At 37.6% G+C, this 72,089-nt stretch overlaps 2 protein-coding genes across 3 annotated transcripts; one reads left to right on the forward strand and one right to left on the reverse strand.

The window, feature by feature from the left end:
• Positions 1-2,353: 2,353 nt before the first annotated feature.
• On the reverse strand, positions 2,354-7,759 carry si:ch211-236k19.2 (LIM/homeobox protein Lhx6). The gene is made up of 8 exons (XM_036599103.1): positions 7,381-7,759; positions 7,083-7,205; positions 6,661-6,782; positions 5,666-5,880; positions 4,943-5,025; positions 4,767-4,862; positions 3,361-3,487; positions 2,354-2,463 (listed from the first exon to the last, which is right to left on the reverse strand). The coding sequence occupies exons 1-8, from the start codon at positions 7,381-7,383 to the stop codon at positions 2,354-2,356; spliced, it is 879 nt and encodes a 292-aa protein (XP_036454996.1). The 5' UTR covers positions 7,384-7,759.
• A 648-nt stretch (positions 7,760-8,407) lies between these two features.
• ptgs1 (prostaglandin-endoperoxide synthase 1) lies at positions 8,408-29,753 on the forward strand. Of its 2 annotated transcripts, XM_036598659.1 has the most exons (12): positions 8,408-8,671; positions 8,802-8,854; positions 8,956-9,048; positions 10,843-10,959; positions 14,411-14,551; positions 20,388-20,531; positions 20,660-20,841; positions 21,307-21,390; positions 22,071-22,317; positions 22,651-22,937; positions 23,395-23,542; positions 24,932-29,753. In XM_036598659.1, exons 2-12 carry the CDS (start codon positions 8,848-8,850, stop codon positions 25,279-25,281), a joined length of 1,800 nt encoding a protein of 599 aa, XP_036454552.1. In that variant the 5' UTR covers positions 8,408-8,671; positions 8,802-8,847; the 3' UTR covers positions 25,282-29,753. The 2 variants fall into 2 exon arrangements, with proteins under 2 accessions (XP_036454552.1, XP_036454550.1); XM_036598657.1 differs by having other exon boundaries at positions 8,408-8,854.
• The last annotated feature ends 42,336 nt before the right edge of the window (positions 29,754-72,089 follow it).

A 72,089-nucleotide genomic window follows, 5' to 3' on the forward strand; every position in this document is an offset into this window, starting at 1 on the left:
CAACACGTTCTCCATCAATCTGAAGAACCATTTCACCATGCGAAGAACAATTTAAACATGAAATGGTTCTATATAGAATTCATGGTTCTAAATAGAATGATTGCCTTTACTAAAGAACCTTTGAAGAACCATCTTTTTAAAGTGTGTACCTACAGTGGACAAACCACTTTTCCTTCAAAATGACACTTTGACAATACCAACTGTATTGTGATCTGTCTTTTCTGATCTGGATGAAAAAGAAGACGTGAACAGTGAAGAAGGTTCATGTATGCTGATACAAAGTCAAATGGAATCAAAGTGTGAAACGGATAAAGGCCCTTTTTCACCAACTTACCAACGAGCTAAGAGTGACGTGAAGGTAAGTGTAAGTCAAGATTTAAGGTAATGCTGATGCAAAATGTACTTTGTGTGATAAATTAGCTTCTCACATTGTCTTTGTACTGCATGTGATCCCTTAATATTCATCTTTGAAGTCATTCTGTTCACAATAGAGTGTAGAGATGGTGCAGATTTGAACATTTTTTTAATCACTTTGTCTCAGTGTTTCCGAGGCAGAGTTCACAAATTACCCATGAATGAGCAGAAGCGTGTGGTCATTACTGTATAATTTTCTGGTCATTTTTGTATCGCCTTGCCTTTTTACAAAGCTGCAATTTCTCAGCAGGCCTAAGTGCAGGCTAATCAATAAAACACTTTGGGAATATTTCAAGAAATGGCCTCAAGAAAAGACAGATCAATGAGTGATCAATAACTCATGCTGAGTTCAGTGCCTGTTATGGTCACCATTAAATTGCTCAGAGAATGAATTTTATAATGGACATCATTAGATTGCCCATTGGGGGAATTGTGGTATCTATTAAACACACAAAGCCAAAACTGAAGACCTTCAACCTAAAGCTCCCTCATTACATACCAAAGAATATTGCGGTGACTTAAAAACGATTTGGGATAGTTTTGTAAAAGCATCTAAGTTCAATATTCAGTATTCTTTAAAACCTTTTTGTATGCATGCAAATATTATACTGCATAATCATAGATCTTGAAGTATTGTCCAGCAAGGAATTGTTTATTATTGTTCATCTATTGCAAATTTTAAACAAGTTATATCAATGCACACAATTCAGTACTATCCTATAGACTACACATAATGTCCAAAAGTATCCAGACGCTCTGTCTAAATAATGCATTAATTTACATTAAGGTTTCAGTTGCACACATTCAGCTTGTATAATCTCCATAGAAAAGCATTGCCAGTAGAATGGGATGCTACAGAGCAGCTGCACTTGTGCCTATGGTCGGCATGCCCAATGCTTAGTGTCAGCTAGAAGGGTATAAGTAATTGGGCATGTATGGTCCAGAACTAATAATTCAACATCACTACTTGTCACAGCAATGTTTCAACATCTAGGGTAAAGACTTCCCAGAAAAGTAGAGGCTGTTATTGCAGTAATGGGAGACAAACTCCCTATTATTAACCTTGACTTCAGAAGAAACACTTGGGCCCAATCCCATTTCTTCTTTTTGCCCCTACCTCTTGTTTTCGAGTGTCACCCTAACCCCTTGGAACTGAGTTACAAGGCGTAGTAGTTGAAATCTTGCCCTACGAAATGGGACAACCCTCAAATTAAAGAAAAAAAAAAAACTTGCTTCAATATTCATTACTAGCGGTGCTCTGTAGGCGACCCAGCCCGTCTTCAGTGATAGCAGAGAAGGGAAAAGTTCAGCAACCTCACTGCTGGGCTGTAGTTACATTTAGGGCATCACATGCTTTCAAAGAGGGGGTATCGCCCACCACTAATTCTTTGGTGATACAAAGCTGAAGTCAGTTATTCACCAGCTTCTTGTTCGAATTTTCCCGTTCCACCTTAAATAGTGCAGGGAAACAGGAAAGTTAGCTAGGTAGCTACGGAGACATTAGAATGTTATTGGCGATTTTTTATGCTTGTTATGAAGAAAACGACCATAATACATTGAAACGACATTAAACTAAGATGATACAATCTTTTGGAGCGTGCCTCTGAAAAACCTCCGTTTGGAGGGACGTGTAGCCCTAACGCTTCGCCCTACCCATCTATCTTAACAAAAATTGGGACACCCTAACCCTAGACGTGAACACGCAAAACAGAGGGCTAAGGGCTAAGTGGTAGGGGCAAGGAGTGAAATGGGATTGGGCTTTGATGAGCAGAGGTCTACAAACCTTTGGAGATATAGTGTGTTTCAAACACACATAATATTATTTTCCATTTAAAATGTGCTGCTCTTTTGTCTTATGATACACATTTACCTTAAGATTATTCTTAGCTTCTTTACATGCACACTAAAACCTCAAACCTGAATAGATAATATATATTATTCAATCATGTTGCTCCCTTTGTGTTGCTTCTCCAACGCATGAGCTGTCCTGCTGGTAACTGAAAGGTACCATCATGGCAAAGCTCTGGGTGGCTGTAGGTAGTAACTGATCTGTGAAAGACATAAAAATGAACATAGAAAATGTTTCTGTAGTTTCTTTAAAAGTATTGCTGTCATAAGAAAGCTTTGTCACTCTGAAAGAGAAATTTCATAGTACATAAGGAAAACCTACGTCAGGCCTAAACTGACATTTTGAAAGCACGTCTATTAAGCATGTAATGATTTCTGTGCATATCAAAAAATCAAATCTATCTTTTCTGAGAATCTCTCATTTACCATCTTGCATGGAAGCCACTGTCAATGATTAAAACTAGACATCTGGGTGCCTCCTATCAGACTAAAGTGGGGGAGAAGGGATAGGGACTTATGTTATTGCTGCATTCATGCTCAAATGACTGGGCTTTTCATAAATCAGTTATAAATTTTAGGGGTTGTAATTTTGGGGTTTATGTTGTAGGAGGGCAGGTATTGACAAAGTTCTTATGGTGAACCAATCTATGTAGTATATGATCAGAGCTCTGTAGACTGATTTTTAACATTTATAACATAAATAATTTTTTTAATTAAATCTTAAGCACAGAATTAAAAATCATATCAAACCTGAAAATATATGCACTGTTAGGCTTCATGTACACATGCATGTAAGCTGTGCGCATGGTGCAAACATTAATATATATAAACATTGATATGTAAACACAAGGCTCATACTTAGGCACTTATTTTTGCTGTAATGAAAACTGTATTGTTTTAAGACACTGTTGTATCTTACGGACTCTTATGTAACATTACACTCCTAATTTCTGTCAGCCCCACAATCTGGAAAAGGTCCTAAAATGTAATTGGCAGCGGGCATTAAAGTGTGGCTGGACAATGTGATGCAGCATAAATAAGACAGTAGTAAGTTGTTTTTTAAGAAAAGCTGCTGAATCTTAGTGACCCGACACTCACCGCTGATGTGCTGAGGCATGGCTGCAAGCTGAGCTGACTCTGGTTTACTGAATGGTGAGTAATGCAGCTCATCCAGCGTCATGCCAGGGTGCTTCTTGTGTCTTGCACGGCAGTTTTGAAACCAAACCTGTGAATGTGTTAATTCTTAACCTTAAATTCTAAGTGTAGTTATTGATAAAAAAATGACACATACTTTACATTATCGTGATATTCTTTTGTCAAGCCAATTTAGATTCACCAGTTTGTTCAGATAACATAAAAAGATGTTTTTGTTGTTCTGAATTATTTCAGGGTTAATGATCTTATAATCTTAAAGTTGTTTTTTTGTATAATTCAGTCAGTGAGATAAAGTCATTCAGAGTGTTTTGGTGCAAAGTCAATTAGATAAACTTACAGCCCTAGATTTTCTTTATAATGGTGGTGATAGGAATCAGGAGTTCAACATCTCCAATGCAAATATAGCCATTTTATTTGGTTTCCAAAGTAACCAGTGAACCTACTCGTCTTCTGAATTTTTACAAGTTGATAATGGTAGAATAGTGTTAAATTGAGTACTGTTTTGCCAACCTGCATGATTATGCCATAAATTCCTGTAAAAATACAGCTTAGACAAAAATCTCTAAAACGACGTCTCAGCGATCAAGCAACCTATTTGCAACAATTTCATGTATGTACTTTTGGTGAAACATTAAATGCTTCAGGCATTTGGTTCCTATGACCACCACTGGGAACAATTCTGACATTAAGTTTCTCCAGAGCAGTGCATTTTACATTAAACCACTCTGATAACTGTTTATATCTAAACCATTCATTTAAGCAGAAATTTTGAAAATTGGTGGAATTCTCCTTTAAGGCACCCAAATGGCTTTTATAAGCTTAAATACCAGATAATTTTTTACAGTGTCAATATGATGCTTGATAACTACTACGAATCCAATATATAAGGTATTTAGTTGTAAGAATGAAGAATGTGATGGACCCACAGACAGCATATCATCACTGTCCACAAAAAAAGTATCTCCATTTTTTGAGTGTATATTTTGAACTCATCAATCATCTGTTCATTACACTGTATGAAACATTCACGATCAGTGGACCAATACTTGGAATAAAACCTTTTAACATTACACATACTTTTCACATACTTTTTACATTAACTACATTACATTTTACATTAACTTACATTAAAAGTTAAGAACATTTTTTTCCTCTCCTGTAAAGTTACTATTTTGGAGATACTTATTTTTCTTTGGACAGTAATAATATCAGAGCTTAAAGGTTAATCAGAGTTTTTTGTTTTCACAGTTCCTGAATACAGAATGAAAGAATTGCTACAGAGCACTGCTTTACTTTACCATCCACAACATGTACATATATGTTCGCATCACTGCATGGTGTTGCTCTACCTGTATAACTCTTCGGCTCAGTCCCGTCATGCCTGCCAGTTTCTGCAGAGTCTGAGCATCAGGATTGTTATCCTGGGTGAACTGTATTTGCATGACCTGAGTAGAAAAAAGTGACTTGTAAGGGCAACATCATGATGCAGAAGCATCTATTCTTCAGTGTGGAACAGCTAGAATACCTGTAGCTGCTCTGGGGTGAAGGAGGTGCGGGCTCTTTTGGAAGGCTTCGACAGGTAGTCCGAAGATAAAGCTCCCTCTAGACCTGAACATTCGCAAGAGGGAAAAAAAATGATTTCACACACTCCTGTAATTAATATTTTACCATTACACTAAAGCAAGTATGTGACATTATCATAATTAACACTGCACTGTGCATAATAAGCTTGGGTACACTTAGCTTACACAAATACATTATTTAAAATGTAACAAATTAAAAACTAGTCAGGTTTGTCTTGTGAATAATACCATAACCCCCACATTTTATTCCCTTGTTGTGATATCAGGAATCATTAAGACTAAGCGTCTAGATGTTTTTCCATTTTTTTCCATTTAACTATAGTATGGAAAGAAAACTGTCAAATTAGTTTTTTGACAGATCCTACCAAGAAAGATACTTAGATAAGTGTGAAGCTGAGTTTTGTTAAAATATATCCAAAGTATTGATGAATAACGCTTTCATGCAGAAAAACGTTCTTATTTTGTTAAGTAGTAACAGCATTTACATTTCCAGGGACAATGCACAGTAATTTAGCCACTATAGAACCTGGACAGATACAGGACAACAGCACTGACCAGCGTTCATGCAGTTACTTATAACCTGCATGATGCATGCAGAAACCTAAGGTGTTGTAATGTAACAGCACAATTAACAGCAGTAATATCCCCAAATGTTTTGAACTGACCCTGCTCTGCTGCCACACTTTCCACCACAATGTCATAGTGTATGCGGCAAAGAACTCTGCTGTCCACTAAGCCGAACTCCTCTCCCGTTGACAGCTGTCTTTTGCAGGAGAAACATGCGAAGCAGGCCAGGTGATATGTGTAGTTTTTGGCTCTGCGGACCCAGTCAGTAGCGCTGACGTGATGGCCACACCAAGCACATTTAATACCAAAGGTACTGAAAAACAAATGAAGCTGCAATGAGTGTTTTCATTATCTGAGACCTCACATTATCTTTTGTTGTTGTAACACTTGGAGGTTTAAAACTATAGCAAGTACAAATTTATAAGTGCATTTAGTTCAAATGGAGAACTCATTAGTTGTAACACATTTACAGTGTCTTTTATCTAAACCTAAATGAAACAAATTCATTATTTTGATATAAACCATCTCTTAGATCTCATAGGTGACATTAGAAAAATAGGTCTTATTCACCAACCATTCTTAAGAAGAAATTTCTTCTTAAAACCCACTTATTCAGTTTTTGCAAAAATTCTGACATTCATCAGTGTTTTCTAATTTGGGATGAGTTCTTAGGTAAGAACAGAATCGAACAACCTCAAGAGCACAAAGGTGTGAACAATTCTGCGGTTTAAGAACGCGTCATGAATCTGACATAGACTTTTTCTCAGGACCTTTCTCAAGAACACATTTAAGCTAAAACTTTCACTGTTAGAAATAAAGGTTCTGTGCAGGCACATTTCTCCTTTATCAACGTACAAACAATGTAAATGTCAAAGGTACAACAGTGGTTTTAAGGTCCAATTATGTGTAGGAAGGTGTTGATGAATGAGGCCCAATGTTCTTGTCTTCTTATGTATTAATGAGGTCTACAATAACTTTGTTCTTAATAATAAATAAAGCCTTTTGCGAGTATTTTTACTGGCAGTCAGAATTTAGGTGCCTGTATTACAAAAAGTTACAGGGTCTTTCAATAAGAAATCCAAACAAAGCTCACCTGTTATAATCCATCTTACAGAAAATCTCCTGATTCCTGATGTAGCAGCTGTTGTGTTGATGTAAAGGTGTTCTGCACACGGAGCACTTCATACATTTTATATGCCAAGTTAAATCGTTCACCTGAAAAACAGTCTTCATCTGTCATCTGTTTCAGAAAGCACTTACTAATCAGTGACAAAAACAACCTATAAAACCATAGAACTGCTAGTACTCATCATCTGTCTATTTATATAATAGGCTAATATAAGATCATACAATATCATTTGATGGAATTGCAGTAAAAGCACCAGCACTAATTCTACTAACAGGATAATATTAATATTAATAACGATAATAATATTCATTTTCATTGGTACATTTATTACAATAAGTGCACTCTGTTAAGTCTTTTGCTGCTATTTCACAGAAGCTCATAAGCACCTTTAACAAGTATCTGTCCTGTATTTCCTGTGTACATCGAGCACAGATGGGAGTCTCCTCATTTAATGAAGATACTGGCGATGGTTCTTCTTTCAAACCGTCGTGTGTTCCATTTGAGATCGACTACACATAAAACATAAAAACATTTTCTTCATGCATTATGTTTTCCTTTTTTAAGTCAGAAGATGAGATTTATTAAGACAAAGCCCAATAGCCCTTAAGACTATAATAAATGGTAATAAAAAGACAATAATATTTCTGAAATAACATGACAGATAGTTGTCCAGTTTAAACTCACCATTTCTGAAGGTGATGGCCACTGCAGCAGCTGGGTGCTCTCTGGCCTCACCTTAAGCCTGTCCTGTTTTATAGGCCCCTAACAATGAGAAAACTGCATGGCTACATCAGCAGGCCCTAATTACCTCTGAACTGGAATCGATTAACTCCTGCTCTTAACCTGGAACCCTTGAAAATAATTATCTTACCTCATCCAAACCAAAAAACCTCCCTGCTCCCTGCAATTAGTAATGACTTGAAGTGCCCCGGTAAGGATGTAGTGAGAGTGTCAATTTCAGCTGTCCATCAAAAGGGATCGAGGCCATCCGCAGCAGCATAAATTCTGCCAAACAACTGTAGGTTGAAAACTGAAAACCTATATAGACGTCTGGCCTTCACTTTGTATGGAAACCACTGATTTTTGACAGATAGAGGAATTGAAAGGCAGGGAAAAAATTATAATGTACTATGAGAACACAGCAACTGAACACTGGAAAAGTTTTTTGTTTTCTTTAGTAAAGCAGTCCATGGGTACAGTTCTTCTTTACTCCTGGTTGTTCTAAAATGTGTTTGAAAAGACTTTTTACCAGAACAGCAACATCTCATTTACTATAAGACACTGTAAAAGATGACTTGTTTTCATTGTACAGAAATCAGTTATCCTTCACTATCCTATTAGATATTTTGAGAAAATCATGAGTTCTTCATCTGCACTCACAGACCAACATGATCAGACTGCTGAAGATTTCTGGCATGTAAAACAGAACTACACAAGAAAATGACGAGATCTTACACTTTTCTTATGGAAATGTAATTCAGACCAGGGTAGCCAGGGTAGAATATTTCTGTCCTCCTTAGGGAGATTGTTTTAACAGAGAGGGGAAGCCTGTTTTCCTCATAACCTCCTAAATGTTGTAAAATGCATATTGCATTTGCAGAAATGCAATTACACAGTTCATCCAGCAGGGGTCTCTTCAGGATCTCCAAACTGCCCTGCTCTTCCTTCAAAGACCACCAGTTCACTTCGATGCTCAGTTTATGGAGTTAAAAAGGTCTAATTGTGCGGACAGCATTGGTCACTACTGGTCGTTTTCACATACTTAAAACACTTGGTGACAGTGAAACGCGGGGTGAAGCTGGTAAAAACGCTTGCAACTCGATACACGTCTCGCAGTTTAATCATGAGCGCTCTGTTGGTGCCTGCGGGTCAGGGGCGGAGGATCCCTTCATATCCGCTGTAGAGGAAAGTGTACCACTTCACAGCTGTTTTCTCGTCGAGTCTGGTTGGCAGGACGTCCCACGTTCAGCATAACGTAATCCACTTTCCCGTAAAGGCATGCAGAGTCGAGTTTAACTAAGGCACATGGAAGGTTTCTTGCCCTGCACTGCTTTGGAATCATTTTGAGTCATTTTAAGTCATTTTCATTTCTCTTGACCCTCCAGGTCGAGTTTCTGCAGTTTTCAGGAGTTCGCTGTGTATTATCTTACAATGAAAGGTAAGCAGTGGAAATGTGTTCCTTCACATCAGAAGTTACAGATATTTTACTGTTTTTTTAAGTGGCCATTAGAATAACCTCAGCGTTTCTGTCCTCTGCAGTGAACCTGGTTCTTCTCCTTTGGGCATGTACCATGGTGCAGGAATGGACTTTATGCCTTGGTGAAGAGGAAAACTCGGTAAAAGCCAAAAATGGTACGTAGACAAACAATGGAACGCACCTTTTTGCCAGCTGTTTTTACTTGTTTCAACCTTGGCCAAGACTTGCTACAGTTCATACTAAAGGTTCTGCGTTGTTGCACTGACTTGATGTTTAGGTTTTGTGAACTTTCCCGATAGAGGTGGGCAATATGGCAAGAATATAGTATTGTGATACTATAGAAACTATAAAATACTATAGAAAATATTATAAACGATATGTCACAATATTAATTTTCAGACATCTGATCAGTTAGAATAGAGAAAAAAGAACCAGCAGTGCGACATTAAAAAAAATACTATCAAAAACTGTGAATACAATGATTTTTATTCACTATTTGGCATACTATATTGCACTAAATCCAGTTAAACATTACTAATTTTGCTCTCTTTATAATGAAACATTCAGTTGGTCAGTGTTTTACAGTGTTCAGAAAAGCATAATGTATTGTATTGTGGACAATTTATATACAATTGTAACTGCAACATTTAAAAATGTTGGATAAACTTTATAGTTTTATCTGTGCTCAGAAAGGTTAATATAAAGTTTAAGGTTCCATGCCAAAAAGAAAAAAAAAAAACACAGGGATTTCATTCTCATCTGAGTTTTTATGTCCCTGGAGGTATGTGTAAGGAGTGAAGAGCGTGTCTAGGCTTGAGTGGGAAGGGTTCATGTTATCAGTATAGGCCACCTACTTTTAAGCCAGATAAATGGCAGAGATGAAAGATAAATGGCAGACGTGTAAGATAAATGGCAGAAGTGTAAACTCTTTGACTGTTGTGGTTTATTAACACAAGAATACAGTATATGCTTGATGTTTTTTCTTACATTAGAGCCCCTTAATTTTATACCAGCCACAATCATTTGTAAATTAGCTACATTATTTGATTAATTCACAGTTTTGCATCACAGTTAATGAGTGAAATGAATGAGTGCACAGTTTTCTTATATTTCTATTTTCATATATTTAGTCTTAGCCAGTTCTCAAATGAAAGGCTGTTTCATTCTCTTAGAATGAACATCAGAAACACTGACCGCTCCGCTGACTGAATGCAAATATGTGGCATAAATAAGCTAAATTAAAAACTTTTTTTTCTATTGAAAGGCGAATGTTACCTCGGTGTCTCTCAGACGCTTTTGACATTATCTGTCGGTAAACTTTTTCTGTCAGTACAGGATTGTTGAGTACTACATCTCAGGTATTTCAAAAGAGAGTGCTAGGTAGGTACCATGTGAACTCAGAGACCTATAGTTGGGATTTTGCCATCTCTTTCATGCACTAAAAACGTTTCCCTTGGATTGATCCTATGGCTAAGGCACAGTTAGGATTCAACCCTAAGGCATGGAGCCATGGGGCATACCTCTGATAAACAGAAGTGTTACTTGCTGCTAGCAGGGTGATCTGTACTTCTCATTCCAAGCTCCTTCATGCAGTGTTCTCTATTCCCATCTGCATTTGCATGAAGGGCACATTTTGGGAATGTGTAACAGGAACTATTAAGAAAAATTGTTGGATAGGCTGGTTATCTCTCTTGTAATGCATGCAACCACATTTCATTCAGAAGTTGCGCTATTTTAGGCTAATGTCAGTCATTAAAGCAGAGAGAGGAAGCAACTTAAAAAAAAAACAGACACGTCTGTCACGTATCAGGCTTTACCAGGCTTGAGTTTTGTTCTTCATCCCCATTTGTTACATTAGATTTTGAAATAAAATGTGATGCATATACTTTTTACATCAATGTCCATTCTTTATCCTAATGAAACATTGTTGTATTATGTCTTCTTTTTAGTGAATCCTTGTTGCTACTACCCTTGTCAACACTGGGGCATTTGTGTGAGATACGGTCTGGATAGTTACGAATGTGACTGCACTAGAACAGGATATTATGGAAAAAATTGCACTATTCGTAAGTAAAAATGTCCTTATTCTTTTCACTTCTTCTCTCCCACACTCTCTTTTTTTTTGCTGGATAGTTTGAGTACCACTTTATTTGAAACATCAGAGTCCCAAGTCAATGCATGCTGACCTGTTTCCCAATAATAAGCACAACAACATTTGCTATATCGTAGTCCAATTACTACCTTGACTACTCTATCACAAAAAAGTTGCTCAAATTTTGTGAAATTCAGGCCAGAATGACCTTATTGGATTGTGACAGACCTGTTCCATACTGTTCTTTACATTAGATGCTAAACTAACTAAACAGACTGTTTTCAGGTAACATGGATTGGTGAAAGCATGTTTAATGGGTGTTTAGTCTTTTTTTGAAGTACAGCATTTGTATATAGTGACCAAATGTCTGCAGTAGGGTCTGCTATGAAGAAACTAGGGAAAAGAGAAGCACACTCATTCTCATTCGAACAGAATAAACAATACTGTTTTCATTAAGAAGATTGCACATACCTGGCAGACCTCTCGGGGTTTCACAGTAGCTCAGCCCCCAGGAGCATTTTGTGGGAGATGTGAACTGAATGCAGGTTCAGTATGATCTTGTGCAGCGTTCCTAAAAAGTAATTCTGTGTAAAATTTAATTTGCAAAAAGTTTGCAGTGCACCAAAACTGTGGTGGAAAGTCTCTGCAAACTACACATTACAACTATTGTAATCACAGTACTTTTGTTTACTTAAGTAGTTTCTCCAATATTTATACCCTGTTGATTATTTATTGAATGACCTTTTGTGCCACCATAGCATTTATTGAATGACCTTTTGTGCCACCTTGTCCAGTTACTGTCATATTTCACTGGGTTCCCACAATAACAATTCTGCCCATCGTGACCATTTTGCAGCGTTATTAATACAGATCATCTTGCATTCAAGTCTAGCCTTGCCACATTAAGAGTATGGGTAACATTGCGAGAGTATGGGCCACTACTGGCTGGCGCCCTAATGAGGCGTGGCCGTCAGCATAGAGGAGGCTTATGGAAGGCGAACACCCTCAGTGAAAGGGACTTAGATGTTGTTTGTGTTGTTGTTCGTCGGGTGGTGTGTGGCGTGTGTTTATTGTGTTGTTCTGTGTTGGTGAGTGGGTTTAATTAGTGTGGGTTGCTTGTCATCTTGAGGGTGAGGTGTGTGGCTGGTGCTTATCTCCCCACAGGTTCAGTGCTGTGTATGTGCTTTTCTGCCCTGGTGTTTAATAAAGAGCACTTCTCGTGGTGGAATCATGGCATCTCCTGTGTCTCACTCTACGCCATTGCTACAATATATTCATGTGCCTTCTCATATGAAAAGCAATGAATGATCAGAAGTGGTTACTTAAGGTTAGCATTGGGAGGGGATTAGTAAACATAGCTTTTTGTGTCTTCATTTGTATGAAATATAGCAAAATGCATTACATAATGAGACATTGGAAATATGAAAATGCAGAGTTCCCGATTAGGGAGCGGATAAAATTCTAAATGCCAGTAGTTCTAGCAGTGCACCATCCAGGAGAGCGGATATGCTGGTTCTATCTGGGTTAAAAATCTGGTAATATGGTAGTTGTTAGTCTCCCTGTATTCTGCTTGGAGTCTGCTCAGGTGATCAGCTTTACCTGGAATTTTTGGATATATTTCATAGGGAATATTATGTTGTGTTGTTCTATTTAGTTCTTCAAATGAAAAGTTCAGTTACCTTTCAGAATATGCGTTCTTCTGAGCTACCTTAATGACCAGGCCCATATCTCAGTTACATCAAATGTAACTGTGACATGGAAATGAGACAGAAAACCCTGTGCTATTGGCATTCAAGGATGTTAGCCACCATGAAATATCCAATAGCAATTTCTAACAGTTTTTTGCTATGGCAGAGACCCAAGCCTAACCTGCTTATGTACACAGAGCATAACTGCTGCAGCATGGAAGTTTATATGATACAGCTTTGAACTTTTACGGTCTGTGGATGAAGTAAACTTTGTAGCTCAGTTATCTAGGAATTTGTTCACGTGCCAGAAAATATCACTACAACCATGTTAACTAAAAATGATAATTTCACACTTAAATACTCCTACTATTAGGTGAAAGTAACACATTCCTGAAAGTGAAGATATTATCAGTTCTTTGACGGAAGATATTAAGCAAGGTTTCTATGCAGATTAAAAGCAGATATCACTGCTTGGATATCTTCTCCAGAAGCACGCAACCCATAAACAAGGCTTGCAATTCAAAACCAGCTTATGGTTACTGATTACTAATGGGGAATAAGTGGAGTGAGATGTCAACTTTTCATGTGAAAAATCATAAGTCTACAAAGATTTTCTATCCAACGTACTAATGTTGGGTCCAAGCACAAAGTTATTTTATTTTATTTTATTTTATGTATTTTATTTTTCCTGGTTGAAACAGCTTTCACTGGACCATCCATAGAGTGCATGAATACATGGCTTGATCTTATAAAGTCTCAGTCTTTGGGAGGTGCTGTGAAATAAACGGTTCATAACTCCTAAGTCATGAACAGCAGAATCTGAGTTTTGCTTTTATGGCTTTGTTTTTTGAATCGTTCAGACCTCCTCACTTGGATTTGCATTTTTTCTAAATATTTTCACGTGACACTGCAATCGCATAACTTTGGGCAGCCTTCCAACTTTTGTGAATTTGAGCTCAAGTCACTTATAAGAACCAGAGCTTTAATTATTATCCCAAAAATCATCATAACGTTGCCACGCTTCAAAACCTTTTAGCAGGTGCTGCTAAAAAAAGATCCAAATGCTTTGTCCAGTCCTTGCCAATCTTAACACACAGGTTATGCAATGTGACTTTGACAGAGCATGTAAATGTTGACAGACTTTGGTCATTTTTTTTTTTAGCAGGAAAATTTAAAACATCTGAAGTTCTTGCACGTTTTGTATGATCCTCACCAAACTTGACAGTGATGTGCATTATATTGCCCTCTGTCTGTATAAAAATAATGCTGAATTTACACATCTGTGGGAGACATAGCACTGAGATGCTTTTTTTGTAAAACAGATTGACTTCTGAAGACGTGAACTTTCAGGCTGGTGTTCACCACATTTCGGCACTGATGTCTCAAACAGTCATGTTTCACTTTCACATGGCAATGATAAACAGGTTTGCAGAGTTCTCTGTAAGAGCCCCCAAAGTGGGTCACCCTGAGCTTTGAACCACTTCATTGCCATTTGATAATTGTAGTTGTATTTTTGCCCATGTAATGTCGGGTCAGATTTTCTAGCTATTAAAACTTCAGTATGACTCTTTTTTGTATTTTGAGCATGCTTCCCTTTGCCAGCACAATTTACATAATACATTCAAACACTTTGCAGTGTCATTAAACATGTTTTCTTGTGGGCCATTGAACTGTTCAGACATATTTTTGAAGAGCGGTACATACAATCAGTAAAATTTTCTCTTGTGTTCCTCATAGCTGAGTTCTGGACCAGAGTCTATGAGTTCCTGAGACCCAGCCCTGATTTCACCCACTACATCCTCACCCACTTCCACTGGTTATGGGACATCATCAATAAAACATTCTTGAGGGACATGCTTATGCGAGTGGTTCTGACAGGTCAGTAACCCAGATAAGAACCTGCTACTTGCTTGTACAGAAACAGTGTAATTCAGTGGTCTTACCACACACACACACACACACACACACACACACACACACACACAATATCTAAAACGCTTATCTTTCTTGGTCGAGGTGGGGTGGTGGAGCCTATCCCAGCTGTCAGTGGGCGGAAGGCAGGATTGAAAGCATCTATAGCTCTGTTCATCATTCTAAACGCATCTGAAATTTTGCACAATATCTTTTTGCAATCTAAGAAGTTGCATCGTGTTACAATATGTAAATAAATATGCTAAAATAATATTCAAATCATATTTAAATATATATATTGAAATAAGTAACAACTCAAAATTTGTTTCTCTTTCTCCTGCAGTCATATGCAAAAAAAAGAAAATGCAGTGTGATTGCAGATCTTAATCAATTCCCAAATGGCTGCTAGGGTGTGTCTGGGCAGTTACTATGGTATTTTAGCTGCTTGCTGTGGTGTCCCAGCTGGTTTCAAAGGAGCTGCTAAGTGGTTGCCATGCTATCCCATGTGGTTATTAAGCTGTTGCTAGGTGGTTGCTAGGTTGTTGCTAGGTGGTTGCAGTGGTACCCCACATGGTTAACTGGGTGCTGCTAATGGACTTGTATTGTGACAGAAGTTGGATGCACAAACTTTTGCACCCCATTCATTCCTAAGCGGAAAAATCTTCATATAATGTTGATTGTACATAAACCAAAAGCAAACAGAAAGCTGAACAAAAGCGCATTATTCCTGAGCAGACCGACCAATCTGGAGGTGGAACGGTGTCAATATCTCAAAAAATGTGGGATGAGTTAGCGGACAAAAATCCAGCAGAAAAATAATAAGAAAAAGAAGAATATAAATTGGATAACAATAGTGTTGCGCACTGCTTTGCGATGTTCAATCACTAATACTAACAACACATCCTCTACAGAGCATTTTTTCCTGAACAATTTTTATTTATTTGCTGAATTTAACATGCTGGAAAAATAAAGCATGAAATATAAAATGTGCCAGAACCTTTGCACAGGCCACATTTTTTTCCCCCCAATGTGTTAAATCTAGCAAATTAACAGTAATTGTCCATTAGGAAACATATCATTTGAACAAGGGTACCCAAACCTTTGCATACAACTGTATGCAATTAAGGGAGTTTTTACTAGCAGCCACTTTTGTTCACAAGTTCACAAGCATGTTATTGCAAGACATCTTTTTACAGTGACTGCAGTCATAGTTGCTAGAGACCAGTAAGCCACAGACCTCAAACACCGCTCACAGTAATAACACTTATTTTGAAATATCACCATTTCAACTCTCCAAGCCACATTTATAAATGTAAGAAGGCACAACACGTTGCATGAAATTCTTTCCTGAGATATTTTTTTAGCTGGGATAGAACGGGGCTCCTGTAGAATGTTTTTATGGGAAAGAACTTGACTAAACTTGCATTTTTTTCTTCTGGTCCAAGCTTGTTGATCACTTCTCTATATCACTGTGCCTTTTTAATCCCACGCCTCACAAGCATAGCACTATTAGTAGGTGGTCCTATATGTGGTTTCTGTTATTAGAGCCCTAGTGATCTAAGTGTTAATTTCAGAGTGCGCTGCGACAGCACCAAGGCACACTTTCTCACATACATCTGGCCCTCAGGGTAGCATAGTAGCTTGTCCTGTGATATAAACACAAGGCCATACACACCATCAAACATCCCTCACAATCTGCAGACAGATCCTTCACAGCTGATGGACATCAGTCCAGGCTTCAACACAGTGTCCAAGATAAATATTTGCAGAGTGCATATTGGTTTGGGATTTAGTCATCATCCATTGCCTCACTGAATCACTTTGTGTAAATCAGAATCTGGTATGCTCTGTGTATTCACATGGACTTGCATCTGGGATGTGGATGTATGAGACATAGAGGCTCAGTCTGGAATCGGTACAGCTAGCTCACCCGTTCCAAACTTTAACTTATGCAGAATTGTCTCTGGTTTTGAGCATATCACAATTATTTTGATAAGAAAAGGAACTCATCTGATATAAAAAGAGAACTGTTTATGATCTGAATACTAGACCCGACTAAGCCCTCAGCCCTTGCTGTGTACATAAATACAGTTTAGGATATAGAATGTGGAAATGCATGGTGATATTGTGGTTGAAACTTTGATGCTTGAATAGACTGTATATTTACCAGCATCTCTGCCACTGGTGGGCCAGTAGTGGTTCTCATTACTGGACCTGGAGTACCTCTGCTCCGTGCTCTAACTCACCAAATCCAACTAATCAACTAATTAACAAGCCCTGAGTACAAGCTGGTGTGCTCAGGGAAAACATTTGAAAAAGGGCTGGTGACCACCAGCCTATAGGCAGTTGCATAACTACTGGGGATGATGTGGGGGCAATCGCACTGGACCCATGGAGACTTACATCTTTATTAGGCATGTTACATAGACACACAACCATGACTCACAGAAAGATCCAACATACCTCATTGGTTAGCTTCTGTCAACACATAGAGATGATGCTGTTTATCTCCCTCTTATTATAATGCATCTCATCCATGGTAACCATTTACATATGGATCTTTCACAGCCTGCCACATGATTTATTCATAAATTATATTTTTAAAATCTTAAAAGATCAAAATGATTATATTCAAGTAATGTATAAAAACTTTATCAACGTGCATATGTTGCACAGCAGAGGTCCTCAATAATATATGCAACCTTCTTGTTTGGCCAATGGCAGGTCAGACGGCTAAATATGACATGTAATTATTGTGATTTAAATAAGACATCTAGCATGACCATTTTGGTTTTTGCTAGATACTAGTGGGTGGAGTGGCATGCCTTGAGAGCATCACCTTTTTTACATGAGAAAAATTAGTAAACAACAAGTTACGTTGTCTTTTTTAATTCATTAAAAAGTGAATTTTGAATGGAGGGACCCATCATCTTTTTTGGCACTGGGCCTTATCCTAATTACACCACTGCCTACACGATAATAGTGCTGGAAGCTATCCCTAAATGTTCATCATGTTATAAAATTCTGAGCTCATTCTAAGACAGCTGTTGATCTATTACCACAGTGCTTGTTTGGAGCTTGAAAATGGAAACTCCATTTAGCAATAGCTGATTCCCAGTGCAGTTGGTTTGGACAGCAGCATCACAAATCTGGGAAAGTTTTCTTTTCAAGTTACGGTAATTCTTTGTTTTGTGAGGTGAAAACCATATTTGGTAGCAAAGCTGTTTTACTTGGCAGCATCTAAATTCTTAACAGTCTTTCAAGTCTACCCACATAGCTAAACTGAAACACCTAGCAAAAACTAATCGTTAGTCGTATCAGCTGCTGTTTCCTTTGAAGAGAGGAAGGTGGGGGTGAGCTAATGGCAGGGTTTTGGCTCCTTTTCATGCAGCTGTAGACATTTTTTCACCACAATCTAACACAATCTAAACGTCTAAACCCTAGCCCCTTGCCAAGAAAGAGAAAGACGTGTTTAGCTTGTGCAATTACTGGCGTTCACTGCTCCAGTGTGTTGAGATGGATCCAAAAAAAATTGCTACACAAGCATAGTATTATCTGCAAATAATTTTTGCAGAGGGTAGTCTTTCCAGAAATGAACATAAACATTCTCTGCTGTGGGTGTAACATCTTGTATAGAGCAGAAGACCACACAAGTGCACTTAAATCATGAAAGCAGCTCATCAACAAGGAACAGACCAGTGTTTACATTGGCCATTCAATAGCAGTGAAAACAAACTTTTAAGTTCTTTTAAGTTCCGTAGCCTTTTCCTTATTTACTTTAGCGCTAAATATCATTTCTTTTATCTAATGCGCCTCTTGACTCAGACATAGTCAAAATGGACAGTTGCCACTCTTAGAAGTAGCGCTTATTCTGTGTTCTGTGCTCTGTTAGCATGGTAGTTCAGATGATATTGTAGTCTTGTGTTCCCCTATAATGTCTAAAAGACCCTCTACTGACATAACATCCTGCTCATATTTACCCAGTCTCTGCCCCGCTTTGAGGCCCTGGGTGACTGTTGATTTACCACTTTATCACTTCCTCCCATAATTCTGCTAAAGAGCGTTCTCTTTCCTCTTCTGGAACAAAATCTGGCAAGTGGATTCTTCATATTCTCAGCGGCTCTCATACTTCGACATGGCAGCCTGTGTTAGAATCAGGGAGGAGATAGCCCTTTCATATTTCTTACCTCCTTTTTATGAGACTACGTTCACTCCAGTGTCAGTTGGGCCTCCAGTTGCTAAGGTGACTCATGTTCGCCACAGCAAGCCTTCACATTCCTCACATCTTGCTGCTGCTGCTGCCGCCAAGACTTTCTGGCACTAGAGGTCTTTCTGCTATCTCCGCGATTAACCCTCCAGAGCTGTGCGTAAGAGATTACGTAACTTTAGCACAAAGTAACAGACAGAATAGCTCAATGAACGACCACATATTTTAGCCGTTATGTAATCTCTTGTAATTTGTTCTAATTTGCTGCTGAAGGCGCACACTTGGTGCCCTGCTCAGTTGTAGTTTGTGCAATCTTTGTGCTTGCCCAGATTGATTAGCAAGTACTCAGCAAACATAATTCCAACTGAAAGGCAACAAATGAGGAAAATATAAGAATCCTGGAGCACAGAAATAAATGCACAATACGAGACACACCAACAGTTCTGTATGTTGGTATAGCTGTAAATTATTAGACTAGCTAAAGGAAATGGGGCCTCCCAGGTGGCACGTCTAGTTGACGAGGGTTGCCTCCTTTCACCGGAGACAAGCTTGAATTCCAGTGATACCACACCCATTTGTGGCCAGGAGTCCTAGAAATCACAATTATTTACTGAGATTCACCACAAATACATCATGAAGGTGGTATAGAATACCTTATTTTAGGTCTAAAAGGCCCTAGCAGACATTCATTCCTGAATCTGTTCAATCGCTCAATCAGCAGAGATTTTTTTCTCTGCTGAGAGTTCTTTGGATGATAAGGAGTGTTATGCAATGTTGTCTGCAATTTTATTGTGTCATGTGCTCTGTCTTGTATATAATGTTTCTTTTGGATGCGTATTTGTATATGTATTAGAACAGAAAAGCTTAGGACACAAAAAATAGGGGAAATCAGATAATGAAGTAGTATAATACTGCATTTTAACTGGCCCTTCTGCTATCTAAGTGGAAAGGAATTCCACTCTCTTGTTGATCTCCATCAGTGTGTACCCAGGAATTGGGCATGTGGTATGTTCAGCTACTTTATGTTGTTGTTTGAGTGTTAGTTTGAGCAAATGTGGTGGTGGTTTGGAGAAAGCACACATTCCCAGCCCTGTACTATACGAGAAAAGAGATTCAGACAGTAATTGAAACTAACATTGTAGATTTGGGCAGAAAAGGAAGGAAGTGTAAAAAATTTCCAATAACATTGGCCAGTATAATTTTAAATGGTGAAAAATTAAACAAACTTTAATAGTGAGTGGATGGCTGATATATGAACTGCCAGAGGATTTTAGGTCTCAAATGTAAAAAGATTTATCCGTTCATTACAAATTGAAGCAAACCAGTTGTATTATTTTTTTTCCTACAATAATTTCACAGAATCTTAATATTTACCAGTTTTATCTTTCAAACAATATACTGGTCAGGCCCTCCATTAATCATGAGATTGGAGTTGAAGAATTGGAGAATTATTAGAGATTTATATCTTTTACATAGTAACTTCATGGTGTTATTTTTCATTTCTGTGCATTAGAGATCACAGAGAGAGTTCTCTTTATAATTATCATTTATAATATCAAATTCATTCCATTGTTATAAACCTCTGTCCTCTCACAGTGCGATCCAACCTAATCCCTAGCCCTCCTACCTTCAACTCCAAATATGACTACTTGAACTGGGAGACATATTCCAATAACACTTACTACACTCGAATCCTGCCACCAGTGCCACTGGACTGTCCAACACCTATGGGGACTAAAGGTAAGCTTTAAGTCCTAAAAGACCAATGAGTAATTTCTGTCTAAAACACTGTGGCATGGACAGATCATGTCTGAGTGCCTCTACCTTATTGCCTCCACAGCTGTAACTGATATTTCATTTCTCTGCAGGGAAAATGGAGCTCCCAGATCCCAAGCTGTTGGTGGAGAAGTTCATGTTGAGGCGGAAATTCAGGCCGGACCCTCAGGGAACAAACCTGATGTTTGCCTTTTTCGCTCAGCATTTCACCCACCAGTTCTTTAAGACACACAATCGCGTGGGGCTGGGCTTCACAAAAGCTCTCAGCCATGGGGTAAGGCCTTTCATAAGATCCCTGGATAATAGCAGGGGAAACGTTTGATAGGGTTAAGTACGCTGCCAAAAACATAGGAAATGTCTGTTGTCCTTCTTTCTTTGTCTTGGCATAGATATACTAACCCATTTAACAACTGACTTGATAAGAGACTTATCAATCCCATAGTAATATCTGTACTAACATGCCAACCATGAGGCCATTTAATCATTTACTGAACACTTACCTGTAGGGTCTCTCTGTAAATGAGTACATGTTTTAATTTCACTGTTTACTTTCATTAGTTTTCCACTAAGGACTGGGCTGGAAATAGTAATATTGAATGTGAAGGAGAACCTTTTGAGTACAGCTGTTTGAATCCCCGCTGATTCATATAACATATATCCTACGAGCAGTTCAAACATTCTAGGATTTTCAAACATTCAAACATTTTATAAACTTTCTTATGTCTTAATTTATATACAGGTGGATGCTGGACATATCTATGGAGATAACCTTGCACGACAGCTAGATCTTAGACTTCATAAAGATGGGAAGCTGAAGTACCAGGTACTGCTGCTGGTGTGAAATGTTTCAAAATCATCAACAGTGCTAACCTCACCGTGACTCGGAGTTTGTAAAGTACATGTCAGCCAGTACTTATCAAGTCTGAAGTATTCTGAAGTAGCAATACATACTGATGACAAAGCATCATGCATAGATATATATGCATATATTTTTTTTTTCTCACTTGTTTTGACCACATCAATATGTCTCCCTTGCCACAGCCAGACCTCATCCTCTTAATAAAATTCTTCATGCTTATCAACCATGTTAAACCTCTGATTTATCATTCCATTACATCCTGTGAAGATGTTGTAAAGTGATATATTTTTCTAGCCTTGCACCACTTTCTGGATTGTGTAGACTGAAGGCAGCGTTGAGGTTTCTGCTGAACCTCAGAGACTAAATATGAAACCTCAAACAAATAAATCAAGCAATAAGAGGGATGATGTGAGCTGGGAACTAATATATTAGTGTATTGCTTGCTTTTTTCTGCTAGTTTGAAATGCTCACCTAAACATTTAGAAATCTGTATATTTGTACTTGAGTAGAGAATGTAGCTGATGTGTCTAAAGAAATCTTGAAATTTTTGCTTCCTTTGAGAAGAGACTTGTTGTATTACCTTTGTTTTGTGAATTTCATGTCTTTTAATGAATACTTCTGTTTTGGTTTGTATGCTTACACAGATCATAAAGGGAGAGATGTACCCACCTACAGTGGCAGAGGCAAAAGTGAGCATGAGTTACCCTCAGTCAGTCCCTCCAGAAGAGCAGTTGGCCATAGGCCAAGAGGTGTATGGCCTGCTGCCAGGCTTAAGTATGTATGCCACCTTGTGGCTGCGCGAGCACAACCGTGTTTGTGACATCCTGAAGAAAGAGCACCCTACCTGGGAAGACGAGCAACTGTTTCAGACAACCAGACTTATTATTATAGGTAAATAGCCAGTACCCGCCACAGCCTGTACTGTTTAGCACTAACACTCTGACAACTGAACAAATCACTGTTGTAACAAAACCTCATATCTCTGAAATGCTAACTTTACAGGAGAAGGACAGACATGTTTTAATATAAGTTAATAAAACAATAATTATATTTCAGGTTATTTTGGACCATTTTTATTGAGCAAATGGTGTAAAATAAAAAACAAACAAATAAAAAGAAAGAGTAACAAGGTTTTGATATGACAGTGATGATATACAGTAGCACAGTTTATTTCATATTATTTGCTTTATTGGTTTGCATATGGCTGGATCTAATGTTTTCCAGGTGAGACTATTCGGATTGTGATCGAAGACTACGTGCAGCACCTGAGCGGCTACCATCTGAAGCTGAAATTTGACCCGTCCTTACTCTTCCGCGTACAGTTCCAGTACCAGAATCGCATCGCTGTGGAGTTCAACCAACTCTACCACTGGCACCCACTCATGCCTGACAGCTTCTTTATTGACGGAGCTGAGATCCCCTACTCTCAGTTCATCTTTAACACCTCTATCCTTACACATTATGGAGTGGAGAAACTGGTCCATGCTTTCTCAACCCAACAAGCAGGGCAGGTACGGTTTGCTTGGGGATCCTTTGAGATGGATGTATTTTAGGTATAATCTCTGTGGTTTATTTTACAGGGGTTGACAGTGAGTTTCAGTGGCTTGGGCAGATTTGTACTAAAAGGCTAAGCCTGTCTGAAATGTAAAGTTTCATCCCAGTGTCTGGTTTAGTCCCCTTTTCATGCTACTTTAGACCGTGTGTGCAGTCTAAAGTGTGACTTGCTGATCATCTTTTTGCTGGAACTGTGACATAGCTCAGGATATCTTATAACTGATGCATCATCACTGTGACTTCCTTTTTAACTGACTGTGTTCCTGTTGCCCACTGGCAAACAGGTTTGTCTGTAAATAATGTGCAGAGCTTGAATGCTTTACAATCCATAATTCTTAATATTTATCTCAGTCATGCACCTGCACACACTAGTTACTCATAACATCAAAAAAACTCTTTGTTTTTTCTTCCCAGATTGGAGGTGGTCGTAATATCCCCCAGGTGGTGACCAGAGTAGCTGAAGGAGTTATTAAAGAATCCAGAGAACTTCGACTAAGGCCATTCAATGAGTATCGGAAGAGATTCAACCTGAAACCATATACATCGTTCTCTGAATTTACAGGTACTCACACACACATATGTATGATCGTATTTTAAATCAAAAGTGTACTGACTCATACACTCATCAGGGTTCCACTCCTGTCAGCAAAGAACAGAAATCTTAGGCTCCAGTGGGCACAGGCTCACCAAAACTGGGTGGATGAAGACTGAAAGAACATATCCTGGTCTGATGAATCTCGATTTCTGCTGAGTCACACTGATAGCAGGGTCCGAATTTGGCGCCAACGGCATGAATCCATGTGCCCAGCCTGTCTACAGCCCAGGCTGGAGGAGGTGGTGTAATGGTGTGGGAAATGTTTCTTTGGCACACTCTGGGCCTGTTGATCATTAGAAATCATGGCTTGAATGCCACAGCCTATTTAAGTATTGTTGCTAATTATGTGCATCCCTTCATTGCCACAATTTATGTATCACAAAGCGAATGTCGCCTTTAACTGGTTTCATGAACATGACAATTAGTTCAGTGTTCTTCAGTGGCCTTCATAGTCACCCGATCTGAATCTAGTACAACACCTTTGGCGTGTGGTATAACAGGAGATCCACGGCATGAAAGTGCACCTGAAAAATCAACCTGGACCAGAATCCCAAAGGAACGTTTTATCAACATTTTGTGGAATCCATGCCACGAAGAATTGAGGCTGTTTTGAGAGTAAAGTTGAGCAATTGTGAGTTTGATCCCTGATGGCTTAGAGCACAAGAGAACATAATTGTTCTCACTCTCTCTGAGTGGGTGGGATGGCCCTCTCTCCTCCTTTCACTCAGCATGCTTATGAACATGGGGGTCTATTAGCTGACATAACTAAATTGACAATTAGCTTTCTTCTCCTAGCATGTTGAGCTATTCAGTGATGTTGCGTTATCAGTTTAGCAGTTAGCACTTCATGTGTCTTGGAGGAAGAACATGTTAGTCTTCACCCTCCCACCTTGGCAGCATCATGTGTTGCGGGGAGACTTAGCTAGGGGAATTGGTCATGACTAAACTTAGGAGAAAATTTGGCAAAGTCATTGTAGTCATTCAAAATTCTGAGCTGTCAGGTCAGATTGGTAGGAGTGTTGTTATGTTTTTATGGATTGATGTTACAAACTTGACATGAAACTTGACATCAATCCTGATTTAAATTTTGTTGTTTTAAAAGAGGGGCGTGCAGAACAACTGATCTTACAAAAAAATATTCTTCCGCAAGTGGCTTGCAATGACAAATTTCTACCAGTGAGGTCTCCAGGTTCCCAAATTTTCATAGCGATGCTTTACGTATCCAGTACTTTTCTAATTTTGTTGCTAAATCACCCTTCTATTTTATTGCCAAATCATCCTTCTACTTTTTTTTAACACCTTGTTTGAAGGTGAAGTTGTGACAACCTTGAGTCATTGTTTTATATTATTTTCCAGGTGAGAAAGAAATTGCACGGGAGTTGGAGGAGCTCTATGGAGACATTGATGCTCTGGAGTTCTATCCAGCTCTGTTGCTGGAGAAAACCCGGCCTGACGCCATATTTGGAGAGAGCATGGTGGAAATGGGGGCACCATTTTCTCTGAAAGGCCTTCTGGGAAATCCCATATGTTCACCAGAGTACTGGAAGGCCAGTACGTTTGGGGGTCAAACGGGTTTTGACATAGTCAACTCTGCAACACTGCAGAGGCTGGTTTGCCTCAATACTAAATGGTGCCCATACGTGTCCTTCCATGTTCCTCCATCGGGCTCTCATCAACACGAAAGTGGACCTCATTCTGAATTGTAGCCAAAATGAAGAACAAGAGATTCTACACCAGATAGAACTGTGATGTTAGAACTATGCTGTCAGGATTGCTCTGTCAGACTTCACCAAATGTTTGTTTACATATTCTGCAGACATAATTCATTGAGTTAATATTGTAGTCATATTCAACGAGTATATTGAAATCTCTAATACAGTTCTGGCCACCGTTATGGGCACCCTTTTCTTTTTATATACATTTACAGTATCTTCAGAAATAAATGGAAATATACCAAATTTTTATCTTTAGAATATTTTAATGGGTCTAAAGTTATAAAACATGTCTTTTCAACTTGTAGGAAGTGATTTTAAACAAAACATGACATGGACAGTATTAATGGCACCCTTTCCTAATATTTTGTTGCGTACCCTTTAGCATCCATGACAGCCTCCAAACATTTCTGGTAGCCATGTACAAGCTTCTTGCACTGGTCTGCTGGTAGTTTTTTCCACTCCTCCACTGCAAACCTTTCAAGCTCTTGGATGTTTGCAGTGTGTCTCTTCCCTATGGCAGATTTGAGCTGTCTCAAAAGATTTTCAATGGGGTTTAATCAGGACGCATTGCTGGCCAGTTTAAAACAGTCCACTTCTTCCTTCGCAACCATTCTGTTGTGCTTTTTGATGTGTGCTTTGGGTCTTTATTAGGCTGGAGGACCCATAATCTTCGATCCAGACCTAGCTGCTTTACACAAGGTAGCACATTTCGCTCCTTGATAATCTTCCGATCTCATTATTTCGCTAATTCAGTTAAGGCCTTCAGTACCTGAGGCAGCAAAGCTGCCCAACAGCATTATGAATCCACCACCATGTTTGACTGTAGATAGGGTGTTCTTCTGCTTATAAACTTAATTTCATCTCCTATAAACAAATTGTTGGTCTGCATATCCAAAGAGCTCTATTTTTGTTTGGTCTGTTCACAAAACATTTGCCTAAAAGGATTGCGGTTTGTCTTGGTACACTTTGGCAAATTTGTAACATCTGAAGAGCTACCTTTAGCTCCTTAGATGTTACACGTGGTGTTTCTTCCAAGGTTCGCAGCAACCTTCGAAGACTTTTCTCACTGATTTTCCTCTTTGACCCGCATCCTAGGAGGTTCTTGACAGTTCCATGAGCAATAAACTTCTTAATTACATTACACCCTTTTCAAAGGACTTTGGAAATGGCCTTGTACCCTTTACCATTCTTGTGTTTGGAGACAATAACACTACTGATACTCTCAGACAGCTCCTTTGTGAAAAGGGATCAGGGAAAGTAAAGTGGCCATTTTAAGCGTTTAAGCCATCATTCATTGGTTAATTCAAGTCATATGAGCCCTTATTTATCACAGGTGATTCTAAATTCTAATTAATTACAGGTGAGTCTAATACAGTCTAATCTGAACGTAACTCATCATAAGGGTGCCCATAACTTGTCATGTCCATATTTCCATTTTTATACGTTTTTTATTTTGTTGTATATTGACCAAAGATGTTTCACAACACATTTTTATTTTAGGAAATATTGTGATTTATGTACTTAAAATTCAGGGGTGCCAAAAATGGTGGCCAGAACTATACGTAGCAAGTGAGCTTCCTCAAGCTTGTTTATGTAGAGCAAAGTAGAACAGAGATGAATGTAATGAGATGAGATGAGATAAAAGCTAGTTACCAATGAAAAGGCCAGGTTTGGGACCAGTGTCCCCAAAGCACTATAGTATGATCATTATGTTACATGTCATGTTGGAAGAAAGCCACCATGAAGCAGCAGAAACATCAAAGAGTATATGGTAATGCTACTTAGAAGTTTTTTTTTGTTTTTTTTTGCAGTTGAACCCCTGATATTAGAGGTTTTAGTAAGAGTGAAGAAAAAAAACATTTGTTTATTGCTTGTTTTCATGTGAGGCGGTCTGATGGTGTTGAGGTCAGGGTTTTGGAGCCATGCCCAGTAGTGATTTTTTTTTTCTTTTTTTGGTATAAGAACACATGTGAAACACGTTGTAAATCACTTACTTTACAGTCAGCTATGATGCTAAAGATTTCCAACATACTATTAGCTGCTGTTAATCACAGTTTTCCGTCCTGTTAAGCAGTAATTATTCATGGATGTCAAAAGTATTCATGTGTAGGATGTTGATTTTTGATGAGTGATAGCTGCCACTGAATCATGTTTATCAGACGATGCACTGATCAGCTTCTTAAATGTGATCTGTCAGGACCAACAATTTGTATAAATTTAACTGAATGGTCATTCAGGCGTTTTGGTCCTTTTATTTCTCAAGCTGTCTGCAACTGCCCATAAAAACCAAAGAGCTACTTGTGATTATCTACAGCTTGGGACATCATTTGATGATGTTTATTTCTTTTTTTGTGTGTCTTTTGTGTTTTTTGTTCATTTGAGAATATGTTACTGTAGTTATTTCTTCACTTACAGTTTTTGTACAATTGCCAACAAGCATTTTCAGTACTAGATTGTCTTTTTTCAACAATCTTTAGCACAACTGCTGTTAGGACCAAACCATGAAGTTTTTTCCATGCTTGAATACAAAATACATCACAGTTGATCACAAGTGACCACAGTTTCCCAAATCCTTTCATTCACTTCTCACTCAGCCTTTAACAAAAATGTATATTTCTGTAGCTCAGTTTGTAAATATTTGCATAAACTGTTACAAAACACTGGAATCTAAAATGAAAATAAACTGTTTATCGATTAGCTAAGTCACAAATACTATGTGAGACAATGAAATCTTCAAAAAGTATAATGGTTATAGAGAAAACTGCTGACTGAATGTATGTAAATAGGCCGTTTGCCATCTGTGCTGAGATCCTACCCAGGTGTTGACCATCTATAAAAAAAAGGTATCTTTGACTTTTTTCTTTGCTAGATAATATAAAATATCGGATTTGTTAGTTTTTTATCACTTTATTTGTTAATATAGTGAAGATGCACTGTTCTGTTTTGTTTTTCTGATGTTAAAAACATAACTAAGAAAAAAGGTTTTGTCAGTTTAACCTATATTATTTCATGTGGTAACAAGCAATTTAACTGGTTTTATTCAGCTCAGATAAATGCATTTACTGAATCAATACAAAGCAATATTTTAGTTCAGATGACCAATATCAATATTTTACCTCAATTCAAACCTCAGTAACACTTCAAATCAGTTTCTGCCCTGTTCTCTTTTTACAGTGATGTTTACATCATCAGCCAAAGAATACTAAACCAATTACAATGTGAAACAAAATAACTCTTTATTACTTCATAGATTTAAATAAAATAGTGGATCTTCCATGATGTTATTAGTTGTTTAGTTGTTAGTGTTTCTGATGTGACTGTGCTTTAATTGGCAAAGTGTTGTTGTTGAAGGATCACTAGTGTTGATGTTTTGATAGAATGAGTTTATTTTGAGATGTTTCTGCTGTGTTTTTGTAGCTGGTGATCATGTAGGCTATAAAATGAACCGTTTGGCCGCGCTGCATATTTCTGCAGAAAGAGGTCTGTGTTTCAAAAAGTAACCCTGGTACTGATTAATGCTTCTTAGCAATTGTAATAAGCTGTAAATGAAAAAAGTCTTGCCAATAAAATTCATAGATTATGGACCCTGAAAAAGTATGTGTAGAAAGCATTTTTCACAAAAACTGGTCTACATCTCACTGCAGGTTTAATTATGTTTAACTCACCCTCAGGCTTCTGTGCATAGAATATTTTCTCTGTAAAATATTCATATGTTTGAAATTTGTTGCAGCTGTATGTATTTAATTGCTACCTGGAAAAACAGTGTTTGGGAACAAATAAGATGTCAACACAAAGTTTTATTAATCGTTTCTCTGTATTACAAATGAAAAGAAATGTTGGCTGGCACTGACATGAATTACAGGTATGTTAAGACCGATGTGTAATATTGATAAATAAACATCACAGAAACAATGAGTAGTGTCAGTATAGCCTTTGGTAAATGCAAATGTAACAGTCAACGTTGGTGTGCACTAGAAAAATTCTCCTAACTGCAAGATTCAAGACATCCTTTTCTCACTCAACCACCATTAATGAGAATAGTACTACTTATGATTATGATTACTACTGAGCATATGAGTTATGATTGTCCTCTAAAAGCAGAAGTTCCATCCATGCTCTATCACTACTGCATTAAAGTGAAAGTGCTACATTAAAACTTTAATAAAACAGTTCTTTGTCATTTCTGAAGTACATGTACACACAAAACAACAACTTTAAAAATGGTTTAAAAGTGATAATATATTCTTGGCATTAGCAGAGAATCCACAGCAACTGTTACCATCAAGCCTGATTAGAGAATTTCCCATAGGCTATATTTCAGTTTTGCTCCTCAGAAGAAGTATCTCATGAACTCATTCTACAACCAGTGTTGTAAGAAACTTGAGAAGCATAAAAACAACAGAAAGAGACAAAAAAAGTAACAGCACCTTTTTTAGGAGAAAAAAAGAAACCTTAGCAAAAGCCTCCCCACTCAAATGATCTACATACCCCTGTCGTAACAAAAACCTGTATCTCCAAAATGATAACTTTATAGAAGAAGGAAAAAAACGTTTATTAAAAATTACTTGAATACACGTTAATGTAATAAGATTTTATTTCAAGTCAAATTCTAAATAATTTCTATTGATGCTTTTGTCGTGGAATGTTCATCGAATGTACCGTTAAAAAAATGGTGTTTTAACTTAGAAAGGTAACCAGGCTGCCTTCAAATTTTGAGTTTCTTTAAGTTTCAAATAGGTTAAAAGAGGTTAAAGTTCAATTAAGAAGTTCCAGTCAAAAAAAACCTGGAGAGTCTGGTTACTTATTTATGTTAAAACAAGTCTTTTTAACAGTGTGTAAAAAGTTATATAGTACATATTGTAGTATATTGTGGAATATTGTAACTATACAACAAAGTTATATAGTTACAAAGTTTTAATATGACAATGACTGTGTCCTCAGAAAATAGTGCTCTAATGAGTTAGTGAGTCATCATAAGCCCTGTCAAAAGTTCATTTCCCATGATGAGCAGAAGGAGCCATTTGATCATGCTCAAGCCTGGTGCTGTTCTGAGGCCCCAGGGGCCCAAACGCAGAGCTGCCAGTGGGACCCCCAGAGGCGGAGGCTGAGGGGTAGAAGTGAACGTCCACAGCCACAGAGGTCGTGCCCAGGGACACGCAGTGGGACAAGAGGAGAGGGGAGGAGCCATGGGAAATGTTGATGCTGTGGTGGACTGGGGTGGCGCATGGCTCGCTGGTCTGCAGGGTCAGTGAGGAGCGCAGGCCCTCCTCCTGAGAAGCTGGCGGGTTGGGCGGGGGTGGGGAAGGGGCATCCTGGCATTGTCCGAAATCTCGGCTTCTCCAATCCTCCATGCACTGGAGCTGGATGTCAGACTGGGGGGAGGGGGTGACCTTTCTTTCTTCAAAGGAAGTCTCCAACTGATGCAAAGAGGTGAAGGCACAGATCACTGCATTATGTTATATCATAATGCTCTTGCAACATGACAGTTGTTTCAAGAATTCTCTCTGGGATGACTGTGCTAGGGAAGTGTGATGTAATCACACTTGTTGGGTAAGGTGTTTAAAGCTGTGTGTCTGTCTGTTGCCAAGAACATTAAAGGGGACCTATTATGCTCATTTTCAATGTTCATAATTTTAATTTCGGGGTCTACTAGAATAGATCTTCATGCTTCAGTGCTCAAAAAACAAATTCTTTATCTAATACTGTATATCTCTATTCACCCTCTGTCTGAAACGGTCTGTTAGAGCTGCTGTGTCTTAAAGTCTCTCTCCCGATGAGACCAGTGTGCTCTGATTAGTCAACTTGCCCTCTTTGTTCTGATTGGAAACACTGCCTGAGTGGCTCCGCCCTTACACATTCTACCCCTGTCTTGCAGCCTGCAGGCAGACCCTTCTGTCCTGAGCAGCTGTAAACACCAGTGTGACTATTTTTTTCAGTGGTGGCGGTTCTGCTGTATCAGTTTGAACCAGAGTCCTGAAAGTCAGGTCAGCATTTTCCCGATACACCAATCAGCCATAACATTAAAACCACCTCCTTGTTTCAACACTCATCCATTTTATCAGCTCCACTTACCATGTAGGTGCAGTTTGTAGCTCTACAGTTAGAGACTGTAGTCCATCTGTTTCTCTGCTTACTTTGTTAGCCTCCTTTTACCCTGTCCTTCAATGGTCAGGACCACCACAGATTCATTATCATTTGGGTGGTGGATCATTCTCAGCACTGCAGTGGCACTAATGTGATGGTGGCTTGTTAGTGTGTGCTGTGCTGGTATAAGTGGATCAGACACAGCAGTGCTGCTGGAGTTTTTAAACACTGTGTCCACTTAATGTCCAGTCTATAAGATACATATACCACATTTGTCCACCTTGTAGATGTAGACTGAGTAGCTCATCTGCTGCTGCACAGTTTGTGTTAGTCATGCTTTAGTCTTTCATCAGTATTCACAGGCTGCGGCCCACAGGGCACTGTTGGCTGGATGTTTTTGATTGGTGGACTATTCTTAGTCCAGCAGAGACATTGAGGTGTGTAAAAATTCTAGCAGCACTGCATTAATGTCACTGCATCAACGTCCACATCAATGTCACTGCAGTACTGAGAATGATCCACCACTCAACAAATACCTACGCTAGGGTGGTCCTGTGGGGGTCCTGAACATTGAACATTTTGTATTAAAAGTAACACAATGTGTGTTGTCCTCAACTAGACACACATGTGTGTCTAGCTAAGGACACACTGTGTTCTTTAACATTCTACTCAAGTTTAATTACATTCTTCGATAGTTACTTCATACTCCAGACTTACAAACACATTTGTGAAATTAAAGTCACTGACCTGCTCCTCCTCAGAGGGCTCAGGGTGTGTCTCCACTATCACTGGCAGGTCCTGGATGGGCTGCACTTCCTCTTGGACATCATCATAAGATGGTTCCATCAACAAGGTGGATGGACTGGACCCTGGGGGATGGGCTCTCGTCTCAGAAGTGTTTGGACTTTGCTCAATTACTGCAACCATATTGTCATCCTCAAAAGCCCTGAAGGAAACATCAGCTTACATGTTAGAAAGTAACTGTGTATTACATGTTTTGTGTATATACACACAAAATTATTTTTTTCTTTGTGCGGTGCCACTTTTGGTAGTCGTGGGCTGGAGGTTAGGGAACCAGCCTTTTGACCGGAAGGTCACTGGTTTGATCCCCTCAGCCGACAGTGCGTGACTGAAGTGCCCTTGAGCAAGGCACCTAACTCCCAGCTGCTCCCCAGGCGCCGTGGATAGGGCTGCCCTCCGCTCCGGGCAAGTGTGCTCGCTGCCCCCCAGTGTGTGTGTTCACTAGTGTGCATGTACGTGGGTGTTTCACTGCACAGATGGGTTAAATGCAGAGGTCTAATTCCTCTGTGTGCAAACACAGTTGGCTAATGATTCTGAATTCAATTCAATAAAGAACCTTTAAATGGATGGTTAGAGAGCCATTTTTGTAAATGAGATGTGTGATTGTGAAAAAAGCTGAAAGAACCTCAATAAGGTGGGCTCAGAAAGGGTCTAGGAAAAACACTTGTATTTGCTAAAGAACCTTTAGATTATATGAAGGTGATTTAAGCCTTTAAAAGGTTCTTCTCACTCAGATAACTCTTTCAAACATGGTTCTTTAGGGAACCAAAATGGTCCCTTTGTGGCACTGTGTGATATCATTAAAAACCATTCAAATTCATATCATTAAAATCATCAAAACCCACTTGTTATCGTATGTCCTTTCAATTGCAAGACGTTCTCCATGCCTGCATGGACCACCCAGGCCTCTTAGAGCTGTAAGAGAGAGTGTACAGTAAGAGTAAGTGTGTAATTATGTTTATGACTGCATCTTATTGGAATGGCTGCACTTCCACAATTTACAAGTCAGTGCAAGTGCTAAGGGGCTGTCTCACCTGCTCGTCCCGTAGGTTTCGCTTCAGGGTCATTTTTCCGAAACAAAGAATAGAAAGCCATTGTGATGAAAATAAATGCCAAGGAAACTCCGACTCCTACTACAATGGGGATGTCATGTTTTTCAATCACAGGCAACCAACTCTGAGACTTTTTCTTTTCCCTGAAGATTCAAATAATAGGAAAAATAGGGTAATGCAAATGCAAAGGACTCACTCCTAAATCATGCCTTTATGACAGACACACTATTCGAAGTTATTAACAATGACAGCATGACTCTTACTCATTATGAAGTCTCCCAACAGCTAATATTATAAAGATGAAATCAAGAAGATTAAAAAGAAATTCAAACATAGACAAGGTCCTAATATATTACTGTGTGGTACCCCATCAAGAATCTCAAAATTTTGCACTTCGTAGCATAAAAAAAGCATAACACTTAGGAAAAAAGTCTGTAATGATGCATAATACACTACCTGGCATTATTGTCAGTGGTCCTCATAGGAGCCTTAGAAGTGTTTTTCTTCAGTGTTTCAACCAATTCTGTATTATTTGTCTGTGATGCTTTGGTAGCACTAAGTTGTTCAATGGGTTGACAACAGTTCTGGAATACTTCCACAGGTGCTGTGGTAGTGATACTATTTAAATCATAATCTGTGAATCTAGTGGTCTGGTTAAGACTATCAAGGACCTGAGCCAGTGAGCTGGAAGATGAATGGCTTGAGTTTGGGTGCTTTTCTGGACGTTGACTAATTTCCTCAGAGGACTGGGTGTATGCAGATTGCGGCTGGGCTTTTAGGCTTGGATCCAGGGTTGGCTGATCTGGATGCTGTGTGATTAGATTAGTGGGAGTATTATGTGGTTTGTTTTGTGTATTTGTTTCTAGGAGTTTGGAGTAAGAGCCTATAGGTTTGTAGGTCCTATCTATGTATTGCTGTGTTTCTTTCATGGTCATGTCATCATGAACAGTGATGGCTGTATAGGTGATATATGGGGTAGGGGTAGGAGCACTGACGGAACGTGTTGGGGAATCCTTCACATAAACATCTACGGCTGTAAGAGAGATGGAAAAACAAACGTTAAAACCAAAGATCTCTCCATTTTGTCATATGACCACAACTCATGCTTAATGAAGAAGCTGGATATATCATACTTGTGGTGTTAGCCAGCTGGTGAATAGGATCCTCTGTGTCTTTAGAAAACTTTAAATTGTTGTAAATGGTAGAATTTGTAGGTTCTTCTGAATTGATTCCTGGTATCTTTAAGATTTGTGAGAAAAAGAAACATAAAATTTGTGATTATGCATTGCAAGAAATATACAGAATATCACTGTCTCAAATACACAGAAGCACTGAAAGCTGATCAGAATAATGCTGTGGAGAAGTCTGCATGATGATGTTTGCACTTTTTATACAAAGATGAACAATAGCTGGAATCATTTTAATAGCAGCAATGACCAAATGTGATGGGAGTACAACACTGACTTCCACATGCTACTCACTGCAGATAACATGTCCTCTTCAGGATCAGCTTCAGGTCAAAGAATTCAATTGATTAGATCAAACTGAAATTCACTTCAACAAAATGATGTGGCTAGGTTGCGTGCATAGATTTTCTTAGTCATAGATATTCAGTCGTGGGTTTTGCTTACCAGACAAAACTGTTATGTAGACCTTTCTACTATCCTGACCCTTGTTATTTTCAGCAGTGCAGTAATACTCTCCCGCATCTGACTGGTGGGCATTGGAGATGTGCAGTGTTCCATTATCTATGGGACAAAATATTATGTAAACTCGCAAAGGCAAAAGCATTCAGTATACAGAGTAGTGTTCAAAAGCCAGAGACCACCCTTCATTTATTCATTTTCCAGTCAAAATGGCCTTTAAGCACAAGTCATTCACTTTTTGGCACCAGTACAATTGTAGTGAACAGAAAAACATCTCAGAATGCGCAACAACCTTGAGGTGGATAGGCTACAACAGCAGAAGACCACAGCAGGTTCCGCTTCTGTCAGTCAAAAACAGAAAGCTGTTGCGTCACGCAATCATGTTATCATGGATGTTTCCAACATCTTGCGGAATCCATGCCATAAAGACATCAGGTTGTTTTGAGAATGCAAAAGGAGGCCCTCACAGTATCAGTAGTGTTTCTAAGTGCTCAGTTAATGTATATTTAACAAAATAATCGTATTACTTTAATATTTCTATGTAATATAACATAATGTAATCTAATGTAATATAATATAATGTCTAATATTTAACAGTCTAAATATAATATTAAATTTTTCAGTGTTTATTCCATCCACCCTTTACTACATCCAACTTCACAAATTACAACTTCCATCTTTTTATCACACACCTCCAAAGTTTAGTCTCAGAAGTTGTTTGCATTTTCTGTTTCTCACAGTCCAGTTAATCAAAAGTATGTGTAATGATGTTGAGGTCAGGATGTGAACAGTGAGAAGTCAGTTGCACTGAAAACACCAGCTTCTCTTTGATTAGCAAATTTCCTTCTTTTTTGTCTATTTCCTTTAGGTTCAGTTTCAAGTTACTTTATTTGTACTCGTAAGTAAATTTGGTTTGCAGTAGACGAGTCAGCATCCATCTTAACTCATTTTACAAACAACACAGACACCTGGCAATTAATAAACATAAAAATACTCAAGGTTCCAATCCTCTATGCAATATTACTACAGCCTGTAGTTATACTGCTTTGTTCTGCAGTTTGGGACTATAAACCTATGTCCAGGTTTAAAAATTTAGCTTTAAACATTTAAAGATTTAAAGATTTCTTTTTTCAGCTCCTTGGTAGCTAAGTGCAGTTCAGAGGCTGCTCCCCATTTAAAAATGAATTTCTTTTTCTGTATGCTGGACCTAATGGATATGGTCACCGGTTTTTTGTTAGGGTAAATTACTCTAACAACAAGGAACAATACAGACTTACAAAAGGCAATGTATGAACGTGTTACATCACAGTAGAAAGATGGACAGAAAAACCTGTAGACTTTTTTTCAGATTGGTTTTCTTTTGATTTTCTTTCAAAGATGACAGCTTTTATATATTGGTGGCAGCTTTGGTGGTCTACCAGGTCTTGCACAGTTTTTGGAGTCCCATTATCACAGTATTTTTTTATTACTTTTTAAACTCTACTTATTTTTGTACTTTGACTTTCCCTGTTCCTTATGAAAGTAGATTATCCTATATCTAATCTCTTCAGAAATATATATTTTATATATAAATGAATAACTTTGCTTAATGACCATTTTGACTGCAAATTGGGTAAAATTAAGGGTGGTCCCTGACTTTTGCAGATTGACTTTATTCATCATTTTTTTTATCAACTTTTCAACCATAGTGTGTTCAGTAAAAGACTTGCATTCAGAGGTATTTTGATTCTCACTGGGTCCTTATGCAATCTCCGACTCACCATCAGTGTAAATTCGTGATGAAAGTGAGAGAGGAGTGTGAAGGCTAGTTCTGCTCCAAGTGTACTTCATCGGTGAGTTTCCCACAGCTCGACATGGGAGAACAATCGTGGCTCCTTCTGACACATTCACTGACCCCGTAAATGATACAATGACTGGCTTTGCTGAAATCAGAAGGCAAGATGCATATTAATTGATTCTGATGCAGCTTTATCAAGAATAAATGGCAAACTTATACGGCAGCTAGAAGCAAATTTACCAGCTATACGCAGGGTAGTGGTTTTCTTATCTTGTCCCAAAGAATTGGAGGCTGCGCATGTGTAAAAACCTTCATCATAGATTCTCACCGAGGAAATATACAGAGTTGCATTTCGTACCCTGTGAACGAAGTAATGATTATCATGCATAGTACATGTACAAACAGCATATTGCGATTATGTTGCCACATGTTTCAATTGTGATGCACCTTGCAACAATTGAATAAACACACAGATAAATCCTTGTTGTAGTTAAAGATGGGCCTGCATTATTTTTACCAAAGTTATTTACATTTGTTGAAATTAAGACCATGACTCATCCAGACACAGCCACAGAAACTCATCTGAAACATCTGATGGTGCACAACAAAGGGCTCATTTGCATATTGCAGCCTTGTGCAACATCAGCGTTGCATAGGCCCGTATCACACACTGTTTCACTTTCAGTGACACTTTGTGCTTCTCTAATGTATATTTACAATTATCTGATTTATAATACACACTTTAAAACGATGTTTTTTTAAGGGTTCTTTATTAAAGAAAATGGTATATTAAACCATGAACACTCATAGAACCCTTTGATTGATTAAAGGGTTCTTTGCACGGTGAAATGGTTCTTCAGATGGATGGAGAATGTGCTATAGGTTCTATATTTTTGAAAAGGGTTCTATAGATCACCAAAAAAGGTTCTGCTATTGTTATGATTTCAAGCTTATAACAATAGAAGAACCCTTTTTGGTGCTATATAGACCCCTTTTCAAAAAAGGTTCTATATAGAACCATATAAAACACATTCTCCATCAATCTAAAAAACATTTAACGATGCAAAGAACAGTTTAATCACTCAAAGAGTTCTTTGAGTGTTCATGGTTCTACAAAGAACTTTTTCTTTACTAAAGAACCATCTTTTTAAGTGTGTATGATAATGGAAAACTTACCCTATGGTAACTTTGCCTCCTGTTCTAAGTGAGCGACCCTGCTTGGTCCACTCTATGGAGGGAACAGGGTACCCTGACACTTGGCACTGGATCAGCACCTCTGCTCCCACCGTGGAAGTCACTACCAGGGGCCAGATAGTCACAGATGGGGGAGCTGCCAAAGCAGAGCAACCAGAACCAGAAACAATGAGCCCAAAATGGTACATGGTACCGCCTACCTTTGGGAAATAATGTAGAAAATTAATTCTGCTTAAAGGACTAGCTCAGTGAAAAATCAGATTTACACAGATTTCTCCTTATCCTGAAGGTCAGTCATCCAAAACATGAATAGTGTGTGAAGTTTGCTTATTAAGTTTTGCATCGTTATCTTTAAAAGTGAACAAAAACATGGACAAAATTCAAGCTTCGAAAGTCACTATACACAATTTTTTTCATATATAATGTTGTACTTTTGTCTATTTTTATATTTAATAATATTAAACAACATAAGCAAGTCTGTTTAAGATAACTGGGTTGAGGCAAGAGTGTGATGTGGCATGCAGTGCTAAATGGGGGGTGTAAGCTTTCTTTACTTGTTAGCTACATTAGCCTCATAGCTTCAGTGCTTCCAAATTAAAAAAAAAAACTTTATACACAAATAGGTTCTAGCTGATCAGGGGGGAAATGTGTAAATTACATTTTTCGCCAAAACATTCTTTTAAAATAGTTTAAAACAAAATATATTCAAATACAAACAAATTACCTGTGGCCAAATAGTTTGCTATAGTTTATAGTTTGCCAAACTATATATCTGTCATTGTACTGTATAGTGATGTAATTGTATCATGAACTAAAAATAACATACCCAGAACTTCCAGGAAGATTCTTCTAGAGGTCACAGCCCTTTGTAGGTAAGGATTAGATGCCCGACAAAAATAATACCCCTGATCTGTCTCTAGCACGCTGTAAAAGACATGGGGTACTGTGACAGCAATTCTCTACAAACTGAAAATATGAACCTGCTTAAGCTACACTCAGTTCATGCACACCTGTGGAAGAGCAGGTCTCCAGTGGGCTCCATGCTGAGGTGCGGCCTGGGCCGGAGGAGCCGATTGTTTTTAAACCACGCCACCTGGGCAGGGGGTCTGCTATGTGGAGGTCTGCAGGACAGGGTCACTGAGTCCCCCTTCCTTACAGTTTTATTGACAGGCTGGAGAACAAATGTCCAGTCCATCACTATCAAAAAGAGAAACAAAAAACTTCAGCATGTAGTGAATGTAATACCATAGCAGTGTTCACATGTGTTTGCACGCATATATAAGGACTTGGCAGTTTTAAGGATAAACCATAGTACAAAACCTAATCATATTCATACTGTTTCAGATTTTAATAATTCTGGCAACAGTGAATGAACACTGTCTTGTTAAAAGTGGAAGTAAATAACCTACTGCTATAACCTCCCAGTACACTTTAACATAGTTTCAACTGAACTGTAAACAGTAGTAGGGCAGATGATCATTTTATTTATATTTAAATTTTAGTTGATTTTTTGATAGTATAAAGAAAGTCTATGGTTCAGTAAAAAGTCCATGAATACCTGAGGTAAATGAGTTCAGTGTGTCAATTTATGTCTTCAAAAATCTATATCTTTTAACAGTACTCTGAGACTACCAAAAGGCATTGCAGTTTTGATCACTGATGTCATGCTAGGACATTTTCATATAGCTCAAACCCTGTTAGACATAGACATACCTGCAGGAAGGAGGTACGCAGACTGTGATCTCAGTCTTTCCTTCTCATTGTTGACCTCACAGTGATAGAATCCTTCATCCTCTGGCAAAACTCTCCTAAAGAACGTTTGGAATTTAAGTCATTCCTATCACTTGAGACAAGAAAATGTTTCTATATAAAAGCACTATTAAAACCAACATTGCAAATCATAGCGCTTTTTCCTTTTGTACTGTTATGTATTTCAGAGTGAAACACATCATCACGTTACCTCTGAGCTAGCTATCTCGACGATAGGTAGGGGTGATGGGAGGGGGTGAAACATGACATTATTAGTTAATATTACTTTCCCCTGCCCACTTGTGCACAGTGACATCATCAAAAAGCAGAAGATGTTTTAGAAGCAGACAAAGGTCATTACACTCAAACAAGAACTTAGTCTTTTAAATGATGATATGGTGACTCATGTTAATTATGTCATGAATTGACTAGGTAAAAAAGGTAAACTCTAAAGCTTATATCTAATAAGGTAATACATAAATGACCCATAAGCACAAGGCTTCTAGGCCTATTTTTCAGGTACTTGTTTTAAGTCTTATTATTCAGTAACTAATATGTAAGTTATGTAGTCATAAGAGTTATAACTGATGTATGGGCCCACGTACAGGCCCTTAGAGTAAAAAAAAAAAATGTAAAAGATGTGGTAACACTTTCTATGACTGTCATGTCTATGAGCATTATAAACACATTCATAACATGTTATAATGCATTCATAAGACATCATAAACATGGTTATAAATATGTATAAAATTTATATTATTATGCATTATGAATTGTTAACATAATGCATTATACGTAATGTAAATAACATGCCATTTTGTTAGTGCCAGAGAAGTCAGTCCCAGCTTGCAGAGTGCAAAGTGAGACAAATATTTTATTTCTCACCACGAGAGTTGTTAGGACTGGTCCTTTGGGGCCTATGTCTTAAATATTCAAATGTCAGCCCAAACAAGTTGTCCAGTGCAGAGTGATTACTACAGTGTGCTTTCCTTAACCAGTGGTCTCACTTTTACAGTTACAGTACATCACGGCAAAGCAAGTACCCCTCAGGTCCCTCCCCTGAATCTCCCTCTGACATCACATTGAGAATGAAGTTGCTGTGGAGTGAAGTGAGAGGCCAGTTAGTAGAGGGTTATCATTGTAACGTGTTCCCTCACTTGTTCTAACATTAACCACTAGAAACCTTCACTTTGTAACATCACTACACTGCACTGTTAGAAATAAAGGTACTGTGCAGGTACATTTTTCATTCATCAAGGTACAAACAATGTAAATGTTCCCTTAAAGGTACAACAGTGGTTTTAAGGTCCAAATGTGTACCTTAAATAAGTTCTTCCAGGTGAAAAATATGTATTTGTACCTTTTTGATAACCTGATGTTTTAAAACAGAGCAATAATATAAAAAGCCTGGAGATGAGACGGGGTGTGTGGAGTCAATAGAACTTAGAAATAGAATAGAAAAATATCATTTCAATGGAATGGTAGAATTATGTTTGCTGACTAAAAGTACTGAGATGTACCCTTGAGGGTACCGCCCCAGCAACAAGAGGGGTTTTGTGTATAGTAATACTAGTTTTGCTAGCAGTTACTGGATATAAGTGTTAAGTTAGCATCAGGCTAACAGTGGTGTACATTGACTTTCCTGTGTTGGGTAAAATACTACTGATGGCGCTACTACTTTAAGATCTGACATGTTAAGCTGGTAAGGTGCTTTACTTTGTATGTTGCAGTGTTTCAGTACACACATCAGTAAATACTTCAACTTGAAGCCTCACTCCTAATATTGGAGGATACACAGCGGACAAATACAACTTACAAGCTCTTATAACATGTTATAAACACTACTTATAATGTATTATGTTAACAATTCATAATGCATAATAAATTTATTTTCAGAGATATGTATAGCCATGTTTATAATGCCTTATGAATGCATTATAACATGTGATGAATGTGTTCATAGATTCTTATAGAGACGGTATTAGAAAGTGAAACCAAATACGTTTCATGAGTAGTTAAATGATGATCTCTCTCACTCAAACACAAGCAGTTGTCCATCATCTTGCAGGTCCCATCGTGAGGTATTGGCTAACATTTGGTCATCTTTAAACCACTGCACTACTGGAGTAGGAAACCCTTGAACCACACAGTGAAGAACGGCCTCTGTTTCTGCAGGAACTGTGAGATTCTCAGGGCTCTGAGCCAACTCAAGACCTGCGCTGACCCCTGCAAGTCAATAGAAACCTTTCATGAGGAACCACAAGCTGCTGAAAAACAAGAAGCGACAGTTTTACATCTTCACTGAGAGGAACAAACAACCACATACCACGAACTGTTAGTGTGGCCGGAGCACTCTCTTTGCTTATGTTCAGTAAAGGATTGTGGGTAACACAGACATAAATGCCTTGGTCTGCTTTGGTAGTATTGACCAGGTGCAAAGTGCCTGAGGTCTTTTTCTGGCTGCCCCCTCCATACTGACCCTGCCAATAAAAACATGCAGACAGACAAGACTTTTGGCAGTTCTGTTAAAAAGGAAACTCTGGGGTCGCAGTTCTGGAGGAAATATCAGAGAAAGTGCAGAAACTTTATTCTCAAAGGGGCACCCTAGTTTATTCTCATTGACTTTACTTCCTCTCAGAAGTGTGCTCTTCTCCAACAAACACGCATTTCCATTCCCACATAGATTCCACCTTTTGTGATCATTAAAAAATCATTGTAATCATTATCTTTTGTTTAAAATTGTAAGTCAAAACTGTTACTGTTGTGGTTTAGAATATGTTTTTAAATGCAGATAGTACAGCTTAGTTCAACAGACCTTTTCTATGCACCGAAACCATACAATAAACTTTAAAGCACTTAGTGACATCTAGTGGATTAGAAATGCATTGCATGTGTGGCCAAGCTGAAATTCATTAAATCTACAAAAACAAGAGCTACTGTTACCCAGTTATTAGCGGTGTAAAAACACACTGATTTGGGAATATTAGAATCAGTTACAATGGATTATGCTAAAGTGTGCACTCACTTTTTTGGCCAAAATAAATTTGTAAGTCTGTGTATTGTTTCTGTATATTCAGTATGTTTCAACCTTTTTGAACAGTACTGAAACAATTGAATTATTTAAAATTAGACTGAGATGAAACTTATCAAATCATTTCCCAAAGAATTCAAAGTTTTACACCCCTTATAAATATGACCACTGTGCAGATTATATGTGTTCTCATCTGTAAGCACCTGAATCTGAGTTCCTTTGCTGACAGCTCTACCGTTCTTCAGCCATGAGATGTGTGCAGGTGGAGAGCTGTCCCCAGACACACACTGGAAAAAGACATCCTGACCCTCTTCAGCGCTCTGAGACTGAGGACTGAAGAAGATGTTCTCCAAATCTGCAAATACAAAACTGAAGCTCACGCATGCAGAAAACATCCCCATGTACTGTATTTACCAAACATCCCCTGTGTGTTGTTTCCAGACAGTGATCTGTATCCTAAGACTGACTTTACAGATTGAAACATAAGTTTAACTCTCAATTGACAGGTTACAGTTCAACTTTTGCTAGTAAGAGTTATATTTTAGCATGGCAGATTTCTCACTTACAAGAACGCAGGGCTTTCTCAATTCACTTTAGTGAGAGGAACAGCTTTTACAAGGACGAATCACACTTTAACATGTGCTAATTCATTTGTCATAAGTAAAACTTAAATACATTCTAATTATTCTATGTTCAAATTGATTTCTTACTCAAAAAAATATATAATATGCGAATTCAGTTTTTATATTTCATTATCATCATCATGTTTTACTGTTTCATCGTTATTGTTACAGAGCCATTTCCAAAAAAGTTGGGACGCTGTGCAAAATGTAAATAAAAACAAAATGCACTGATAAGCAAATCATTTAAATCCTATATTATATTGAAAATAGTACAAAGACAACATTTTAAATTTTGGAATTGATAAGTAGCATGATTGTGTATATAAGGAGAATCCCAGACAGGCTTTCAGAAGTAAAGATGAGGAGAGGTTGAGCACTCTATGAAACACTGCGCAGGCAAATAGTGCAACAATTCAAGAATAATGTTTTTCAAAGTAAAATAGCAAAGAACTTGGAGATTTCATCACCTACAGTACATAATATTGTTAAAAGATTTTTCTTGTTTCTGTATGCTTCAGGCCCTCAGGTGGCATGATTTTGTAGAGGAAATCACTGCATGAGCTCAGGAACACTTACAAAAACCATTGTCTGTAAACACAGTTTATCGCTGTATCCACAAATGCAAGTTAAATCTCTACCATGCCAAAAACAAACCATACATAAACAGGATCCAGAAACACAGCTGCCTTCTTTGGGCCTGAACTCATCTAAGATGGACTGAGGCAAAGTGGAAAAGAGTCCTGTGGTCTGACAAATCAACATTTAAAATTCTTTTTGGAAATCATGGACACTGCCTCCTTCGGGCTAAAGACCACTCAGCTTGTTATCAGCACACAATTCGAAAGCCAGTATTCATGATGGTATGGGGGGACATTAACGCACATGGCATGGGTGACATGTTCATCTGTGAAGGCACCATTAATGCTGAACAATATATACAGGTATATAGGTTTTTTTCAGAGAAGAACTTACTTACTGCAGCTAGACAATGCCAAATCACATTCTGCATGGTTTACAACAGCATGGCTCAACAGGACAAGAGTCCAGATGCTAAAGTGACCTGCCTGCAGTCCAGATCTGTCACTACCACTAACATTTGAAGTGTTATGAAACAAAAAATTATGATAAAGAAGACCCTGAACTGTTAAGCAGCTGAAATCTTCTATCAAGTAAGAATGGGAAAACATTTAACTTTCAAAAGTACAGCAATCAGTTTCTTTAGTTCCAGTTCAGTTCAAACACTCACAGAGTGTTGTTAAAAGAAGAGGTGATGAAACACAGTGGTAAACACGCCCCCGTTACAACTTTTTTTAAATGTGCTGCTGGCATCAAATTCCAAATGGGCATATCTTTTTCAAAAAAACATTAAAATGTCTCAGTTTCGATATTTGATGTGTTGTAATATTTGGAGTTAAAAATAAGGTTTGTATGATTTGCATATTATTGCATTCTATTACTTTTTACACAGCATCCCAACTTTTTTGGAAATAAGGTTGTATTATTATTATTATTATTATTATTATTATTATTAGTGCTGGTTAAATTTTGAAATCTGACATGCTAACATTCTATATTTACATGTGAAATGTCATGTTTTTACAAGTCATTTTGATCACATTTCTGTTATTCAAATTTTTCTTATCAAAAACCTGAAGCTCACAAGCTAAAACGGTTTTCCACATACAACGTGACCATTAAACAAATTCAAATATAATAATGATAAAGATATAAATAAAAATAAGTCCTCGTGAAGCATTTGATTATTCCTTTAGAAAGATATAGTAATATCTCCTCCTGCTTTTTGAAAGTCTTTTTAAACAATAAATATGACAGCTGGAAAAAAACTGATGTCAAAATGCTACAAATGTGCAAACACAAGTAACACACTGCAGATCATTTTATGAAGTGTGACGGATACGGTTTATCAAAAAATACTCGCTGATAATTAAACTAGTGGAATAATCGGACGTGTTTTGTGAAACTTTGATTATTTTTGAATTGCTTTGTGTAATAATCAAGTTGCACAGAAATTATTATATTGCATGCAACTCACCACCTGCAACTAGTTGCATAAAAGTTTTATAGAGTAAAGCCAGCCTTATAGTAGCTGAAACATAACAGAAGAACATACATTACTGTACAGCCAGTGCTTCTTTTAAGGATGCCTTCTACAGGACCGCTACATACATGCTTTGCTGACTCTGACGATGGTTCTGATCTGCTTGCTTCCTTTCTTAGCGCTGCAGGTGTATCCTCCTTGGTCTTCCTCTTGCAACTGGGTAAAGAACAGTGAGCCATTGGCCATCTGATAAACTCCAACACCCAGACTGCCGCTGTCTTTCTCCCACTTTCACCGGTATCACCCTCTGGAGACTGGAGTCAAAGACTGCACAGTGCAACATCAGTGGACTGTTCAGAATACCAACCCCATCCTTGGGTAGGGTTGAGAACACTAAAGGACAGAGAAAACATGTTAGCGGATAAGGTAGAGCGCTGTGTGTGAAAATGGTGTTGATGTGTTGGGGGTTCCTAATAAGGAACAGCACACCCGCCTATCCAGACACCACTACACCATTGCTAACCTGAAATGTAGCCGATCAGTGAAGACATGTTTGGTGTCAAAAGTTGTTTCGCTTAGTTTTGCAATGGAGTTATGAGGCTAATGTAGCCGACCACCAATTAGCATCATGCAAATCTCAAATAGTTGGGCTTATGTGGTTCTTAAAAGTGTGTTTTGAAGTAATCATGCATGTTGAAGCAAGTGTGGGACAATTTAGGCATGCAGTTTGCATGATTTGCTTGATGCTAATGGTAAAGCATAACCTTCCATTACTTGTTATTGGCTTAGTTTATTATTAGCATTGGCTTCTCAGATCCAGTGCAACACTAAAAAAGCAAACTTTAGAGACCATATATGTCGTTCCTGATTGACTACATTTGGATATGAAGACAATTGTGTAAATTTGGTTCCTTTAACTTTATTAACTTCATTAAACATTGTTATAGCATATTATGAGACTTGCATGTAAAACCGATGAGTTCTTTGAATAGTTATAGTTTGTCAGGAACAAAATTCATTATAAAAGTGCAGATTCGACTGATATACAACCCAGCCAATTGGAAGATGCACAATCATGCCGTTCTGTATGTAACAGACATATACTGTCAGAAAAAAAGGTACTGTGCAGGTACATTTCTTGTTCATCAAGGTATAAACAATGTGAGTCTACCCTCAAAGGTGCAACAGTGGTTTTAAGGTCCAATCGTGTACCTTAAATACCTTTTTCCAGAGGAAGCGTATTTTTACCTTTTCATAATGTCTTGTTTTAAAAAAGAAAAATAAAATAAAATGTCTGGAGTAAAGACAGGTTGTATAGAGTCAACACAACTTAAAAATATAGAATTTCAATGAAATATGGTGCAATTATGTTCCCCTAGTAAAGGTACTGAAGATGACAGTTTAGAGCACTGAGTGTAGAAATAATCTTAAAATCACATGCATGACTAAAGATTGATTTTTTTGTGTTATAAATCCTATAAATTCTCTTTTTTTTTCCTCAAAGTGAATGCTCAGGGTGAACAGACACCACACTTTGAGGAAACAGGTAGTTTGAAGTCCACTGTTGCTAGGTTACAGGTGGAGCGGCACAATGTTTTGGCGAGCCCCCTGTCAAATTATGCAAGCGAATGAGAGATTAGCATACGGCACATTCAGTTATCTGGGTCTTTATCATTACAAATGAAGTAAAACTCTGCGCACACACAACGAGTGATGGACAATAGTGTTCATCACTCCATGCAGTCCAGGTTGTGCTATGACATAATACTGAGGCACCTGCAACGAGGCGGAGGTGTTGCTAGAATCTCAGAGTCAAAAACATGAAAATAGATTACTTGATACTGTCTTTGGATTAAACATGTAGCAAAACTAAATATTGTGTTAGATCAAAGACGCTTTCTATTTTGCCAACATATTTAACTGTATATTGTCATTTTTAAATAATACAAACCTAGTTCAGACTGAGAGGGTGTAATCCTGATAGAATAGGAGAAAATGAGCAGCCAGACTGGACAGGGCATCTGGGCAGAGATCCAGAGAGGAGACACCATTCTAGCCCTCTCCCTGTGTGCTGTTTAAATGAATATGCTGGTCCATAGCATGGCTCCTCATCTGGCCAGCAGCATTTGTGCACTGAAAGAACACAACAGCCACTTTAATGTGGTTTATGGGAAAACAGAATGTACTAAACAAAAACATAAGCACTGAATTTGCCTGAATGTGTGCGATTTCCACAGGAATAAAACATATTACATCAACAGAATTATTGCCTAAATTCAAAGACAATATGGTAATGGTGTACATGTGGTAAACATATAAATCAGGTAAATTAAATGCATTGATTTTTGAATGATCACCATATTTATCTATATAAGAACAAGTAAGCAATAAATAATGTATTTAAGAATTAATACTTGAGTGTTTATGTATAGCTAATGTCAGTTGTCACAACATGACATTAGCAGGACTTATAAGGCCCCTGCTTTTATGTTCTATTACTTGGCAGTGATGCTTCATAACAGTGTTATAGAAGGAGCAAACAACTTACATATAAGGCCAGTTACTTCATTAAGCATGTCATCTTCCAAATGCTGACATAAATTGTACATAAATGCCCAAGCATTGCTCTTTAAATGCATTATCCAATGGTTATGCAGGTGTTATGAAGCCCCTGTGGAGCCTTCAAATCAAGTGTTACTAGTTTCCATCACATTCTTAAGGCTGTTAAAGCTAAGAAATCACTGCTTACCAAGAAACAGCGCACTTAAGTGCATTCCCAAAACACATAATGTCGTCCCCAAACAAATGTATTTGTTTTCTCAGGAAAAGATGGGCAGCACAGCTTTTCCTCTCAGCCTCGCTCCATATTCCTATTTTGGTTGTGTTATACTGCCACCATTATCACAGCCCATGCTTTGTACACTACAAGCCTCTTTAGTCCCTTCAATGGACTGACCACTTTATGCCGCTCAGCAGCACCCCCTCCACTCGCCGATTGTGACATGAAAAGAACAGGGCTGCTTTGTACCCAGAGGATCAGTTAGCAAGCCTGTTAAGAAACGCTTGCTGTCTGATCATATGAGCTTTCATAGCTCTGTGTCCATGTAAGGCGGTCACAGACTTAATGCTTACCTAATTTGACCAATGCCACAGCAGGACTGAACTGCATACTTTAAAGATCATTGAAGATAAATGACCAAGTATGAGTGAAGCCTTGCCGCTTCTCATTAATATCTAATCAGCTGTACAATCCTTGTGTAGGTTTGAATCAGATAGCAATCTAATGACGACAAGAAACTGCACATTGTCCACATCCATCCATCCATCCATCCTTCTGTCTATCCATCCATGCATCCCTTTATTCAACAGCCTCATTCAACAGGTGTACAAGTAATCTAAAATCAACCCAACATCTTGCAGTAGAGTGCAAGTTTAAAAATAGCAGTTTTTATATGTACATTTTTAAATTGTTTTTCTGAGTCTCACTTATTTGCATTGTCTTACTACATTCGCATGGTTTTATATACCAAAAACAGACATATTTCATTGTTACTATTTTTGACAAGTTCCAAGTTCTCTTTATTCCTTATAATTAAAAAGGCTCTGCCTTCAAGACTGATATATGTACATGACCTCTGTTCTGATGGCTTGTCTCTACTATAAAAATAGTACAAAAAAAAATAGTTGCTAGTTCAGCCTAAAAAAATCAACCATAATATTTTGATTGAAACAATAGTTTTAATTTGGTTTTAATTAATTTGAATAAAACTAGTTCAATTGCTTGTTTCCACATTAAGTAATTTTTTTTTAGATTAAATCGACACACCTGTGCCCTGCTCGAAAAGCAGTTCAAGCTAAAACACACCAGAAATTCTGGAGTTAACTCCAATTCAAATTCAAAGCAATGAGTATTGACTGAGTGGATTCTAAGAGTCAATTCTACACAATGATTTTTTTATTCTCGATTCCAAAAATCAATCTTGCACTATATGCAAGAATTTAACACTAATTAAACAGGAAGGGGTTAAGTGTGAGCACAAGCAGGAGTCATAATTCTAGTGATTTGTGTATTGTGGAAGTTTGTCTAGACAGCAGAATAAACACTAGGTGTGTGTACAGCAGAACTGAACATCACCGTGTGATCAAGTCCTAAGCTTTGGTGTCAACTCTCAGTTCCCAAGTGCCTGGAATATGAGAATCAACTCTTTTTAGGATTGACTAGCAGCCCTAATCTATATAAACTGTGGCTAAATTGCTGTAGGCTATATAGGTGGGTATATGTAAATACATGGTTTTTGTGACATCACAAAACATTGAATTCAAAACAGGCTAGTTTAATTTCCATATGTAGATTGTATGCACTGCAGAGTGAATTAAATTAAATAAATATTAAATGAATTGAAATAGAAATTGAAACAAACTAGCTCTAGCTTTCTAATTGCAAGAAACCAAGTGGTGATAAGTAACAAATACACTTCATATTAAGTAGATTATGTCAATGGCCTGTTACTCTCATCAATATTTGGATAGTGGTTCATTTCCTGGGGTTTTCATAGGCGTGATGTTCTTCACATTGGCAGTAGCTGGAGCAATACCATCTTTGATTTGTTCATTTACATGTAAGTGAGTGCTGAAAAACATCCTGTCTGACGCCTTAACTTTTAAAAAATGCCCTCACTTTCTGAACACTTGTTCTGGTCGTGAATTGGTACGCTCAGGCAAGTTAAAGCACTTCTTCAATGTCTTCATTCAACTTGTGTAATCCTCTATTTGTTGTTTAAAAATCGCAGACTGTAGCCTTAATTGCTGGGAATGTACTGAATATCTAGCAGTCAATCAGTCACTCTCAGGTGAGTGCTAATCTCAATGATGGTTGACAGCACATCCATGAATGAGTACTTGAGCACTATGACTCATCTGGCATGAGGCAGGGACAGCGGGTGGGTGAGCTAACGGGACTTAATGCCAAGAGCTGGGGGTGTGTGTTTGCTTTGGTTTCACAACACCCCATTAAATGACTAAGCAATTCATTATGGTTTTAATTAATTTCTGTCCTCAGCAATACAATTTAGCGCTCCTCGGAAGGTGAGCCATTTTTGTTGTGTCAACATCGTGGCCTATTGTGTAGGCTTTGAGTACTTTAACAGTTGAGTTTTGCGTAACTGCCACAGTTCACAGGCCAGTTCTGAGTGCTACAAGTGCTACACTGCCACATCCATTATGCATGCTGAATGTGCCTCCTACCAGGAGTCTCACCCAGGGGCATTCATGGCATTCACTTTTCACTAGAGACATATCCTGCACAGTTTGGTGACATCCCTGTTCAAACACACCTACTAAACCTGACTTTTTGAACCAAAGGTGTTTGAGCAGAGATAACACCAGAACTGTGCTGGACTCTAATGGACAAAATCTAATAGCCCTTGTGCTAAGAACATGATATCTAGAATACCACATCATTTTAACTGATGATTGTACATTCATACAAATCCTGTAGAGTTTGGTAAATTTGGAGAGGGAGAATTTTGAAGAAAAATCCATCTTTCCCGTGGTGATTTCTGGTCAATGGACCAGTCAAGACAAACTATTTTATTTTTTAATGAGTTTCTTTATAAGTCACAAATTCAGAGTTCTTTCTACAGTAGCTTTTTAACAGTGAGTGCAAAAAATACATGTTGTGATGTCTGCGTACTGTCGCAACCAATTTGAGAACTAAGCAACTGTCTAAAAAATTACAACAAAAGTGGAGATCATTGGGGTCCAAGCACGACATGCATTATGAAGTTGATTTAAAGTGCTTTACAAATGAGAAAATACAAAGATAACTCATATCAAACAGTTAAAAGAGAACACAAATGATGTGCAGAATCTTTCGAGGATAGCCTTTATTTATATTCATTGTTGAGGAGGCATCTCAAAATAATCTGCAAAATTTTGTACACTAGACCTTTTGACCTAGGTATGGTAAACAGTAGGTATTTAATAAAGAAAGTTGGAATACCTGGAAAGCAGTACAATTTTGATATGACTTGTATTAAAGTCCTTGCACTCACTGAACTGAATAACTCCATGGCAATTTCCTGATTTCCTCGACATATTGTATTCTCAGAGTGCAGCTGAATGCTTTATTTGTTAAAATTAAAATTACTAAACATTTGTAATGGGGCTTTCTGACCCCATCTGTAATGGGGCTTTCTGAACTGGTTGTCACACTGAAGCAAACATATTGCTGAATATTCATGAACACTCAGGCGTCTTGAAGGATCTGATTGTTATATGTGAAAGCACACAATAGAGAAAAGTAACATTTGCGTGGTTTGTTTACATTGCTTTATGTATTAAAGCCTCAATTTCATAGTGGGATAAAAAAGAATCAGTGCATTTATTGCAATAATGTAAAAAAAAACCTTTATTTATCTCTGACTGTAGCTTTCAATTTCAAAATAGATCAATCAAATAAAGCAATAGGATGCCAAACATATACACCTCTACCACTATCCCCACTATTACTACTCTATATTAGGCTAATATTTCGCATGGTTGCTGATCATATTCATAGGCACCCTCTGTAGGGTCCTATTTATAGCATCTGGCTAATTGTAAATGGTAATATTAGCATGTGCTTTGTAGTAGAGCCCTGCAGTGTATGTGCATAATCACAAATAGCCAAATGCACATTTTATCTGCAGCGTTTGCAAAAGGCTTTTTAACTCTAGCTTTCTTGATTGGTAATATGATTTGAAATATAACACTGTAAAACTGCATATGGTTATTTGCCCGGTGTTAGACAGTACACCATTGCAGTGACAAAAAAAACTGTTCTCAAAGCATAATTCACTTTTAAAACAGCTGATTCAGACTCAAAGATGACTGCAAGATGCCTAAATGGCTTTATATGTCACTTCTGTTATTATAACACGGCCAATCTGTCATTTTTTTAAAGAACACTTAAATAAACTGTAAATGTGCTTCCTATTAGTGTACTACAGTCCATTTCATGAATAAAGTCCTTAGAATCAATGCTTCCCAGCTACAGCTATATAACACAAGCTAATAATGATTCAGTGTCTTGTAGTTTTAGAGCTAATTTCTTATATATAGACACTTACAGCTAGTCTTCTCTCACAGGTTAAACCTGTTAAAGTCTGAGCTTGGACTAAAAAGAATATCTAATGGCGATTGCCATGGTAGTTTTGTCCAAGACTGGGCTTCATTTAAATCCAGAAAACTTGCAATAATGTAATAATAATTTCTCAAGATGATTTACTTAAATAACCATCATCAGGCAAAAGCACATAATAATTTTCATGAGATATTCTGGACACAGCTCAATATACATAATATATACATAATGATAATACATATAAATCTTTTCATAATGTGCTACAGTTATAAGGGATATTAAGACAGCATTTCCAGCTTCATTGAAGCAGTTATAAAAAAAAAAAATGAATGTTTTTCAAATGTATCCCGCCAGTTAAAACAGGACAGAAAAGGAAATAATCTAACGAAAATACAGTAAGTAACTGTAAAATTCAAGTGTTCTTACCTGTGAGCGTGAAAGCGCTCAGCTTCAGTGTTGCATCTCTGCAAGTAAGCTCATTCTGTATGTGCTCTCCTCATCACCGGTGCATCGGGTTAATCTCATAGGGCACACACTCGCACACACACATAAGACGTGTGCATCTCACAGGCTGGAGAGCCTCAAAAGGCTTGGAACAATACGAGCGTACTAAAGCAGCACTCTGCATGTGTTCAGGCCTGATTTCCACACTGCACAAAATGATGAGTCCACAAATGAAACACCCATTCAAACACATCACAAGTAACAGAGCATTCAACTATCCCAATTTATAATAACATCCATTCATCAAGTTAGTGAACTATATTTTCACCTTAGAGCACTTACTCTAACACGTAAAGGAGATTTCCACTGATATTCAATCTTTAAGATGTAAACAAAGTCATTTTGGTTTGATGTGAGCCATTCTAGAGAAACTTAACGAGTCAGAGTTGTTCTCTGTGGTGGTGATAGGAACTAGATGTCCAAAGCATCTAATACCTCTAAAAGCTCCCTCACTGAAAGCTATTACATGAAATGGTTACAAATACACTGTCTGATGCCTGAAACATTATTTTCTGAAAGATTAAAAAGATTTTAGCCTAAAATCTGTGTTTTAAATTCTATTTGTGGCAAAAAGGTACATGGTTCTGTATGGCAACGTAAACTTATTATTCTGGATTTGTCACTATTTTCCAATCAGAAACATAATTTACAAAAATTTTATTTTTTAGACATTTTGGATAGTAAATACAAGTAAATGAAATGACTATATTTATGTTTAGGACATCACAACCCCTGGTTCCCATCACCACCACTGTAAAGAAATCTAAGGTACTTTCTCTACAAAGAACCATTTCACATCAAACTGATCTGAATTACTTTCTTTACATATGAACTTGCCTTAAAATGCACTACAATGTTGCTGATTTGCATGTTAGACCTGACTTACACTATTAAAATATATCTTGAAATCTTGAAAGTAAGCCATATTTTTAACATTTTTCATTATGAGACTTCTGTAAAAATATTACACAAGTAATGTAGAGTAAGTATAATATTTTTAAATAAGATTTTAGGTAATATTAAGTTAAATTATTGAATAATTTCTTGATGACTTTATAAAAAACTAAATATAGACATAGTTATCATATAATATTTGTACAGCTCATCTCATAGTAAGAAACATTGGCCATATTACCTACACTTAAGATAGTCTTACTCGCCAAGATGTTATTTTGTTGTAGTATAAGTCAAACTTAATTAACATGCAAATCAGCAGAAACTGTGTAGCAGTTCAAAACAACCAGAGACTCATGCATGTTGTAGTTCTACAGAAGTTGCATTTGGCAGACTAGCCACTGATTGATTTAAATACGCTCCATTAAACTCAGAGATAGAGCCACTCAGCTGGGGGTGGAAATGGTTATATAATAAAAGCCCAGATATCAGTAAAACACATCTAAATGGTTCAGGGCTGTGCTGGTCTGCATATAATCTACAGCATATTTATATTTATGTATTCTATAGCATCATCAGTCAGAGCTGTCTGTCACAGCCAAAATCAGAGTCTGTTACATTTACTAGCCTTTAATGGACAGATGTGTCATTTTAATTCACTCCAAACTCAAATCTCAGAGTTGTCAAATCAGCAAATCATAGCTAATAAGGGTTTAATAATGTAATAATAAAAAGCAAACATATTCCATTGTTTTAAAGAGTCACACAATGAAAGTATTTCTGTTGTATCGCGTGTATGTAATCTCACTTTTCAGCACCTGTAGTAAGTCTTTGTAAATGTAAATTGACTTCTTTTCTCCCATCGATTCAGCACAATCAAATGTAAATTAAAGTACAAATAGCCCGATTTCTAATCTATGCAAGATGGTGGTTTTAATTAACTGAACAAAGAGCAATTCTGCTGGCTAATGTGATATTTGCAGTGTGGAACATCAAACACACAAACTCACCGAATGAGAAACGGCCCAGAATCATTTCATGTTGCTACCGTCATTATCTAGAAAATTGTTCTGGGACAAAATCCTCATGGAAAAATTGCAAATAATCTATAAATAAAGACGTGAAGACAAGCAGATTGTTAAAAAAAAACAAAAAAACATTTTTTTGAAAGTTTAAACGAATAGTTATTTAGTCTGGAACTCCACATGTGGGTTCACTATTTCATTACACATATTGTGACTAAATACAATAACACATACGTGTGTGTGTGTGTGTGTGTATGTGTGTGTGTGTGTGTGTGTGTGTGTGTTTGTGTGTGCGTGTGTGAATTTGAATTTAATTCACTGTATATTATTTTAAAGACAAAATAAAATAATAAAAAAAAAAAGATAACAAGGTTTCCACAGCTGTTAACTGGTCCAGTTAGAACATGCTGGCTCAGTGTAGTTCAGCATTGCATTGCATAGAGTGAATAAACTAAAGTGATGGTGTATTATAGGAGCAGATATCTTTAGTCATACTGCACAGATTACATAGTAAAATATACTGCTACAAGTTATTTATAGACAGCACTGGGCAAAAGTAGGAGACCATCTTTCATTATTTAATTTCCAGGCAAAACACCCATTAAGTTATTCATCTTTTAGCATCAGAACAAATGCAAAAAACATATTTAACGAATACACAGAAACTTCAACAACTAAATAGAATATAACATTTTTTAGTATTTATTTAGTGTGTCCACCTGTTGCCTTTATTACAGCTTCCATTCTGTTCAGGAGACTTGCTCTGTTTTTTAAAGAAATATGCAGGGATATTTTTCCACACCTCCAAAGTTCAGTCTTAGAAGTTGGCTGCAATTTCTGCTTCTCACGTTCCAAGTACCTTACTCCATATCTCAGATAGTCCGGTTTTGGTGTTCTAGTGTCTATTTCCTTTTCTCAGTAACGGCTTCTTGACAGCTACACATCCTTTCAGAATCATAGTGTTGTGTTGTCTTCTCACAGTGGAAGGATGGACAGAACACAGACAGATTTTATCAGATCTGAAGCAAGAGTGGAGCTTGATTTTCTCTCAAAGATGAAAGCTTTAAGTGCTGTTTATCTGATAGTGTCAGCTTTGGTGGTCTACCAGGTCACACATGGTTGTTAAGAGCCACATTTTCTAAATGCATGTGAAGATTTTAAACTCCAGTTTTTGAGTTTTTTTTTTTTACTTCTTTTTTCCTTTGACTTTCTCATCCTTATTCAAGTGGATTATCTTATATCTGATCAAGGATGACTTTGACTTAATGGCAATTTTGACTGGAAATTAAATAAATAAAGGGTTATTTCTGTACAATATAAAGATACCAGTACAGCTCTTATCACTTTAAATAACTCAATATTATTAATAAACTGTGACAAAAGGTTTCTTTTGTTAACTGAGTTGGCAATAGAACAGTTACGTGCCACATGGCTAGAAGAACAAATTACACAAGATTACACAAGACAGAAGAAAAAGAAAGTGTGTTGGAAGGCATGAACCAGCAGAACCATGATGATCAGGCCAACAGAACGTCTGCTCTAACAAGAGGTGCGTCTCAGCATTGACACCTGTAAAAATAACATGCAAGATTTCACCACAGACTTTTGAGGATAAACAAGTAGCAACATGCAAATACATTTTAGACTTTTAAAAATAAGGGAAATCTAAAGGTTTTTTGGAGCAATGTCATAGAAGCACTTTTGTATGCCTGAAGAACCTCAGTAAATGATTCTGTAATGAGCTATTTTGTAAATGAGATATGAGGTAAAAACTTTAACATTTAAAGAAGCTTCACATAATATATTTCTTTTCCTGGAACCAGGTGTCCAAGCCAAGAACTATATCTACAATTAAGTAGGTTATACTAAAATATACAAAATACATTGATTTGTGTGCAATGAAGCCAAGTTCAGTGTTTCATTACACAAAGTTAAGCATGCATTTGTGTTTTGTATTGGAGAAGTAAAGCATCATTTTACCATTTCGAATCCATTCATTCCAAGCATGCAACCGGTCACTATCATGATCCACACTGGTCTCTGAAAATTCCTGATCTGAGATTAACAAACCCAAAGAGACAATTACAAAGCCCACTTTTTCATGACTTCCAGTAGTTTTTTATAGACACACAGATAGCCTAAAAAAGACTTCACTGATACTCAGATACCAATTGCTTTCAGACTCAGCAGATATAACAGAATGAATAGCATGAAACTACTTAATAAGCTGCATGTACCCACCTTTGGAGTGATCTAGGATCAGCTTCCTCAGCTGACGCAGTGCTTGGGTGAGGTTTTCCAGGCGGTGGTGCAGGTATGCGTTTTCATCTCTCAGTTTCTGAATTGTATCCTGCAGATCATACGTAAAGGTCGTTTGTGCTATAAAGGACATGGTCAGCACTGTGACAATCAATTGTGCAGAGAACATTTTGCCCCAGAAATACAACCTCAGTTCAAGCGAGTGACAATAGGATCTCAAAAATATGCCATGGCCAGAACTGTTGATGCTTATTTATCACACGCTTCCTCTAGAGCAGGTCAATTTTTAGGCCCTCTGGGGGTGAGTGTTCTTTGAAACAGGACCTACATTTATAAATCAATTCACATTTCATGCACCATTAATTGAAGTTACCAGCCTAAAGTGTTTTAATTAGTCAAATGGTAGTAAACTGGTTTAAAGTGAAGTGATTTGAAAAAGTGTAACCATGCTGTTCTGGGTCCTAATGAATTAAGTTGTCATTACTGATAGATGATTTTCTTATTTTAAAATAAAATTAAACATATTTTAATTCAATTAGTTTACAGTCTTCAACAGTTAGTCTACAACCCATGACAGTTCATACCCTGATCCCAGATTAATTAAGAAAGTGATTAGATCTATACATATGAACATAGAGTATGGCTTACATTACCTAATATTATAATATATATATATGTATATATATGTATATATATATATATATATATATATATATATATATATATATATATATATATATATGTATATATATATATCCCCTGTTCTTCACCACAGGACCACCACAGAACAGGTCTCTGTAGTAACTCTGACGTGATGGTGTCTTGTTAGTGTGTGTTGTGCTAGTACAAGTGGATCAGACACAGCAGTGCTGCTGGAGTTTTAGGAACAGTCAATGTAAATAATATTTACATGTAATGTTATATTTTCTACTATTATTATAGACCAAGCATTGTTAAATACATTTTTTAATATTATTATATTATAATATTATTATACTTATTAGGCAGGGTGATAATTCTCCACAAAGGGTAGTTGCTTTTGTGTGCATCATGGACAGGGAAAAAAACTGTCAGGAACCAAAGACATTTTAAAAGATAGAAGAAACAGTTCATTCGTTACAATATGAACATGAAAGTTTCTAATGCTGAATATAGCTGTTGTATTATGAAAAGTCTTATACTTTAATAAAAGAACCATTCGCCCTGTTGGTGGAGGCACACGCAAGAAAAAGCCCTTATTGTTACCAGTAATTTCTAAATTGTTTTTTAATCATTAGCTTGGCTGTCAGTTTTGGGTTTATAGATGTATGTGTACTGGAAATAACTGAGGGAGTTGCATAGATTGATAAAGAGTAGACTTTCCAATAAGTACTTTGCATAAATCCACACCAGATGGATCTGATGAGTGCACGTGCATTGGGGGTGCGGGGGTGATCACATGTGTGACGATAAAATTGATAATTTTTAACAAGAAAATATTGAGCTAAGTAATTTAGATAAGTAATTGTAGATATCACCCAGGCCTAGCTGGAAGTCCCTTTAAGCCATGCTTACTGAAATTCAACACAAACCCACAGGACATTGGACAGCCAAGTATGACAGGACTCAGCATCGCCAGATAAGAAGTTCCAGAGCAGAACATGAGGCCTTTGAAAGTTTGCTCAGGCTTTTTTTCTTTCTTTGGTATCATCTCACTGTTTTCAGTCTTCACACACAGTACGGAAAAAAGACTTTGGAATTGATCAACACAACACAACACATCAACACAAACTTCTTTCCAATTGGAAAAGAAAATTCTCTCAAATAAGCAGAAGATGCTGCGGAATACAATGCCAGTGACCAAGATGTCATACAAAGCGACCTTATTCATAGCAGATGAGTTACAGAAGCGATGGGCCTGAAGGTTGAGGCAATGTCTCCATCTAGTGGCCATATGGCTTCCATTCAACAACAATCATCTCCGATTGTAAATGAGTAGTGCACAACTAACTTTAACAGTTTTGCCTTATTCATTATATCATCGTTGCCTCCAGTTTTGGAAGTAACTTTATGTAAATAAAATAACTTCCACCAATTTTTCAAATATTCTTAAGACGTACATAAAGTCATTCAGAGTTGTATGAAGTGAAATGCTCAGTTCCAGAGAAACTTACCAGTCAAAACTATTCACAGTGGTAATAAGAACCAGACCTCCGATTCAATGCCGCTAAAAGGTCCCTCACGGCCTTTTAAAAAAAAACTTAAAAGACAAGTGTAAGTTCCTTGGTGGTTTTGGAATAGTAAGCAGTAAAGGGTTAAATTAGTTATGAAATCAGAATTGGTCACTTTCAGTGACTTTGTTTACATCTTAACAAATGAGCTGAATTCTTCTTTCATTTCAGTCGAATATAACCTTATACAACCCTGAAAACCTGGACATATTCACACGAAGTTAAAGACCGCTGGTGCGTTTCAAGCGCACTGAGCGCTGACCAATAGGCACTAAGAGTCAGAGAGTCAAACTCAGCGTAAGAACCAATTAAAATCTTCCTTTCCAGTAAGGGGCGGGGCATTCCCCAAAACACAAACCTGTGAGATGCCGTGTTTAGTGAGAGGAGTGCTGCAGCTCACTAATGCGGTAAATGGTTTCTATGCGATGTACGAGCAAATATCACTTACTCACAATATATTTATCTACCATACTTGGTGAAATTAGCGGTCATAATAGTTCTTACTGCTGTCTCACTTAGCTAGAATTTGTTCTTCACGGATGTTAGCCACCTAGCGTTAGGGTAGCAAAGGTGAGTTGCGCAGGTTGAAATAAACAAACAACGTTCATGAAAAGGTTTGTTGTGACATAGTATTATATTTTAACTTAGAGATGACACGGGTTAAATGTAGCGCTGAAAGTAAGTTTTAGGTAGTTAGTGACCCGCTTCACTGAAATGTCAGAGAACAATAATCCGCCTGACGCTCTTCTTTAGCTAGCAAAGTCGGTTAGCTAGCTAGCTAAAAAATCTTTTAGTCAACCGACAAATTTTGCCCCACCACTTTTGGAGATGTGGCGCTACCCTGTTAGGAAGTTTTCTTACAGGGACTACATGGCCTGAGTTATGTGTTTGAATGTGGATTGTAAAATTGGTAGATTTTCTAATTAGATTTTAGAGCTCCCTTTTTGGATACATGATCCAAACATAATCCATTTTTGACAGTTTCAGTGGTTGAGATGCAAACGGAATGCTTAGGTGTGAAAGGGTTCATAGTGGAGAATCTTACTGACTCGGATTCTTTAAAATGGTGACAATAAGTTTTAATAATGTTGTGTTGATGATGGTGAAATTGTGGTAAATCCGCAAAAAAAAAGTTGTCTTTGGGCTCTGTTTTGCCTTACAAAACACTTTATGTGCACCTCGCTGTGCATGTATGTGAAAAATACATTTTAGACCAAAACCTTCTCAAAACTACAGCTAGCATTCGATTGACGTCATGGTTGCCGCCGCCATATTGTTGACGTATTGTTGTCACCCATAGACATACATAGGTTACCTAGATACCGCGTTGCCTATTGTTCTCAATTGGAGGCTATAGGTCTGCGCGTCTGCCATGTTGGAGTGGTCAAGATCCGCTTGTGAACAAATTCGCTTGTATTGAGGGTTTGATGAGTCTCAGGATTAAATCGGCCACAACTTCCTTATTACTCAACTGATTTTCAGCAAATTTGTTTTGTTATAATTTTCAGACATAGATTACTCTAGGCTGCACTGACTGCTCTTGGTAGCTTTTATTTCTTTAATAACTCATCGTGCTAATTAGCCGGCCTGGCCAGCAGAAAGTATCCCGTCTGCACCTGACGTTAAAAACGCGCGAGCTCCGGTATAAACATCAGCAAATCCATCCATGTGTGAATCACTTCTAATCTTAATACACTTAAAAATAAAATAAATCCCCCAAAACACAGTAAGAAGGACGAAGCTAAAGTTGGCTTCCTATCAGCCAGCTTCTTCTTCAAGAGCAGTGACTTTCTGGTGCCTAAAGCTGCACCATTTAAGGTGGAACCGGAAAATTCGAACCAGAAGCTGGCTGATGCACCATTTAAGGTGGAACGGGAAAATTCAAACAAGATGCTGGTTGATGCACCATTTAAGGTGGAACGGGTAAATTCAAACAAGGTGCTGACTGATGCACCATTTAAGGTGGAATGGGAAAATTCAGACATGATGCTGGCTGATGCATCATTTAAGGTGGAAATCTGAACAAGCTGGCAAATAAGAAGCTGACCTCAGTGTGTAAGGTGCTAATGTTAATCTATTATGAATACATGGTTTTAAGGAATGCTATAACTTCAAAGCAGTGCCCATCATTGTAAATAAATAACTACTACATAAAGTTAAGATCCCCTGAATGAAATAAGCTTAATATAAAACCAGAGGAAAAACTATCCCATCAACAGGTTCTCTGTCACTGACCAACCACACGGCCATGTCTACACATAAACATCACACAAACAATACGCATCACACAAACATGAGTGTGGATCACTGCGTTCCCTCCGTTATATAATCCTGTCCCACTTTCTGAGTGCAGTATTCTTGAAATAGCATAATTTTGGACAGTATCTTACTTAAACTGCTGCACTGTAATGGTACCGATTGCAGTCCAGCAGTGATGTTGACCACCCTAAAATGGCTAGCTGGACCCAACGTGGCATCCAGGTATGTATATCTGTGGTTGTCACTGATCGACGTGGTGATGACCGCAACACTCATAGAGCCACTGTTTGTACACTGTTAGTTCATAAGGTGCCCTGACCGAAAAATATAGCCATGATGTGCTGTTTTACACTGTTCAGACATCTGGTTCTCTAAAAAGGAGCATTTCATGTCAAGCCTCTTTTTTAACCTACTTTTTAAAATCATTTTTGCATTCAATCGGTTGTAAAGCAGTTTGAATGCCAGCATTGTATGAAAGGTGCTATATAAATCCCCCAAAACACAGTAAGAAGGACAAAGCTAAAGTTGGCTTCCTATCAGCCAGCTTCTTCTTCAAGAGCAGTGACTTTCTGGTATGCCTTGCCTCTCTGAATGACTTGAATTTTTACTGTTTAGAAATGCAAGGAATTTAGAAAAACTGCTGGAATTTTAATTCAACCTTTTAATGGGGTCATGTCCTACATGTTCTTCTTGTATTTCTCCCTCTTTTTTTCAAGGTCTCTTTATGATTTTCTCTTAAACTAAAACCATAATCGTTTTTGTATGTGACTATTTTCCAACCTCTGTTTATCCATCATAATTACACGGGTCGTTTTTGTTACTGTGCTTTTTGGTATATTTAAATTACTAACATTTTGATTGTCTGTCATGTATTGTGCTTCATTCAAAAAGCAGTCAGGACAGAAACACGCCTCCGCTATGAATGGGCAATGCTAACATTCAGTAGGCTGAATAAGTGGAGATGTGTAAGTTGGTTTTTATGATGTCACAGTAATGATAAATTCAAAGCAAGCAGATTTTAAAGCTTACTCTCGATATGTTGAAAAGAGTGAGTGGCATACTTTAACAAATAATTTAACTTTAATCATGGTTACATAACATATCTAACTATTTATCTATATAAGTAGGAATAAATGTATAAACTATTCTTTTTTTTTAGATGAGGAAAATTTAGCACAAAGAAGACAAAGTTTGCTGGCAGTCAAATTATCATTTCACCGTTTATTTCCGAAAGCTTATTTGGGAGTTCTGTGCTGTCAATATAGAGACTTTACAGAAGGTATAAAATGCACAAGATATGCACTGCAGCAAGATCGATCATATAGCCTGTGCCTCAGCCAAATCAATTATTCATAAAGTGAAAAGTAGACCCAAATGGTCAGGTCATTGCTTAATGTCAAAACATTTCCCCCAAATTATTGCACCCAAATTTAAGATGTTATCTTAATTGAAAAAGTATTAAGTCTTGGACTTAAAACCATGCACATTGATGAAATGCGTTTGTTCTTACATCCTTGCCGAAGGAAATAAGCGAGACAGATGCTGCTGTGGTCAAGAGCGGTCTTTATTAAGATTAATGAACAGTTTGACATTTTTAGTCCTCTGCATGAGATCGATGAATGTAATACTCACAGGGACCAATAGGGAGCATCACACACACATAGAGCAAGCACAGACTGGCCAGGGGGTGCATGTTAAATGTCCAAGTGGTAATCAATGCAGAGAAATTAGCTATTGATTGTGTATAGTTCTGTAATAGGTAACCTATGGGTTTGCTCTTTCAGAAAATTCCGATGCACCCTCTGTGGGAATAACAGCATAATAACTCTGTCTGGCTATGAATGAGGCTGTGAACGCAGAGGCCAGCGGGGCTTCTGGGGTCAAGCTGTAATTAGTATAGAGGGCATAAACATAGGACAAACAAATATTGATGAACTTTGTATGCGAAGAGTTCATTAAATACTTTACGAGTGATTGGACTCTACTGGTTTTGCCATAATTTTGATATACCTTAGATTCTCTGGTCACGTTTAAATTTATGTTCCTTCATTGTGCAGATGCTCTTCTCCTAAACGACTTACAAAATGTGCAAAGCCAAGCCTGTATGAAGTTCCCACAGAAACTGCAAGAATTTGTGACATAAACAATAAAAGCTCCTTCATGGCTCGATTTGGTTAAGACAGATGTAATGTAAAATGTAGTCAGTGTTCTTTAAATACTGCCGATATTCATGATATACTTAGAAAAGTGTGTTGTGGCATATCACAGTAACAATGAAATATCGTCATATTGCCCACCCCTAGTCTTCAGACTTGAGTTAAGAGTGGTGAACTAGAAATGGTTGTTGTCCCATAATTTTAAATGCTTGAATTTTTATGAAGCTTATTAATCCTACATCAGTACTCTTACTATCAGTGTTTTTTCTTTAGGGGATGCTGTGTAATCAAGCTGTTGAGGCTTTGGAGATATCCTCAAGGTGACGGACTGTCCAGAGATAAAACATCAAGCATTATTCCTCAGAAACTGGACAGGGTCAAGCCCATGGCCTGTGGCTCCAGCTGTAGTAGTCTGTAGAAACAGGTAAGGCATAGAGTATACTTTACAACTAAAATAAATTACACTATACTATTTTTTGTTGAGTTTAACATATTAGAAAAAATATGTAAGTTATAGAATATGTTAAAGTTAACAAACAAACAGTAATTGTGCATTAAAATATGCAGAAGTTCTCTGTGAAGGATGTGTAATTTGACCAGGTTGCCCAAACTTTCACATGCAATGGAATGTAATATAAAATTTACTAAATTCTTCTAAATTTTCCTTTTAAAATTGTATTTAAGTATTTTAGTAACACTGCATAGTGTAACATATGTTGTAGTTCTAAAATAAAATGTTACAAATTATAATTGACACCTATCAAACCTCTTTTTGTGTAACGTTTTGTCTTTTGGGTCATTGGCCCACCACAAACATTGAACTGTCCACCCCCACCACCCCAAGGCAAAAATTTATGCTCTCCTGAAATAAAGGAACCACTTTTGTTTTTTCTAAACAGTCTTTCTGCAAATAAATGAAAGTTTCTATACTAAAAGAATGAAAGGTTTTCCTTGGTTTTCCTAGTTTCTATACGAAAAGAATGAAAGTTTCCCAGTTAATTCAAGGGGAAAACCTTTATTTAACCTTTAAGCCTTTATTTTTAATTGTAGCGAGCCATACTACTACATACTACATATACTGGTAGTACAGGGCTGCGTTGGAGATTGATAGGGATGAGCCGATGTGGGAATTGTGGCCAATATCAGACTTTACATGTACATATCTGCTGATGCTGGCACATAAACATTTTATAAAATGCAGAAATTGTGATTGTGTCAACCTGGATTAGCATTATGGAGATATCTAACATTTATTTGTGTAGGGTTATAGATGCAGTGAAATGGTTTAAATGCAGGTATTTTAGCACACTAACCCAGTAAGAACTACATTTTTTGTTTTTCCAGAGTACAAACAATACGTCATCAAATATTGGTTTGAAATATTGATCAAATCTAAGCTTCTATCTGATACAAGTCATTTATTTTAAGCAGATATCTGCCAATACCAATATGATCCTGATATCAATGTGCGTCCCTAAAGATTAATTACTTGAAGTGTCCCCTCCTTGTTTGGCCTGGAGGATTTACTGCATTACTTATTAGCCACTTTGATAGAGTTGCAGCTTGTAGGTAGATGACTGAGCCTCTAGTACATTTTGGGAGGGCCATCATAAATCAAGTTGCAGATAAGCCTTTCTTCATCCACTTAATGCTGGATCCTTCTACCTTAAGATCATTACAGTAAAAAAGTGACAAATGTGATTGATTAAAATGGCGCCGGGCGACGCGAGTTAAATCACACTAAGTGATGTGACACCTCAGTTCCCCATATCATATTTCTGTCAGGGCAATGATGGTAAAAAGCGTTGTCACTGCATGATATCTGACAACACAAGTTATCCGCAAGGCCAGATTTACGGCTCGGTTTTAGTGGACTGCAAAGGAGGAGTGTTTAGGTTTTTGTGCATTGTCACTTTTCAAGTGACCGTAAATTTCATTAAGGGGGACATTTAAGCTCCGTGCCAGCTGGAAAGGTATTTACCGCTCCTGTTGGATCCGTCACCCTCTACCACATTTGCTGGTGCTCAGGCAGTGCAATGCTTGACTCGTTTAAATGGTAGCTTAAGCTTTGTATTAACTTTTATTTGAGGGAGCACAGATATCACTTACCTTTTATTACTGATGGTGTGAGGAATAAGATTTACAACATCAATGCATAGAGGCTTAGACAGGCAGCTGTGACAAAACCCATAGTCTTTTATGTCTTTGTAAAGTTTGTGGTAGAGTAAACATTTCTGTACGGAGCCTGCCAGATAGTCTGCAGTTAATTTCTTCACAGAACCTCAATAGTGTACAAGAAGTGCTCAGAGATGAAAAACTAATAAATAACAATTAGAGTTGCTTTTCAATTTTAATGTTACAATTTAGTTCAATTTATTGATTTACTAGACAAACTATTACATAGCCCAGATGAGCCAATCATGCCTTACTTAGTCACGTACACTGTAGACAACACTTAAGAGTGTGCTTCCCACAAATGGTAGCCTGCTGTTTAGGGGTGAGTGATGTGACACAAATATAATATCAGGATACTCCAAGACATTTTCTCAGGCATGATATGCATTGAAACATTTCCTTATTTTGAGATTTGATAACTTGGTACCGAAAACACAACCAATAGTGCCACATTTAAAGAAAAATACTATCAGACAGTATGGATACAGTGTTTTTTTAAACTTCTGCACTAAATCCAATTTAACAGAACTAATTATGCTTTCTTTATAATGAAATATGCAGTTCATTGGAGTTCTTCAGGTACTGATGATATCCACAATATGCTCAAAGCTTATTGTGATATGATGATAAAATTGGTCACCTCTACTGTTGTCCATTTGATTTGAATAAACGGCATTTGTTGCTTTTTTCCTTTTACTTTTGCAGACACTGGAACTACATTGTTTTATTTTTACAAGTGGGAAAATCTTGATTTAAGTTTTTCACCCCAGACCCAAGCTGACAATTTATCTGTCCTGTAAGTCATGCAGACATCTATGAAAAGTCTCTGTAGAGCATACAGTGATGAAGGAGTAAAAGCTGGTTGTGGGTGTGCTTCATCTAAGTGTGTAAATGAAATCTGGCCAGCTCAGTGGGGTTAATGTAACCCTCCACATTAATCATGAAGTGTCTTCATTCAGGATGGTGTTAACAGGAGACTTAAATGAAACAATGCTCAGACTGACTGCCAGTATAGTTGTGTATTATTGTTATTAGAGATGCACTGAAATTTCAGTCACTGAAAATTTTTGTCTGAAAGAAAAAAAGGCTAAAAAAAAAGAGATGACACAGGTCTAAAACGAGTCAAAATCTATCATTTAACCAGTAATTTAAATGATAATGATAATGACAAATATTGGTTAAAACTGTTTTTTTCCCCTCTCTGTCCTGCATTGATCAGCACTAACACATTGAAACAGTTTCAGTGGTAGTAGATCATTTGTCAAAATGCCAGCTATGTGGAAATATTTCCTGGTTTCTATGAGGCACATTGTACAATGGTTTTGTAAACACTGTTCATGTTGAGTATCAAGAGGTGGTACAACAGCCAAGAACGTCTCCACTACAGATCTGATACCACTTGAAAAAACGACATCCTGGTCATATGTGGAATACAGCAAAACAACAGAAGCAGAAAGGAAAGTCCCTGCGATCACACCAAAGCCATCTGTAGCCAGAGTTTTTGAAATGATGAAAAAAATTACAAATGACAGTGCCAAGTGTAAAAAATCATGTAATTCATTGCCTTGGATGGTCAACCATTTGCTGTTGTCAAAGGCTTTACATTTTATAGGCACATACTGTAGCCTACATACTGCAATAGTGTTAGTAAGTTTATTTTATGTTATAATTGTTTTGCTGTTTAGTATGAGCTCAGTTGAAAGTTAGGGCTGAAAGATTAAACATTTTCATATCAAAATCGTAATTTGAATGAGTGCCATTTTCACATTGCGGAAGCTGCAAGTTCTGTTCTAGCCTGCATTATCAATAATGCCTCAACAAATTTTAAGAGGGGACATTTAACCCAACAACACAGAGCTTGTGAACTGTCTTTAGATGAGTTAGATCAATCAGAAGCCACCCATGTGCTGTGACACCACAACTGTCTGGCAGTCAGATGCACTTTGTTCTCTGTTCAAGTCTTAAGTCAGAGAAAGTGGATATGCTGGTGTTCTTGGGCAAAAAAATACCTGGACCTCAATTTATAGAAAATTGCAGTCACAAGTAGATAGATTGCTTAAATCATTTAGCCCTATTGAAAGAAGATTTTTATTTTTTTTTTCAATACCTTGTTTTATTTTGATGTTTATTAATTCAAAAGCAAATTATATGTCTCTTGAACTTAAAATTAGATTTTGGTCCAGAATTTCAGGGCACCACTAATTGTTGTTCCTGCTGTTTTGTGAACCTCATTAACATTCAATGACACAGTGCTATTTAGCAGGTAAGGGTAACGTTTAAATTTGCTTATATGTAAATGTTATCAACATTGGAGCTCAGATTGTGATTGTTTTCTCTCTGCACTAATTCTACTGTTCTCTTCGACTTCGTGTCCTAGAACCAGAGGAGGAAGCTGTAAATGCTCACATTATAACTGATTTTCTACCATAGCCCTCACAGCTAACATTGAATGTCCCTTTTATTTCTTTTATGATTTCTAGCCTGACTGCTGTAGGAGAAAATTGAATTTTAGAAGATTCAGCTTGTGCAACAGCTGAGCCTCATTTTGCAGTAAGCGATGCCACACAGAAAAACACTGAGAAGGCAATGCATTTAAAAAACCCCATTAGCCTAATTTTTCAAATTCTCTGGAAAAAAAAAATACCATGTGTCCACCTCATATGCCTTTTGCCAGTCATATCACCATCAGAGGATAATGATTCTCAGTCTTATCATTAAAAGTTGCCTGAGGGCTTTGTCACACCAGTCTCATTCTTGTCTCATGAGGCAAGCTGATTCTTACTTGTCACATATATATATATTTTACCTGGCGTTATATATAATAGCCCATTTTAATCTCATAAACAGAGTAGAACAAGAAACAAAAAGAAAAATAGAAGTAAACCAAAGGGAGGCTGAGTAATTTACTTTCCTTAATATGTTGTGGAATATTCAGCATTCAACATTAAACAATGTGATGCATTTCAATTGTCCTGGGAATATAATTCCAATCAAATCTGAGCACTTTAACAGTCCATCATGAAACGGGAACATTTTTTGAACACTAGATGACACTGTTTGCCCAGCAATATGGAGTTGAACCCTTCTCCTCGCAGTGCAGGCAGTGCTATAATTTACTAATACATCGGGAGCCGCCATTGCTGTTATCTTTTAATAGATTTGTATGGGGAGGAAAGCAGGTGCCTCTTGTTAATGTGTCCAATTGGCCGAGTTGCTTGTGGAATGTGGCGCATCCATCACTGTCTGCTGTTGTGACACCCTGTCGTCCGCCCTCAGCGGCACGAGCCCTGCAGACGCTGCCGAACAGATGAGGCTCCTCACGCGCACCCTGCACACTCAACACAATCTGCACACACACACACGGCATATACTCATTCATTTCACACTTTTGGAAAGATTGTGTTGTTCTATTGTTTTAATGTCCTGTGATAGGTTTATATACCATATTTCATTTAATCCACTGGAATAATTGTTCGTAGTCATTAAAAGTCTAAAGTGTATGGCTGTGACCTGGTAATGGTATCGGTAAGGCTGGGCAATGTGGCAAAAATATGACATTGAGATACTTGAGAGACATTTTCTCAATACATGATATGTATCACAATATTTAGTTTTCAGGGTTGTGAACAAGTTGGACAAAATGGACAAACTGTACCGAACCTGTAGCTCTGTGTTTCAAAAAAGGCTAAACATCAATATGATATTTTTCTTTAAATTCATTGTGTGCAAATGTGAACTATTTAAGAAAAACAAGAGGAAATGTGAAACAGCTGGCATAATGGACTGAGATCCAATCAGCTGCTTTTCACTTTGCAGTTTATGCAGTTACTATACATGGGTGGTTGTTGTTTAATCATTTTTGCAGTATAATTGATTTAAGTGTCTATTTGATAATACCTGCAATTGTTGGAGTATCGCCAATGCTCTGCTGTACTCAGAAGAGCATATCGTGATGTAATGGATCACATTAACACTAACGTCATTGTAGGTATAAATACGGCTGGTTTTCCGGGCATTAGATTAAGTTAGACTGAGAAGTCCCTATTGGTGATGTCATTTAGTTTATACATGTAGGTCTGTATAGCACGTGTGGCGATTTTTGGTTTAGCTCTGATGTGATATTGTTAAGATGTGCTGCAGAAATTCATATGCTGCGCCTCAGGCAACTGTTTTAGACTATAGTGCTTCACATTACGAGCCATTGTTCCTCCATATGTCTTTCTTGCAGGCATGGCCAGTGCCTTTACCTCTCTTGAGCATCTGCCCATCAGCTCTGCCTGAAATTCTGCCTATACTTTAAATTTAAATGAGTTAAATGGGAGTCCCTTTGCACTTGGTGAGTGTAGACTTTCCTTTAAGCAGGGCTGTGTACAAAACATTAATATAGCAATATATCATGAACAAGTTCTTAGGACAGTGATTGCAGACATGATACAGTGGCCATTAAGATGATACTCATTGTTTTGTTGTTAAATTACATCACATAACATAAAAGTATGGTGTATGAGTTTATCTTGGGTATCGTCAGTGCTTAAAGAACACTGACCAACTATGTTTCATTACAAAGTCTTGTTTAATTGGATTTAATGCAGTGCAGTTTGAAACATTAATTCAGCTTATGTGCCCATAGTTTTTAAAAAAATTGGCATTTTTTAAGATGTGGCACTACTAGTTGTTTTTTTGTAGGTTCCAACTTCCAAACAAAGAAACTAACTATTTTGATGTATAACGTATCGGAAAAATGTCTTTACAAATCATGCTATTTTAAATTTTTTTAGCGAACCTTAGGACTTACATTCAAACTGTATTTGGAAGCTACTTATTCAAGTGACTATAATGCTTGAATCATGATGCTTGTATCGTGATCTGAATTACAATGTAAAGTTGCCCTGAAAACCCGGCCATACCGTGTAGTTAGAAGGGCAAGAGAACTCTGTTTGGGACACACGAACTGTGTGAGCACATCCTTGGAGGGAAGCATTTACCATGTTAAAACCTTGTTAGGGCTGTTTCACTTGCTGGGTCTCTGAGAGGTCAATGTCAATACCACTTAAGCACAGTCTTGATGTGGTGAGCTAGAGCCATGGACATATGCAACCTCTACCTTCGCTACCTCCCTGGGGCCCTTCTTACCCTTTCTGTGCTTTTTGAGCTCTCTGGACGTATCGAAAAATGTATTCCCGGTCAGAAGCGATTACTCGGACATGGGCCGCCCCGTTTGATAAGCAAAAGGTGAGGCACTGACACGGTAAGACCTAACTCTTTTCCTCTTCTTTCAGTTTTTTCTTCAACCTGAGGCCCCTGAGCTCAGGTTTGGTCCTCGTTTCAGGTGTTTCAAAGCAAAGAAGACCCTACAGTCAGAGTTCCTGACCTCTGCTTCCTTTATTTTCCATATTTCTTCATACAATGCAGTGTTTCTCATGTGCATGTAGGTAATTGCAACCATCGTTCTACTCTTTGAGGCTCTTTCTATTGAGAATATCCCTTCCAGCTTGCTGTTACTGTAAGCTGTACACTTTATTGCGTAGTGCACCTTCCTTTAGGTATGCTAAATTGCTAAATATGTGTATTTTGGTAAAGTTAACATAAAAGTGAATAGCTAGGACTTGTTAAATGGAGTTAGTTGTAATATGAGACCACTTCCTAGTTTGTGCTGGTGTCTGTTTAGTTTGAAATGTTCTTTAGTGAGTTAACCTACTGAAACCACCGAAGAAGATATTATTAAAATGTGCTTTTGTTTATGATGTTAAGGAAATGAACTATTCCTACTACTATTCTGAACTATGAAATGAGACCCAAATGATGGATTGTGTGCTTTTGTGTCAGTGGAAATGGATGTTTGTCGAAAAAAAAAAATGTGTAGATGTTTTTGCCAAGTATAATGTAGCTGAAATCCAGCACTTTTGAGAGGCTACTAAAGCTTTCAAGCTAAAACATAATGAAAAGTGATAGACATATGTCTACATTGTTAACTGCATCTCAAGACAAACAAATTGAATACAGTTCTGTGCTCAAGTCAGAGACCACTTTGTTTTTTTTTTTCCAGTCAAAATGGCCATAAAGTATGCTGCTCATTTTTCAGGAGATATTTCTGAGAAGATCCGATTAAAGTCTTGCATAAGGAGCAGGACGGTCAAAGGTAAATAAGTGTGAGAGAAAAGGTGTTTCCGAAACTGCA

The sequence above is a fragment of the Colossoma macropomum genome, unplaced genomic scaffold (assembly GCF_904425465.1).
Source record: "Colossoma macropomum unplaced genomic scaffold, Colossoma_macropomum, whole genome shotgun sequence".
NCBI classification, from domain to species: Eukaryota; Metazoa; Chordata; class Actinopteri; order Characiformes; family Serrasalmidae; genus Colossoma; species Colossoma macropomum.

Bases quoted from the DNA above. Each gene is read 5' to 3' on its own strand.
- si:ch211-236k19.2 (XM_036599103.1), bottom strand. The intron at 6,783-7,082 runs GTGCTTATGAGC...ACTGTTTTTCAG, and splicing joins AGGACAGATACTTGTTAAAG to GTGAACGATTTAACTTGGCA. The intron at 3,488-4,766 runs GTAGAGCAACAC...ACACATTCACAG, and splicing joins TGAGCCGAAGAGTTATACAG to GTTTGGTTTCAAAACTGCCG.
- ptgs1 (XM_036598657.1), top strand. The intron at 20,532-20,659 runs GTAAGCTTTAAG...ATTTCTCTGCAG, and splicing joins AACACCTATGGGGACTAAAG to GGAAAATGGAGCTCCCAGAT. The intron at 20,842-21,306 runs GTAAGGCCTTTC...ATTTATATACAG, and splicing joins CAAAAGCTCTCAGCCATGGG to GTGGATGCTGGACATATCTA.